Raw genomic sequence first — 65765 nt, 5'->3', positions numbered from 1 at the left:
TGTGTGTGTGTGTGTGTGTGTGTGTGTGTGTGTGTGTGTGTGTGTGTGTGTGTGTGTGTGTGTGTGTGTACAGCCTCTGTAACTGTTATGTGTGTTTAGCGGTGAAACAGCAGCACGAGTTTCTCCCGGAGGATCCCTTTAGGATACTTTACCATGCAAACTTTGCTGAGTGACGTAAGAACTGTTAAAAGAAAAAGATTTTCTGCGAAGTTTGTGAAGTGAAGAGAGAATCCGAACGAGAATCCGATACGAGCAAACCTCACTCAACAAAGTAGTATAAGTTTAGGATAAGAATTTTGAAAACGCTGTTGCATGAGGCCCAATATACGGTATATTTCAGTTGTTCATCATCAGATCAGGAAACTGATAAACCAAAATCTTTCCCAGGCCTGAGCTGCTAGGGCTTTGTGTCAGGAACAAGGAGGTTCATTGTATTCTGTTTTGTGCTGCCTGTGATCTTCTCCTGTACACATTTATTAAACCGAGGACCGCGGAGCACAGTGATGACAGAAATCCTTTGGCTCACGTCCATTTTGCGCCTTAAAGCCCTCCTCCTTCTTCTGTTAATCCAATTATTAAAGTGTCTGGTAGCAGCGAAACTCTACAAGCCAACAAATCCGACACCACCCGTCTTTGTTCCACACTTTGTTCCCACTGTACTGTTTGATCTTTTGGGGGAGTTTAGTTAAGAGTAACAATGTTTGTGTGCTTCTTTTGTTCCAAACAAGTGAAGCAGGAGATAATCACACAAGCATGACGGGACCTCCCACGCGGCCATGTTGCTCGACAGTAAAACCCCAAAATTGAATTCTCTTTTCATCCGGCGCATGCTTCTCATTCTCAGCATAAGACAGTATGTGAGGAAATCCTCTCTTCTTTTCGGAGTGATTAGTGAGACACAGGGGCTAAGATTATCAGTAGAAGTCACAGATTTCCTTCTATCGACATGACAGTGTTTATATAAAGTTTGTAATCCCATAAAGAGCAAACTAAGAGCTCCCTCCACCTCTTCCTTAAGAGCACCAGGCCGATATGAATGACCTTATTGTTGAATTGTTGGGGCTTTGTAAAATATAGTGTGTGGTCTAGACCTACTCTATCTGTAAAGTGTCTCGAGATAACTCTTGGTATGATTTGATACTATGAATAAAATTGAATTTAATGGAATTGAATGACCTGAGATGAACTCGGCAACAAAACTGATGCGTGAGCAACTTTAACTGCCGCCATCTTTGAGCGCAAATGCTGCACCAGCATAGATCAGTGTTTTTATTGCATTCCTATTGTTTTCCTAACCCTGAGTAAATGATTTGTGTAAACTTAACTAGTTTTGTATCACAACCTTAAAGGGAAACGCCACCGTTTGTTGAAACAGGGCTTATCACGGTCTCCCCTAGCTGTAGATAGGTGGGCCAACGCAATTTTTTGTGCATGCATTGTTTTAGTCCGGTGCAACACGGGCAGCGCCTCCGCTAGTTAGCTTAGCGTAGTGAATGGAATCCTATGTTGCCGGTTAGCATGTTGTGAGTAAAAGTGAGCCAACAAAAGACAAAAAAACAACCTAATTACTTGCACTTGGCAATCATTACTTGCATCATGCGTTGGCCCACCTATCTACAGCCAGGGGAGTTTGGTGCCTTGCTCAAAAGCACCTTGGCAGTGCCCAGGAAGTGAACTGGCATCTCTCCACTCCGTACTTTGGTCCATATGGGGACTTGAACCAGCAACCCCTCCGGTTCCCAACCCAACTCCCACTGTAATACACAAAGAGAGCCCAGAGAGACAGAGCGGCCCCCGGGCCACGCTGTGAAGGATATGAGGCCGAGGGCCCCGGCATAGTACTGCTCCTGTACACACGCACACAGAATACGCACACACGCGCGCATGTTTTCCCTGGGAGGATTCAACACTTGATTCCAATCCAATTTCCCTCTTACATTAAACACAACACTCAGTTTAACCTCCAATCTTATTTTTAATGCTAACCCTAATCCTGACCTTAACCCCTTCACCTCTATTCTAAACTTCAGCCATAAACGGAACATTTCTATCAAGCTATTTCATTTTGTGAGCAGTCAGACAGAAACGTTCACCTTTACTAATTGTTTTATTTCAAAATTCTCATGAATAAGTTTGTATGATATCTTACAAAAACCTACGCAACAAAAATCATATGATATCCTACTGAGCTACTGCCACACCCAAAAAGACTGATTCTTTACACCCTTTCAACATCTGTCTGTGTCCCAAACCGCCCGAATGGTTTCAACAAACCACCTCACTTTCCCAAAACTCTTTCTGAACTCAAGCTTTAATTACTGTAAGAGTATCTGCAAGGTTCCTTGTAATTTTGGACTAAAACAACAAGACAATGAGCCCATTTGGGGGTCTTGGCCCAAACTTTAGGCCTCAGTGCCCGACACACGTACAGTAGCTTGTCCGTCACGCAGCCCTCCCAGACGGCAAGACGCCATGAGGCTTCCTCCAAACCTCCCGTGTCTAATATTCGGAGGGGAGCCGAGCGGCATGCGTCTCTCTTCCTGTACTCTTTCTCCCTTCCTCTCCTCCTCCTCCTCCTCTTCCTCGTCATTAGCAAGACAAACATGTGCGAGAGAGGAGGAAGGAGACAGGGAGAAACACAAGACCGTTGGGTCTCAGGGCTCCTAATCTCTATCATGTGGGAGAAACTTCAAACTGAGAGCTTCACGTGTCCAAAACACTGACTCGGCCCGCCACGTTCTCCCTTCCATCCTCCCATCCCTCCTGATGAATGAGAAGCCATATGAAAGGAGCCATTCTTAGCTCCTCATCTGCAGGAACACACCTTCATTCTTCCCTCTCCACTGTTACGTAAAGAGTTCAATCACTTTAAACGCTCCGCAGTTTAAGGTCATGTTGCGGTTTCGCCTCACGTTGAATATACTCTCTCTTTACTACCTTAAAAACAGGAAGGACAATCTGTCATCACAGCATCCATTCTTCATAATCATTTGTGATTGTTTTAAGCAAAATAACAAACAGAAAGACAGCCTTTCTTTGTTCTACATAATGTGTAGAGACAGTGTTGTTTTTTGAGCAAAATCTAAGACATAATTTCTATTTATATGATTGATGATGGAGATACTAAAATCTGTATCTTTGACAGTTTGTCTCCCTTTCATTCGGTGTGTTAGGATTTAGGATTTATTGCCATGTTTTCCGTTTTCATGAAATATGAAAAACACATTTCTGGTGTTACTGTAGCAGCTGTTCAGATGTTCAGCCATCACAAAAAACTATTTTCTCTCAGCCTGGGTGTATATCATGTTGTCCATAGAAAGCCATTTTCTCATATGAACTTCGGACGATGTCTGACAGATCAAAAGCATGTCACACGCGTATAAAAAAATAAAAAAATAAAAGGTTGGGTTTAGGAAAAGAACATTGGAAAAGGCTTTAGTAACAAAAAAACGACAAAAACATGACGGTGAGCAACGTCACACGCATAAGAAAACGATAAACGGTCGGGTTTAGGAAAGAAACACTGGGGAAGGCTTAGAAAAAAAAAAATACCAAATAAAAAAAAAAAGTTGACAACCACCACATGCAGGATGCAAACCTGGCTCTCCCAGGTGAAAGTCCTGTGCTTTACCCATCCACCACCCCAAGCAACCTCCCTCTGTAGCAACCTTCCTCTGTAGACTTCCGTCCTTACTGCTCGCTACGGCGAAAACATGCTAAAAAGCAATTATGCGTCTTGATAACACACAAAAACGGTATACGAATTGGCGTGTTATACATACGCCACTTTAAGAGATCCGTCTGCTTTCTGATACAAATTGCCGGAATCTCTTCATCTGTTAATGACCCTTCTTCACCCTCGAATCACCCTTCCAAACACAATCTTTTTCTCTAATCTTAACTAGTCGTCGCCACATGACAGTCACCTTTTCTCGGCTAAACTTAACCGTGAAGACCACTAAACTTGCTTTCTAAACTGTCATGTGACTGGCTGGCGTTCGCCTTCATTTCGTAGGATATCATATGTTTTGTTGTGCGTAGGTTTTTGTAAAATATCATACACTTATTCATGAGAAAGCTTTGGTTTCTTTTCTTTTTGAAGTAAAACAAGTAGTAAAGGGGAACGTTTCTGTCTGACTGCTCGCTTTTTAGCGTGTTTATCAACGCCATTTGGCCTCCATTGACTTACATTACCTTGCGATTGCGTGTGAATTGACGCCGTAGCGAGTAGTATGAAAGGGCGAAAATCCGAGTAGGGAGGTTGGTCGGGGTGGAGGATGGGTCAAACACAGGACTTTTAGCCAGGAGAGCGGGGACCGTGTCCCGCGTGTGATATTTCCTTTTCACGTTTGTTGTTTTCCTAAACCCAACCCAGTTCTTCTTTTCCTAAACCCAACCCACGTGTGCTTCAGAAAGTGGCCTCCATGTTTACGCGAAGTCATAATGTCATGTTGAAATCAGAAACACAAGCAAATCATCGAGAGTCCCTTTATGGCTGAAGTTTAGAGTAGAGGTGAAGGGGTTAAGGTCAGGATTAGGGTTAGCATTAAAAATAAGATCGGGGGTTAAATGTAAGAGGGAAATTGGATTGGAATCAAGTTTTGAATCCTCCCAGGGAAAACGTGCATGCGTGCGTGTGTATTCTGTGTGCGTGTGTACAGGAGCAGTATTACGCCGGGGCCCTGGACCTCATATCCCTCACAGTGTGGCCGGGGGGCCCCTCGGTCTCTCTGGGCTCTCTTTGTGTATTACAGTGGCATAAAGGAGCCTACTGTCCAAACCCGCTCTGCTTTACCACAATCCTTCTCCTGGATGTCATCGCCTCGACATCACTGTGATGGACAGGCAGCGGGGCGAAGAAAGACAGGAAACATGAGAAAATGCAGACAGGTCCGAAAAAAAAGAGGTAAGCACTGAGAGAGGATATGAAAAGAGAAGGAAAGGAGATCGCTGGAAAGATGACTAGAAGAGGAAAAGAGTAAAGATGATGAAGAAGATGCTAAATGGAAGGATAATGTCAAGGCAAAAGAGAAGGAAGACAGCAGATGAAAGGGTTCAGGACGAAAGTTGTGTCCGCAGAAAAAGATTGGAGGACTAGAAATAGATCATTTGGACGAGAGAAGTAAAGGCTGGCAAAGACAATACGTTACATTAAAGACAATATGTTACGTTAAAGATGTTAACGTCAAAAGAGAAAAATGGATAAAGACAGGAGAGAAAAGGGGTCAGGACGAAAAGGTACGTTACAGAGACAACATATGACACTCTCTGTCCAGCCATAGACGGGTCTGACATCAGGACACTTCCAGGTTGTCCTCAGGGCGGAGGACGAGAGTTCATCAGCGGACATTGTCCTCTGTTGCTCACAGCTGTCCAGCTGCCGGCGCTGACAGGAGCTCTCAGTGAGGAATCTTCCTGTCAGAGCAACTAAAGAAATATGAGCAAGAATGCTAATTGTCAGGAGCTAACGGAGCATGGGAAATATGGGAGGAATGCTAATGACGGTTAATAGAGATTATACCCAGGTGGTGTTTGGTAGTCATGTCCTGGAACAAAGCAGGATTCGGGGAAGACGATGGGAAGATTGTGTAGACACTGACTGCCGGCTTCTTCTTTTTTTTTCTCCTCAAAATGATTCTGTGATTGATTCCGACATGGGTTCATTCTGTGTTTTAAGCTTCTTCTTAACCTGCCGCACCGATAATTGATTTATTTTCCATGTGCAACCAGCAGAACAAGCTGTAAACACAACACTGTCTTATCACCTTTTAAGGTTTTTTGCCCTAACGGGAGCGTGCCTATCTTCCCACAGCCCTATGATCCCACATTTCTAAGATTGTTTTTCTAAATTAGGCCCTATGTTCCCACAGTTCCCACATTTCTAAGATTATTTTCCAAAATTAGGCCCTTTGTTCCCACATTTCCTTTTTCATAAATTTGTATCAGATTTTATCCACATTTCTCCCAATTTGGTAGCCAATTACACCCAACCTATTATCCAGTAGCAATGGACTACAGATGGAATGTAGCTTTAGCTAAATCTGTTAACTAACCCTAACCCTAACACTGGGAACATAGGGCTGTGGGAACATAGGGCCTAATTTTTTTAAATAAAATCTTAGAAATGTGGGAACATAGGGCCTAATTTTTTTAAATAAAATCTTAGAAATGTGGGAACATAGGGCCTAATTTGAAAAAAACAACTTAGAAATGTGGGAACATAGGGTTGTGGGAACATAGGGCCTAATTTTCAGTGAAAACAAATCTTAGAAATATGGGAACATAGGACTGTGGGATCATTGGGCTGTGGGAACATAGGACTGTGGGACCATAGGGCTGTGGGAACATAGGGCTGTGGGACCATTGGGCTGTGGGAACATAGGGCTGTGGGACCATTGGGCTGTGGGAACATAGGACTGTGGGACCATTGGGCTGTGGGAACATAGGACTGACCTCGCCAACATGTGCGTTTTTGTTCTACAGTAACGTGAGCTATTTAAATTAGCTGGATACATGGTATTGTCGTGTGTACTGCCATCCCACCAATCGGTCTCTGTTACGACCTGCTCATAGGCCACAACAAAAGAGGGAGATGCACAGTAACATAACAATGATAAAGTGACATTTATTAAATAATACTGCAAACAAGAGAAATATGAGGAGTGATTGTCAGTACCAGTGATGAATGAGGGTGTATGGATGTAGTGGAGAATGGGAGGTGCATGTTCTCAGTAGTTAACAAAGGGGAAAACTAAACGGAGAGAAATCATGCTGGTGCGTGGTCGGGGGAATGCGGCCGCCTGGTCTCGGGGTCAGGCGGGGTTAAATATCCTGGGAGGACCGGCCAGGTGATCACAGTCATCCCACTATCGCCTAGTAGACAAGACAAACCACAGGACACATGAACGACATATTCTTTGTAAATCTTTACAATCATTCACCGAAGGAACCAAGCAGGCCTGCCTTGTTTCTTCAAAACTTGACATTTTCAGTGTGTAGCTTTATCATTTAAATGCACTTAATGCATGTCTACGTTGATACAAGACTACTGATGAATGCCAGTCCAGCATTCTCTCTGTTTATCATCTGTTTTTGGTACCTACCAACTCCTCAAAAATATCTCACTCTTTTGCTTGCGGTTTACAATACACCAACTTTTATAACCTCAGCCAAGCATAGAATGTTTTTTGTTTCACACAGCATTTTTTTTTTTTGGGGGGGGGAGTAGTAGCAGCAACAGTATCCAGGGGGCCATGTGTCATGTCATCTCTCTTCCAAACTATACGTCTCCAGCAAACATACAAACCTTCAGTCCTGACGAGAGCAAATACAGATGTACATTCCTCCTGTTCACTGCCACAAGGGGGGGTGTGTGTGTGTGTGTGTGTGTGTGTGTGTGTGTGTGTGTGTGTGTGTGTGTGTGATGTGTGTGTGTGTGTGTGTGTGTGTGTGTGTGTGTGTGCGTGTGCATGTGCGTGTGATTTTCAATTAAACACCTCTGTTTTTATTATTTTCTTGATTAATAAGTTAGTAGTTTGGTCTGCAAAATGTCACAAAATGTGGATCAGTGTTTCCCAAAGTCCCAAGATGACATCCTCAAATGTCTTTTTTTGTCCACAAACTCAAAGATATTCAGTTTACTGTCACAGAGGAGAAAATAAACTAGAACATATTCACATTTAAGAAGCTGGAGTCAGAAATGTGAACATTTTCTGTGAAACCAATTAATCGACTAACCAAATAGTTGGCGCTTAATTTAATAGTTGACAACTTATCGACTGGTCTTCGCAGCTCTTGAGTGACTGTGCACTTAGAGGAAGTTACCCCAGAGGCCGGGGTCATGTGTCGAGCTAGACCGAGAGCAGAAAGAATTTACGAGCCTCTGCAGACCATGAAACGCCTTGTATCGTGGTGCGAAAAAGGGTTTTACGAGCCAACAGCGAATATCGTCCATCATCATCCAATAGTCGGACAAGCCTCAAACAACCTGCGTTCTTAAAATCCCCTGGATGTTGAAATACCGCCGAGTCGTGTTAACTAATCATACAAGTTGGTCGACAGGTCAGCGGATGATGACATGGCATCGTTATGTAATGTTCTTTTTTTTAGTCAGCTGTTAGGAAGGAATGTTACTGGAGCTGCAGGTCACACCGTTTTCTTCTATTTGATTGACTTTCTTCTTAAAGTGTGTGGTGTAAATTTACTGCACACAGTCTGAAGTTTTTACGTTGAAAAGCTCCAGTTTAGTTTCCCTCTGAGCGAGCACAAGGTGTCTGGCAAACAGATGTTGCAGCTTGGGGTTACATTGATAGGACTTTTGTTGGATCTTATTTCAGATTTTTTCATTCTGGATCAAGTGTCTTTAAGATATAAAGTTAAATTTACTGAACCCAGATGTAATGTCATTTTGCATCTTTTATTGGTCTCTAATCCAGATCTTATCTTAAAGCCCCAGTTTGTAGTTGTTCAATATCAAAATCAGTATTGCCATGAATATTGACCACCACCATCAATTCCAAGTATTCCTATTGGCTTGGAATTTTACAATTGCGCTTGCATGAACTGGCGTAGACTCTCCAGAATGATGCGCCATCTTGAAATACGTTAGCCAGTAAGGGACATACTGCTCCGCCTTTCGCGTTTTCGACTCACAGCTGCTGCTAATGGGTATCGTAGCTTCCCGGCCCCGGCAAGTTTGAAGAAGGAAACATGGAGGACCACACGTACTCAAAATTTCAAAATCCAAATTTCAGGAACGGGAGTCTTCTTCTTTGCCCCAAAAAAGAAAACGGGTATTGAAAATAGCAAGAGACCGGCGTCATCAGAAAAAAATCCCGACTGTTGCTATCCTGGCTCCTAGATTTTGAAACGAGCTCCTCTTTGACATCAGGACAGCTGTAAATCTACACATCTTCCACTGCAGGCTGAAAACGCTTCTGACTGCACTTTAGCTATGAAGATGATGGTTATAAAAAAAAAAACTACAAACATGTGGGTCACTTTGGTGTTTGGCTTAAGCTAACTTAGTTATCCTATGTGATTCTTGTTGTTCCGAGTCTGTATCTTGGTGGTTGAATGCCCTTATTTGAAGACATTTGTGAGAGGAAAGTGGCTACTTAACTCTGTGTGTGTGTGTGTGTGTGTGTGTGTGTGTGTGTGTGTGTGTGTGTGTGTGTGTGTGTGTGTGTGTGTGTGTGAGGTGTAATATGTGTGTTTTAATGACCGTTGACCTGCAGTGGAGCTCCCTGACCTTCACATCCTCCCGTCAACCTGTGAACTGAATGCTACAGGACCTCTGGGAGGACACACACACACACACACACACACACACACACACACACACACACACACACACAAACACACACACACACACACACACACACATACACACACACAGAAAAAGAAAGACCCAAATACACACGTGGATTGTGGAATTACTGGAACTGCTGGGTCTTTCTAAATTGTTGGGTCTTTGTAAATTATAGAATGTGGTCTAGACCTACTCTATCTGTAAAGTGTCTTGTTATGATTTTATACTATATATAAAATTGATATGAACTGATTCAAACAAAGGCACACACAATTGGACAAACGCCATGAACCCCAACACAGATGTGCTTGTTGTGGACAAGAGTGTCTGATTTTACAGCCAGAGTGCAGAGGAGCTGTAAAATACAAAAACACCTTATCCTGTATGTGTTGTAATGAAATGTAGTAGCATCTTTTGTTTGTCTTTCAAACTTTCAACACTGGCTCTCTGTTAAAAAACTACTCAGTCTTCACAGAAATATAAGAAATTCTATTCAACAAACAACGCATACAGGTTTCTGTCTGTTAAAAGGACGTTTTTTTTCTCCCCACTCTTGGGAGAATTGTTGGGTCTCTGTAAATTATAGAGTGTGGTTTAGACCTACTCTGTGTGTGTGTGTGTGTGTGTGTGTGTGTGTGTGTGTGTGTGTGTGTGTGTGTGTGTGTGTGTGTGTGTGTGTGTGTTTTCACTCTGAAAGGGAACCCATTTCCTGGCAGGAAGCATTTACCCACAGGGATACAGCCCAGGAAGGTTAGTGGCACACACACACACACACACACACTCACACACACACACAGAGTCACATGTACATACAGTCAAACTCATTACACACACGTGAACAATCACACATGTCACTTCTTCTCACCCTCTTACACTCTTTTTTTCGCAGTTTGTGTTCAGTTTTATATGGATGAGTCAAACTGAAACAAACAGCACATCAGCTCTTGGCTCTTTAACACACACACACACACACACACACACACACACACACACACACACACACTGCAAGCATCAGTGTCTCGGTCCAGCACCGTGCTGTGTCTTCTGCAGTAAGAGAAAGAAATAAAATATATTTTGTGCTGCATTCCAGGTGCACCTTTACATTATTAAGTTACCCCACAAAATATAAGATAACTTCATAATATAGAATAAATAACTAAAGTTGTAGTGACCTAACCGAAAGAGCAGAGAATTATTTAGTTGTGATAATATGGCATTAACCCTGTGAGGCCCTCGGTTGTAAAATGACATCCCTTTACAGCCTAGAAGGAGACTGGGGTGGAGGGAGGAGTGCAGAGCGGAGAGGGAGGGATGAGGCCAGCGGAGGGCTCAGAGGAGAGAGAGAGAGAGAGAGGCCTGCCAGGAGGTGCCTGTGTGGAGGGTACGACCTCCAGTTTATTACTGTGGAGCCAGCTGACTCCGAGTGTGTCTCTCTCTCTCTCAGGCTGCTCTCGTGAACCATTCGCACATATTGCTACGAAAAGTAAAGCACCGCATTTCATATGTATTCCACGTATTTATTGTTATCAGCTCCACACTGACCACTGCTGTATAAGAACGCTCTGGACCATGTAGGGAGGAGGTCGGGGTGGATGTTTGGGTCATAAAACACGGGGCTCCAAGCAGGGAGCTGAGTTCATCTTCCGGAAAATAAGTTATGGGAACACGCAAGAGTTTCCCCCAGGAAATGCGTGTTTATGTCTCGGGAGTGTTTGAATCCAAACCACAATCTTTTTTTCTAATCTTAACTGGTCGTTTTGATACCTAAACTTAGCTGTCTGCAGATGACGCTCACCTTTTGTCGGCTAAACTCAACTGCCACGGCCCCTGAAAGGTCACGGTGCTCTGTACCCGGCTCCCAGTAACCTTTTCTCAACTGAATGTAACTGTAAAGGCCGCTGAACTTAACTGTAATGTGATCGGTCGTCACTTTTTTTCAGCTAGATCGAAGTTTGTTGTTTCCCGAGGCGAACAGCAACACACTAAGGGCCCTATTTCAACGATCTAATCGCACGGCGTGAAGCGCCTGGCGCAGGTGCGTTTTAGGGCGTGTCCAAATCCACTTTTGCTAGTTTGACAGCGGAAAAAAGGGTCCGTGTGTCGGGCGCATGGTTCAAAAGGGTTGTACTTAGTGTCTTCATTAATTCATAGGTGTGTTTTTAACTTGCAATAAACCCAGACTTCCCAGACCCAACATCTTCATCATGTGGGTCTGGCTTGTCAGGCTAGCATTTTACTAATTTGCTGTTAAAATAACAATGAAATGCTGCATTATTGACTATAGACCAGGTTTTTGTTGGTCAATGGCGCCGTCACTTCCCGCTGCCTCAAGATATTAATATGCCCAGAATGCACCTGAACACACCTCCCTGTAAGACCAGCATGCTCATGGGCGCACAGATGGGCGCAGGTGCATTTGGTATTTACTGTAAATGACGTGGGCGCTGGACGGGAAATTGACAACTGCGTCAGTCTTAAACTAGCAAAGACACTAGCGTATAGCAAGATATAGGCCCTGAGAGCGGAAGCAGATGGACACACCCCAAATGCTAGGCAATTTTCGTGGAAATGTACTAGCGTCGACCCAGACTAGGTTCAGGCAACATTACTACTAGAAAAAGGTCATTGTTTTGGGTTAAAATCAGTATATTTGTTACATTACTTCTCATTGCCGTGCATACGTACATGAGGTTTTTACACACGAGAAGGAAAATGTGACCTCCTAGTTCTGTTTCATATGTAAACTTTCAGTGTTTCATACGGGACACAAACACCTTGGTGAAAGTCCTGTTTGTTTGACACATCCACCTCCTACCGCCACCAACAAGCTGCTGTGTTTCACATGTAAACACGTCTATAACTCTGTGATGTTTGTGAAGGATTTTTTCTTTCAAAGATTACTTTTGGCGGCTTTTCCCATTATTAAATAGTAACAGTGGATAGACAGGAAAGGGGGAGAGAGATGGGGGATGACATCAAAGGGCCCACATGGGGCGAACGCTCCCACTGGGTGAGCTAGAGGCCGCACCAGGATTTCACTTTTTAACCAGCTTCGCAAATAAATCTGACGAGGAGACACGTCTGCTACGTTGCAATATGTTGAAAAAGTAATCCTTAGAATATAAACTCGAACAAACATAACTGCTTATTGATTTTAGTCCACATACAACCACGTGAAGTGCCGTCATATAAAACAGTTTGTAATTCAAGCCTGTGTTCAATGTGTGTGTAACTGTACTAACAGAGTGAAAATTGTGAATTTCCCCTCGTGGGATAATTAAAGGCATTCTTCTTTTTCACACAAACCCACACACACAATGAGACAGTCGATCTGTTGGCCCTTTAGTTCGGTCAGATAGGGTGGACATGTGAGCTAAATCTCCTACAGGCAGCATCACACATCACTTCTAATCTCAGACACATCAAATTCAGGATGGCTCAGCACGTTGGCTCAGTGGTTAGCACTTCTGCCTCACAGCAAGTTGGCACTGCAGAGCTTTATCACCGATCTGGGCAGGGCCTTTCTGTGTGGAGTCCGGGTTCTCCAGTTTCCTCCCACCATAAAGACATGCATGCTGGGTAACTAGGACTACAGTTGAAAATTAGCCGTCTGGCGAACGCCGGCACATTCACAGAAATGTTGATTAATGTGCATTGTCCTAATCAAATAAATACAAATAAAAACAAATAAATCATGAACTAATGTGAGCAGAGTGAGTGAGTTTATGAGTTATGTAAAAAATTCACTGTAAAAAAATACTCTGTTACAAGTACAAGTTCCAGATTTCACTTAAGTAAAATAGTTGCTGGCAAGCACTGTTTTAAATTTTACATTAAAACATATTTTACCAAATCTTGCAAACCACTCTTTTGAGAAATACTGATATAGACTTCTGCATAATGAGTACTTTTACTTTTGGTACTCAAAGTATATTTGAATGCTGGTACTTTAACTTAACTAAGAGTTTGAATGCAGGACTTATTTCTACACGGTAGTATTACTACTTTTACTCATGTAAAAGTTCTGAGTACTTTTTCCCCCTTTCTTTGTTTGTGACTTTTTCTATCTTATCTTCAGTCAAGTCAGTGAGTCTTACTTTGGTTACTCACATAGTTTTAGATCAGTTAGGACTCCTTTATATTTGCTAAAACAACCATATTGCATTTTTTTTGTGACATACTTTTAAGTACTTTTAGTATCTAATGTTGTCCAATAAATCGCCTCAGCTAGTTTAAATATTTGACACTTAAACTCAAATCCAGCCTGGTTTTACGTGGAGCCGAGCAGCACACAGACCACCTGGAACTCTCTCCACCAGAGCCAGAATAAATGTAAAAGCCCTCTTTCAGAAGTTTGACTTTAATGACTTGCATTCCGTTTTATTTACTCAGTACTTCAGACATTTAATCGCCGATGTAGTCTACGCCAGAGAGGCCTCCCTGCATGATGTAAAACTCATCTTTTACAACAAACATGACTGAGTTGCTGAGTCAGCGTTCATGGGACCTTCTGCTCATCGAACATGTTACGATACTTTAAGACAAATAATACATCATGTGACTAATGCTACCCATATACTGATAGACAGTGGTGAAATGGAACCAAGTACATTTATCTGAAGGATAAGTTACACTTATTACAGTTTAAGATGCTAACATGTTAAAGCATCAGTAATATTCCAATAATATGATATATAATGATGTTGCTGTTCTCAAATCCTTTCGATACGGGAAACACCAACACACTGAAAATGTCACGTATTGAGGAATTTTTGGATCATGTGACAAGGCAGGCCTGCTTGGTTCTTTTGGGGAATGATTGTAAAGATTTACAAGAATATGTTTACGGTGTTTCCTCTCTAACTGGGATGTTTTGGGACTGATTGGTGGGATTGCTGTGGACGAAGTACACACAGAGATACACTGGTGGTTTAATCATGTAGCCAGTTCATTTAAATAGCTCACGTTACTGTATTATGTCAACAGTTAACTTCATTAAATATTGTATGTGGCGTTTTCTTTTGCAGGTTGCAAATGTTGAAAAAAGCAAGTTTCTTCGAAGAAAGCACTTCTGTGGGTCGTATTAGAGGGTAGGAACAAACGACCTATAGTGGTTGTATGGTTTGGAGAACTCGTGGAAGTAATTCTACAATGGTATTACTACTTTTACTTCAGCAAAGGTTCTGAGAACTTCTTCATCTACTGAAAAATTCCCTTGATTTGGTGGAAGCAGATATCTCTGACATTTTAAAACCTCAGTAGATTAAAAACCAGCACAGCTACACCACAAGTGTTTTGTTGTTGAAGAAAAAAAGTCTTTGTAGTTTGAGTGAACTAACCCTTTAACTCGCAGCAGATGGTTGCTTTGTTCAAAAAATCTAATCAAATTCAAAAAGAGACCGAAATGGACATTCGGGCTAAGAGTTCAGAGTTCTGGAGCCAGTCTACCTGCTGTGGTATTATTTCTATATCACATTATCTCATTACACAATATGGTATGGTCCAGTTGGGCTCGTTCCTCCCGCTGGGATGGAGGCAGCGCGGCCTTTCCACAGCAGCAGTCAGAGGGTTGAGGAAATGTTTCTGCTCACGCAACAGCGAACTCTCCAACAGAGAAGGCCTCAATTAAAAAAGGAGTTCAAAGGCAGAGCGGGTTAGTTTGGGATAATAGTAGGAGCAGCAGGAGAGGTCGTACCCAATCCTGGACATCTCAGAGGTTACAGCAGCGCTTCCCAGATGGTTTTCTCTGTTGAAATGTTGCAAAACCAAGACACGGATGATCCACTGTGAACTCCTTATTTCCATTTGACACAAAAGTGATTGCATCTTCTACTTTGGCCAGTGATCGGTGGGCGTTTTTATAGGATTACAGCAGCTACAGATCACAGATCTACTTCTCACAGGATTTACAGTATTATCGCAGTAAACATTTTCATAAAGAGTTTACGGCCTTAATCACTAGTTTCGAGTCTTCTCCAACTATTCCATATCTGATCACGCAAACAAAGATTGATTTTATTGGGGAATTGATTATCCCCATAACCATCCGTACATGTATTTTTATAGAGTTTAGGTAAGTTATGCACTGCTAGTTGTTTTTAGCTGCAACGCGCAGTCTCCCTATTTCACTTTCTTAGGGTCCTATTTTAACGATCTAAGCGTACGGTGTGAAGCGCCTGGAGCAGGTGCGTTTAGGGCGTATACGAATCCACTTTTGCTAGTTTAACCAGGCGCATGGTTCAAAAGGGTTGTACTTAGTGTCTAAATTAATCATAGGTGCGTTTTGGGCGTAACATACAATAAACCAGTCAGAGTGTCATCTCCCATTCCCTTTAAATCCAGGCGCGTTTGGACCTTGGCGGATTGCTGTTATGATGGCGGATTTGCTGAGCAGAAAGGAGAGAAGAAACTGATCTGCTCGTGCATGAAGTGAAAGAGCGCGAGTAGATCATATCATAACACTATTTCACATTGTAATATTTATTTTTAATCTTTAAACTTTCCGCTTTCCGCTGCCTCAAGATAGCAATACGCCAAGAATGCACCTGAACATACTTCCCTGTAAGACCAGGCACTGGATGGTCTTAAACTAGCAAAGACACTTTCTAATGAAACAAGTCGTTTGAGTCTCTGGGAGTAAGTTATGTCTGTTTGAATCATCAAATCTGCGTAAAAATGTCAAGTGTCGTGCCAAAAAGTGACCATCTGCCAAAAGGTGATTTCTGTCTGTGGGAGTGCCCTGTGCTCTAAATTACAACCACTCCAGTTCTTTTTTACACTTGCCAAAAAGTGATTGCAGCTCCTACCTTGCCACTGAAAGGATGTTTATCCTTCAAAATGACTTAATTACATTCATAAGGCTTCACCTGACAGATCATAACCCACCCAGTCATTTTCACTTGTTGAAATACATGATAAAGGACCAATACATGCAGTAGTTTTCCAAGTAAACTGTGGCAGGCTGTTCTCATGAACCAAATGTACAGACAGCTACGAAAAGTAAAGCACTGCAATTCCTACGTATTCATCATATTTCTTGCTGTATGCAGAGCATAAATTATAGTTCACACTCGGGGTAAATGGATGATTTGGGAGTCTGGTATCTCAGTATTTAAATGGTAAAATGGACCAACGTATCAGCATCCCAAAGATTAGGTGAAAATCTTTAAGCGTGGCAGGAAGAGTGAAGCAGGAGTTAGGAAAGAGGCCGAGGGTTAGCAGTTCTTCCGCCTCAATAAATGGAGTAACGTATATATATATATATATATATATATATATATATATATACACACATCTGTGGAGCTCCGGTTTGTTGTCTTTGGCTCTGCAGCTGCTCTCCCTGCAGATATGAGCAGAAACTCTGGGAGACCGACTGACCAACGGGAGCAGAAGATGTTATGTAACTCACTCAGAGCACAACGTACAGTGGATGGCCACATCAGCCTTTAATTCAATTCGCCTGCTGGCTTCTTAGCTTGCGTGCAAAGCCAAAAATAACGGCTTAAGTTAAGGACCACTGAGGATTTTTTGACGATATACATAATTTAAAAGTATATTCACAAATATAATTGAAGAGTTTGACTCTGATAAATGGAAATATTGGCCTGTTTTGTCATTGAGTACCAGTACAATGAAATGCAGTTCAGCATCCAACCATCCAAACTGTAGCAAAAGTGCAATTCTCTCTTAACAAACCTCATTGAAGTAAACACTGAGTCCAAAAATGTTGTCCAAAATTTCGCACCTTCATTAATAACCCCAACCTTACGTTGGGTCAGTCAGGTTCACACGGCCTCTGGACTTTTTGTCCATATAATAATTCAGATCGGGTTAAATCGTCTGCATTTTTTTCGCATCCGTAGCAGAAACATTTTGAGGTGTTTTGACATTTGACGCACAGCCTCTGTTCAGGATCAATTGGGACGTGGAAATTGTTGGACTTCTTTTTAATATGACCATCATTAAGTAAACTTTGAGTGGATGGGGATAATCCTGCATCTCCTCGATAATGAGATGGAACTCTCCTTGCTCTCTGCAAAATCTCATGATTGGATGGAGACAATATTTCATATTTCTTTTTCTCTTTTTAAGAAGAGGGAGGACAACCAAATCATCTTACCTGCATTTTAAATTGACTAACATCATAAGGTATGTGTACTTCATGGCTCAATTCGAATAGGATCAAAAAGTCAGTTTTCTCTTCCCATAACACACATATCTTTTCCGAGATAAGGTCCCATTGTGGTCCACTGGAAGGGGAGACTTGGCCTCTCTATTAATATGATGGCTGTCTACAGAGACCGTGTTTTTTTACAGTGTGTTCAGGGGACAGGCAGCTAGCGGATAGTGAGGAGATGTTAAATGTGACAAAAAATGTTGTAGCCTAAAAAAAGTGTGACATTGCTTTTTTACTTTTTTATGACTTTATGTATAAACTGGGGGTTATAATCACTAAATGTATCAATAGTAGATGAAATGGCAGTGACATTCATTTGTTATTTTGCAGGAAACCTCTTGGACACATTTCAAGGACCCTTGGGTGTCCCTGGACTGGACCCCTAACTAAACTAAAGCTCCACATCACTCCACTGCTCATAATGTTTTTATTTTTTTATCAAGGCTAATTAATACCAAAAATATTTTTTTTATTAAAAATGTAAAGATTAAAAGCCACGGACATGTTTCCATATCTGTTTCTTCCCTCTGATCACTGCCTGTGTTCTGTACAAGTCTTTTTCTAGAAGTTAAAGGTTTGTTTCAGCCTCTTTTCTCAGTAATGTGGCGCCATCTGCTGTCCTGAGACCAACATTTCTCTTTATTGGGTGAAATCTTTGAAACTGGAAATCATCTCTCTCTCTGTCAATTTCAATTTTCAATTTTTCAATTTTTTCTCTCTCTTTCTCTCTCTCTCTCTCTGTCTCTGTCTCTCTGTCTCTCTCTCTCTGTCTCTCTCTCTCTCTCTATTTCTGTCAATTTTTCAATTTTCAATTTCATGTTGATTTATTAGCATGCCAAAAAATACATCTGTGTTGCCAAACCATAAGAACAAACATACATATAAACAACAACAAGGAGTAAATACATCTGATATAATATAATCTCTCTCTCTCTCTCTCTCTCTCTCTCTCTCTCTCTCTCTCTCTCTCTCTCTCCCCAAACCAACTATTTCATTAGGAACAAAATTAAGATGCAGTGGCTGAGGTTATGGGATGGAGATCTGAACTACTTACAAGTTCAAAGTATCATATTTAAAATGGAACTAAGAACAACAATTCAGACAGAACAATCAATCCATAACAAAGGAATAATTTAAAGTGGATCTGCTGTGTTTGTGTCTCCTGTGTTTGACCGGAAAAAACACTTTGTGATGAAAACGGTAAGAATGACTAACTTTGTAGATATAAAGACAGACAGACAGACTGGGTGTTGTGTAAGCATAAGATAAAGATCATCAGAACGCTCTAAATGGACTAATATAGGCCTACTCCATATTAGCGTCAATAAACCCGGTCCAGCACAGGTTATTGATCTGATTGTTCCTCACAGATATGAGGAACCTTGGCACCTTGGTGCTTTTTAAACTTCGTCACAATTTGGCATTCAGTTTTTGGGCGGGAGGAAACCGGAAACCCCCAAGTTTAGAATCTGTAAAAGAAAAGGTAGGCCTACTAAAAGCAAAAGTTCAACTATGCTACTCAATGCAGTCAAATCTTTACATTTGAGGAGCTGGAAACATTAGCCTACTTTTTTAAGTGAAAAATGACTGAAACAATAAAAATAATTTTGTCACTCTCAAAAAGGCTTAATTGATTAATCGGCTGATCATTTCAGCTGTAGGCTACTGCTTGTAGTAGCCTATATTATATATATTCCTCACAGATGACGTCAGGTTTTTTAAAGTTCGTCATAATTTGGCATGCTGTAAGTTTTTGGGTGAGGCAGGAAACCGAATAAAACCAGAGCCCAGAATCTGCTGCAGTGTGACACATTAAACCATTTTAAGTGCTAAACATGCCTAACTTTGTTATTATTTATCAGTGGTGGAAGAAGTATTCAGATCCTTTACTCTAGTAAAAGTAGCCTACTAATACCACACTGTAATGTAGCCTACTCTGTTACAAGTTAAAGTCCTGCATTGGAAAGGAAAATGTCCCTAAAGTATTAAAAGTAAAAGTACTCAATGCGGAACAATCCTCCCATAGTAGAAAGTGTAAAGGATCCAAACAGTTGTGTGTTTAATGGTCTAATCATTTCAGCTGGACTTGGAGGCCGTTATATTGTTGGCTAGTTTCATTTATAATAAAACATCAGATTTTATAAACTACATGTGTTTTGTGTGCAGAAATCTTATTGTATAAAGTAACTAGTAACTAAAGCTGTCAGATTAATGTAGTGGAGTAAAAAGTACAATATTTCTCTCTGAAATGTAGCGGAGTAGAAGTAGAAAGTGGCATGAAAAGAGAAGTACCTCAATTTTGTACTTAAGTACAGTACTTAAGTAAATGTACTTAGTTACATTCCACCAGTGTTATTAGGTTTATTTCTACAGGAGAGTTGTGTATGTGAGGAGAGAAGATTTATGTCTTTTTTTCACGTGATATCACTTCCTCAAAAACTTTTTATCACAACTCTAAATGAAGAAATGTTTTACATCCGGAGGATGTCACAGATATAAAGTCAGAATCAGTTGATCCATACAACATACCAGTGTTCAGATCCTTTAGTAAAAGTACCAATACCACACTGTCAAAATACTCTGTTAGAAGTAGAAGTCCTGCTTTGAAAATATTAGTCAAGTAAAAGTAAAAGAAAAAAGTAAAAGTTTAAGTACTCAATGCAGACAAATCTTCACATTAGAGAAGCTGGAAATAGAGATGGCCCAATACCATTTTTTGCTTCCCGATACCGATACCTAGGGTTGGGTACCTTTTGCATCTGAACCAATACCGGTATCCCTACCAGTACCTGAATTCGGTTCCAGTACCCAACGGTACTTTTTTCGGTACTTTCCCTCTGTTACAAAGAAAATATTTCAGTTGTAAAAATAATTCCAGACCTATTCATCCTCTTTACTTAGAACATTCTGTTATGTATTCAGAATGTAAGCACTTTGAATTGCCTTGTTGCTGAAAGGTGCTGTAGAAATAAAGTTGCCTTACCTTCAAACCTCAGCCTGTCAGTCAGTCCCCAGGGCATAGAAACCACTGTTGGGCCTGCTTGTGTCAGAGGAAGTGTAACGTCAACAGCCTCTCCATTAATATCATATTGCAGCAAACGCTGTCTGCGTGAAGTTTTAAAAAACTGTGACCACACTTGGAACCACTTCATCTGCATCGCCGTGACTCACTGTGACTTCAACTAAACTACAGAGCCAAAAACGTAGTTTACTCCGTCTGCACCTCTGCACGCGTGTGTGTGTGTGTCGGACCTCTGCTCTCTGTCAACATGCAGAGAGGACAGATAAGCTTGCGCTTATGCGCTCTCAGGTACCGAAATTTGGCACCGTTTGATTTTACGTGAACCAATACTCGATAGTACCGACATGATTGGGTCGGTACCCAACCCTACCGATACCTGAACTTGAATATCGGCCGATACCGAGTACCGATCCGATACCAGTGTGTCATATATTTTATTATGTTTTAACAGCTGTATACTACTATCCCTGTATGGATGTGATATGATTTCTATCTTTATTGTCAGTCTGGCTCGGGTTACACTCTTTGTGAAACATGAACAAACACTTACTAACTTTATTACGTGGGATCGGTGCATAAACTCCAGTACTTCCCGATACCGATACTAGCGTTTTAGGCAGTATCTGAGCCAATACCGGAACATCTCTAGCTGGAAACATGACATTTTTTACATTGAAACGATCAAATAGTTCTGTCTGTTCTGACCTATATATTAATTTAATTTTAAAGGGGACATATTATAAAAAACTCTCTTTTCAGTGCTAGTGCCCAAACATTTACCATAGGCATCTGGAGTGTCTACCAACCAAAAAAGTGTGAAATATAAACAACCCATTCAGTTTTTTCTGGGCTGCCTCGATCAGAAAATGTATACATGTTCTAATAGAAACCCCAAATACAAGTATGAACCTGAAAATGAGTATCTCCCTTAAAAGAAAATGTTGAAATACATGCTAGCAGGGTCGCGGTCAGTGGTTTGATCCCCGGCTCTTCTTGTCCACACGTCCAAGTGTCCTTGAGCAAGACACTGAACCCCAAATTGCTCCCGATGGTCAGACAGCTCCTTGCATGGTAGCTCACTGTCACCGGGGTGAGAGTGTGTATGAATGGATGAATGAGGGACTTATTAACTGTATTAACCAAATATTATCATTCTGCTTGTAGTTCCTTAAAGTCCTAACTGAGCTACACATGATGAGCATTAAAAAAAACATAAGACTCCACAGAACTGAAGCCTGCTGTCACGCTGTAAAATATATCATATTTTTTATTTCTTAGCCAATGTGAAATATAATGTGACTTAGTGTTTTATTTTGATGTTTGTGTCAAATTATTTGTGACGAGCATCTTCTGCTTCTTTTTATTTCTGAAGGTGCTAAGCCAGAGTTTGTCAGGTACAGTTACACACTGAACTACATACATGTAGGTTTTTATGTTTTATCTGATGAGGGTATCATGTCATTTCAGTCAGAGCTTCATCTTCTATCCAAATGTTTGAATAAAAGATGAAATATATCAAACTGTATGTTTTGACTGTTGTGGATGTTTCTGTGTTTAAACTTTGATAAAAGAAACTAACTGCAAACATACTTCTGATACTACAACATGTTTCTTGGCTGCTTGACAGTTGGTTATGAACCTTCAACATTGGCCATCATAATAACGTTGTTTAAAGGACAAATCCGGCGCAAAATTACCCTAAGGGTTAATAACATATGTGTATCGAGTCGAACATTCTTCATGTTTTCCTGATAATCGAATGCGTCTCTAGCTTTAAACAACCTACCGCAAACTGGTGGTTACCTGCTAACGCTAGCTTTCGGGGCACTTGGTAAATCACAATTTTATACCACTAACAAGGCTCAAAATAGCACCACACTTAACGGTAGCATAATGAGGGTCCATACATGTAAACCGAATCATTGAGAACTTTGTAAGTGTACATACAGTTTATTAAAAAGATAAATTATAAAGGCAGTAGCGTTTGTGTGTCTTTATAATTTATCTTTTTAATAAACTGTCTGTACACTTACAAAGTTCTCAATGCTTCGGTTTACATGTAGGCACCCTCATTAGCTGGAAGTTAACGTACGTGGATCTGGAAAAATCTGTGGAGGAATTACATAATAATACAGATTGACTGTAACACTTTCAAATTCCACTTTCTTTACCATCATCTCAACTTTATTCCTACAAACCTTTTGCCATTAAAATGTGTGTATTCCCAACATTCACTTCTAACCTCAGTGGTGTTTCTTTACTGTCAGTCAGTCAGACTGACAGTATATGAAAATAAATACTAAGGATTCTTTAAAAGCAATAACTACCTTATGTCAGATTCATCTGCAGGAGTTTGTCATCAATACAAACCATTAGAGAAGATCTCAGTTAGAAGTACACATAATACTCTTAGGATTACAAAGGATGGGTGAGCAAAAAGTTTGGGGAAATTAGCAAGCAGATAAATTGAAAAAGAAGACTGTGTTACGGCTGCTGCTGGTACCTTCCCATGTGTTTAACCCTTTCACTAGTCTGGATCAAAGGAAGTCCATTTCCAGGATAATCGCCTGACATCCGGTCCCTCACCTTCTGCTCTCTGCGTGTTGTCCCTTCGCTTCGGGAAGCACGCTGAAATGTTTTGAGGAAAATTTGCATGGTGCAACAAGACAGGCCTGCTTGGTTCTTTCAGGGAATGATTGTAAAGATTTACAAAGAATATGTTTACGGCATTTAATTTTTAACTGGGACGTTTTGGGACCGATGGGTGGGATTGCTGTGGACAAATACTGTGTTCCAGTCAACACATAACTCGTGTTTTCACAACCTACCCGTGAAAGTGCCCTGGAACAGCAGTCAAACCAGTAACTTACTACCTTTGAACTCGTACCAGATGGTTGTACTCCCAGTTACAGTTTTGATATCACACAAAGAAACAATAATGGCGCCCCCCGTTTATACTATACAGACGCCGGTGATCAACGGTGAGAAATAGACATAAATAGGCAACGTAAAGTAATTTCGGACATTGTAACCAAAACAATACACATATGATTATGCACTACTACAGGTTATGTTTATTAAATGAAGTAGTATCAGCTAGCGCTAGCTAACGTCAACGTTAGGTAGCCACTAGCTAACTTTGTCATGACTTTGCCTGGAACGCTACCAAGTCGCGAGTCGTGACTTGAAATCGTAACTTTCGGCTAAAAATTGTGTCTGGAACGCAGCAAAAGTATACATGGAGATACACTGGTAAGAGCTAATGTGGTTAAACCCTTCTCCGGCTAATTTAAATAGCTCACGTTACCGTACACGTTACTGTGCACGTTCCAGTACACCTTACTGTACACGTTACTGTACACATTCCAGTACACCTTACTGTACACGTTACTGTGCACGTTCCAGTACACCTTACTGTACACGTTACTGTACACATTCCAGTACACCTTACTGTACACGTTACTGTACACGTTACAGTACACCTTACTGTACACGTCCGGAGCTTAGCACCCGGGGACGTTAATGATTGGTTTAAAGAAATGCAAACAACGCACAGCAAATTTTTTCCCCTTCCTATCCCATAATGCATCTGTGGTGTAGCCAGACTTTACTCCACAGTTAAATTATCAGAAAGTATTGATCACACTTTAGAGATAGATAGATAAATACTTTATTGATCCCCAAGGGGAAATTCAAGGTCCCAGTAGCTTACAGACATCACACAAAACATCCACATACATCACAAACAGGATGATAAAAAAGAAAATCCACATGAATAGCATCAATAAAAGAAAAGATACTAAAAAAATCCACATGAATGTACTAAGGCAGTGGTTCTCAAACTTTTTCGGTCATTCCCCACTTTGGACAAAGCGGAATTTTCAAGCCCCACCTGCCCCCTTCGACCCAACACAATGCTAGTGAAATACGCAACAAGCTTAAACTGTTCCAATTTATTGAACAACTAGTATCAGTATAGTAACAAGTTGTATCTAAATACAAACTAACAATCTACATCCAATAACAGCAAGTTCAAAAATAAAGAAAATAAAAGTACAGCTGTGTCAAAATTTGTATCAAGTTCAAAAATAGAAAATAAATAAAAGTGCCACTTTGCAATCTGTTAAAAAAAGAAAAAAAGAGAAATCCATTTGGCAAGTGAGGTCTATTTATCCCTGCATTAGTGGCTGCAATGAGCCTGTTTTGCATTGGACAATTTCTCAAACTGGGGTTGCAGGCTTGATACTGCCACTCTCAAGTCATGCTCAATGTTCAGCTGGGATCTGTACTTTGTTTTCAGTGAAGCAACAGCTGAAAAGCCCATCTCACAGAGATATGATGTGGCATAATAATATAATATAATCCAACAATATAAGATATATTACACTGCATAATGAGCACTTTTACTTTTTGGTACTTTAAGTACAGTATATTTTACTTAAGGACAATGTTGAATGTAACTGACAATTTGTAACTCTACAACACTGTTTTTTTCTACTTTTACTGAAATACATGATGTGAGTAAGTCTTCCACCTCTGGAGATCACCAACAACAGTCGTGCATGAATAGCTGCAGCTGTGTTTAACACTGAAAACACACAGCTCAGTACAGCATTTACTCAGGGCTCTTAAGTTTTAAGGACAGGCTGTGACAACTTTTGCTGAGGAAGTAACCTCCTTAAATGCGCGATATGCGTGATATTTTGAGAAAAATAAAGTACCTAAAAAAAACCTATAAAATAATCTACCTGCACCATAGTCTGCAGTGCATTACGTGATTGCTGTGCTGATACGGTAGATCTCAGACCTTCTTACAGACACAGAGCCCTGTTTGGGAACGTTTAGGGAAGTGTCTGTACGCTGCTCTATGCTTTTTTCTCATTGGTTGTTGCGTTAAATCTTACCCAGATACAATAGTGCTATTTTCTGATTGGCTATTGTATAGCCCTTTCTTTTTTTTTGATTGGCTGATAAGTGGCAGGCTTGACTAAGGGGAGACACCCTTGATTCCTGTCAGTTCCATAGTGAGACCGGCGCACCAGAAAACTTCTGGGCGCTGCAGAATATTAAATATGTTATAAATAGTTTTTCCGCGTGAGAAATACAATGTGTGGCGGGAGTGCGTGACAGTCACGCTCAATGTGTGACACTTGAGAGCCCTGGTTTACTTGCAGCTCTGCTACAGTAGCAGCGAACCTTTAACGTTACCTGCCGGTCACATCGTCTCTAAACAGTCCGCTCACAGTGAAGTCCTGCACGGATCAACAGATGTTAGAGTCCGGCAGCTGCTCGCTCCGTTTGTTATAAGACGCACCGAGCAGATTAATGGAGCCGCTCGGTGTTTGACTAGCTAATAAGCCGTTGGCCTGTTATCTTGAGCTTTGTCTGAAGGCGCCGAGTGGCCAGCCAGGCTCAACACACGCACGACACATTTCCGCACATCCTCCACTCAGTTTAACCGCTAACCCCCCCCTGTGATTCAATATGTATGGTAAGGTGCTCTATTAGAGTGTGTATCATGGTGGTAGTGCAAATAGGTCCAATAGTGCAAGGATAAAGTCTAGAGAGCAGCATTAAATATGGACAGTATAAGAGAATAATGTAGACAGTAGGATATCAAATCAACAGTCAATTTTAGAGGTTTGAAGTAATAGGGTTACAGCCATTGTTCAACGTGGTTGTTGAGCCTGTACGGCTGCATTTTGCTCACAGTAACTTCTTTTCGGTGCATCATTTAGTTAATTAACTTTTATTCTGGAGAAATTGCACCGGAACAGGTTTTACTTCTGCTGATAAAGTGGTCAGGAGAAGTATAGACGTCTGTGCATTAGCAGTGAATATATATCTTAATGTGATGCTCTGTAGTTTTTATTTAACAATCAGCTTTAATGTTAGTGTGAAGATAAAGAGCTTTTTGCAGTTTGCATACATCTTGAGCAGAATGCATGAGTCCTAGTTAGTTATGTGAGGATAACGCTTTTATTCTGAAGGATTTGTGCAGGAAGTGGTGTTGTTGTTGCAACTTGCGTAATCCTCGAAACCGAAAGTGTTTCTGATCAGCCAACCACCCCGTTAGGAGTGCCAGTTCCGTGATAAGAGACGTTAAAGTGATGCTTTATCTTTAGGAGACATCGACAGCGATGGAGCTTCTTCCTCTTCTGTGTCTCTTCCTCCTGACTCGCTCTGGAATCACGTCTGCTCAAACAAACGGTAAGAAAACTGATCATTACACTGAGTTATGTATTTTTTTATTTTATCTAATGTCTGCACCTGTAAACATGAAGAGGTCTGGAAACAGAATTGTAATCATGCTGCTCAGCTACTGTCACATCAAAATGTTTCCTAATATTTAGCACAGATAAAAAATTGTGATAGTTTAGTAACTTTAGATGCGTCATTTCTTGTGTGTGTGTGCGTGTGTGCGTGCGCAGGCTAGTCTCCATTTTGTGGTGAGAAGGTGGAGCTTTGTGCATTTCCAAGAAACTGTGCATCAATCCACTCCCAACTGCCTGAAGCTTCTTTTTTTGATAAGTTAAAGTAGAAACTACAATATGACTTTAGAATCTTTTTTTTTTAGTTTAGTTTTTTTAAGTTTAGTTTGTTTCGATCACATAAATACACAACACACATACGTAACATAAATGGGGGAATGTGCATGTTTTCAACGATAAAGATTAGAACAAATGTAAAACAAAGATGTATATCGCAAAAGGAGTAAACGTGGGAGCCTTTAGCCTACTTCAGTAGAAGTACTAATTTAACACTGTAAAAATACTCCGTTCCAAATGTCCTGCATTGAAAATGTTACTTAAAGGAGAATTCCGGCCAATTTTTACGTTAATCTTGATCGCTATAGCTACGCGAGTACTTTCGATAGAAAAAACCCCGACCCAAATCAGTGCAGGTAACATGGAGAAGATTAACGTAAAAAATTGGTCGGAATTCTCCTTTAAGCAAAAGTCTGTAATTATCATCAGGAAAATTCAGAGCCACTGCAGCCCACGTACTACAAGTGTCCCCTGAGCTAAAACGGCATGGTAGGAAAAAGAGAGTTCAATGTGCTCGGGGCAAGATTGGCTGCCACCGTTGGTTACCCTCAGCACAGAGCACAGCAGACAGACAGTTTACAGGCCAACCTTTGTGCTCACACTTCTTAACAGACACAAAACGCCCGTTGCTCAATGTTTTCACAAAGCTCCCAAAACCATCTCCAATTAATATGTCTGATTGCCCACCTCCACAGGTTATAAACTCAGGATAAAAAGCTGAAATATATCCTGAAAAACTAAAATGGGTTAAATATGTGGCTGGAGGGAAGAGCAAAGGATTTTCTAAATACAATGTGCAAAATAAGGCCAAAATAACAAGATTCTTTTGTTATATAAGTTTGTATATTGATATCACTAGGGCTGCCACCTCTTAGTTTTCTTTGCTTATTCATGCTTAATTACTTATTTCCAAGAAACTTTTGAGCACATTTATGGTAAACACAAGATTTAAAGTGGTAGCAGGATTAATTGTGGAGAAACTCAGTTTTACAGATGGTTAATTAACTACATTTATATTGTGCTTTTCTAGTCTTAACCACCTCTCAAAGCCCACAGCTCTGTCAATTAAATCAACTAATCGATTAGTCGACAAAATCGTATAAGTGTTAGTGGACTAAGAATTTCTTTAGTCGAGGAAAGCCCTAGATATCACAAACTTCAATATGTCTGTCTTAACTTAATTACTCTGCATGTAAAAATACTGATAAATACATGATTTTATCTTTCAGGGCCACCATTGACCGTGGTAGAAGGCAGTGATGTTGTGTTACCCTGTTCTCTCAGCACCAAGGAGAACATTGAGTTTAAACTCTTTGACTGGAGGAAAGTTGCTCAGAAAGATGAAGGTCTGAAGGAGGTGTTCCTGTATGACGCAGGCTTTCATTACAACAACGGTCTAGCTGGTCAGAGTGAAGAGTTCAAAGGTTGAGTCTCTCATTTTCAAGATGAACTGAAACATGGCAACGCCTCCATAATCATCAGAAATACAAAGATATCTGACAGTGGAAACTACACCTGTGATTTTCCTCGTCTTCAGCCACATCAAATATTCTACATTGAGCTTGTTGTTGGTGAGTACTTTTATTATGTCTCTTTTTTTTAAACATTTAAATATGTCTGCAAGATAATTTTATTTCTTTGTAACTGTTTTTCAAGTTGATAATGCTTCACAAGAACTAAGGTTTTGTTTAGCCTGTTCTGTTAGGGCTCATTTTAATCATGTCTATTTCTGTCTCTTAATACTGAAACATTTTAATCTGTATAATACCAGGACCACGAAGAACTGATGTATGTAAATTACATCACTGTTAAAGGTCCCATGGTATGAAAATTCCACTTTATGAGGTTTTTTAACATTTAATGAGTTCCCCCAGCCTGCCTATGGTCCCCCAGTGGCTAGAAATGGTGATAGGTGTAAACCGAGCCCTGGGTATCCTGCTCTGCCTTTGAGAAAATTATCTGGAATCTTCTCCTTATGAGGTCATAAGATACAGTATTAGGGGACCACTAAGGTCTATATAAAAGAGACTTCAGATACAGTATTAGGGGACCACTAAGGTCTATATAAAAGAGACTTCAGATACAGTATTAGGGGACCACTAAGGTCTATATAAAAGAGACTTCAGATACAGTATTAGGGGACCACTAAGGTCTATATAAAAGAGACTTCAGATACAGTATTAGGGGACCACTAAGGTCTATATAAAAGAGTCTTCAGATACAGTATTAGGGGACCACTAAGGCCTATATAAAACAGACTTCAGATACAGTATTAGGGGACCACTAAGGTCTATATAAAAGAGTCTTCAGATACAGTATTAGGGGACCACTAAGGTCTATATAAAAGAGACTTCAGATACAGTATTAGGGGACCACTAAGGTCTATATAAAAGAGACTTCAGATACAGTATTAGGGGACCACTAAGGTCTATATAAAAGAGACTTCAGATACAGTATTAGGGGACCACTAAGGTCTATATAAAAGAGACTTCAGATACAGTATTAAGGGACCACTAAGGTCTATATAAAAGAGACTTCAGATACAGTATTAGGGAACCACTAAGGTCTATATAAAAGAGTCTTCAGATACAGTATTAGGGGACCACTAAGGTATATAAGGGAGACCAGATACAGTAAGGGAACCACTAAGGTCTATATAAAAGAGACTTCAGATACAGTATTAGGGGACCACTAAGGTCTATATAAAAGAGACTTCAGATACAGTATTAGGGGACCACTAAGGTCTATATAAAAGAGACTTCAGATACAGTATTAGGGGACCACTAAGGTCTATATAAAAGAGACTTCAGATACAGTATTAGGGGACCACTAAGGTCTATATAAAAGAGACTTCAGATACAGTATTAGGGGACCACTAAGCATAGGCGGAGTTTGACATTCGAACCAGGGGGGGGCAAAAAAAAAAAAAAAACTCATTGTAGCAACTGAGACCTGGGGAACACAGCACGATCACATATGGACAAAACAAACATGCTAAATAAACATAGGTTTATTTTTTTAAGCAGATTTGAATTTACATTGTAACAATTTACAACCTTGAGCTCAATTTAGTTAAAAAAAGAAGTCCATAACGCATATAATTCTTGAGCGACAGATGCAAAAAATCCACAACAATCTCTGTCCCCCCACAGGGCTGCTGCTGTGCAGGCTGTACGCTTCTCTGTTCACAACGCTGCCTGTTCTGCTTAACGTGAAAAAGCTTAACGTGGTTTAATGTACCTCAACAACGATCACCAAATTTATCATGGCCATATCTTGAAATGAACACTTATGAAAGAAGAAAGAACTTGACAGGCTATGGCGAGGAAAAAGCGAGGAAAAAGCTTGTACCTAAACAATGATTACCAAATTTCTCTCATATTGCTCCTCATAACCACTGAAAACTGTCAAAAAATCTAACCAGAAATGTGGTGATGATTGATCGTTGTTTAGGTATATTAAACCACGTTAAGCTTTTTCATCTTAGGACTTATAAAGCCCATGAGAACTGTGGGGAGTCAACCAACAGCTGCTCCGCTGCCCTGCTGAAAATGTGAAGCAGAAACGCTAAATGTCAGATAACGGCCATAATAATTGGACTTTGGGTTCTATTTTTTGACAGTTTTCCGTGGTTATGAGGAGCAATATTAGAGAGAAATTTGGTAATCATTGGTCATTGTTTACGTACATTAAACCCGACCTGCGCGAAAGAGAAAAAAACGTATGCGTCATTGTACCCAGCACTTCTGGAAATATAACTCCGAATGCGTCTCTGTCCCCAGCACATTTCAAACCAAACTGAGGCCCGTGGGCACGGCTGTGTTGGAGCACAATAGACAGATGGTGGCAGAATGCCCCGACACTTAAATTCAACTAACATGTAGGTAAACAGTGAACAATCAGTGTTGGACCTCCAGTCTGTTGAGATGCCTCTCCAAACGCAGAAACCAAGCGCAATCGCACCATAAAACGTTACACGTTAAGAAAAAAGATCAGTATTTTGCCATAATCCAATGACATGAAAACAAGTCATCCACAGCGATCAGTAGATTCACAAACAGAGTCCCGGTGTATCCAGCAAGGCCTATACAAGCGTCCCATTCACCAGTCGGCTCCAAACAGGTGAACGAGGTGAACTTCGCAGTTTAAACAAAGTGGAATAAAACGTATACAAGTCCAAATCTACACAAAACGCCCAATCAATTAGTAAGCTGACAGCTAATTTATATACATGGCATTTAGGCAACCTTTATTGTAACGTTGGCACGGTAACCTGTCCCGACTAGTGCAACAAATTATAGTTTTTTGCGTCCTGCATATGCGTCGACAATGGTCTAGGTGAGAGCAGTGGCGGATGCAGAACGTGACAGATGGGTGGGCCTGGATAAAGTCAAGGTGGGCCTGAATCTACCGCTGCCCCCCCTCCCCCGCAAAGGGCGTTCAGACAATGACAATGCATGTTTACACTTTAAACTACTTGCAAAAAACAGTGGTCTGCAACATTAAAAGCTGCCAGTTTACAGCACTGCGACTGGACGAGACAGTGGATCATAACTTCTGTGCTTCTGTCAGCTTTGTTCGGCGCAGCTCTGCGCTGCCTTCATGGAAACGGGACGTCAGAGCATCATCTTAAATGAGCTCTGTACTTAAGCGTGAAGCTGCGTTCAGATAAAAAAAAAAAAAAAACAAAAAAACAATCGCCGCAGTGTGGTGCGAGTCGTGCGACGTCCTGTTGTGTTCGTTAACCCCCCCCCACCACCACCACCACCACCTCCAATGTAGCACAAGTAGACTTTATATTTCACAGTAACAGTTTTTCGTCAGATCGTTTATAGAACACAACGTTTTCTACTGCACCTGAAGGCAGCTTCATTTCACGGAGAAAGAGAGAAAGAAAAGAGACGACTGAGAAATAGACTTCGTTGTTTGCAGAGCCGCGGGAACATATTTTGAATTGGGGGTGCTGACAAATTTTCCAGAGTGAAGTTTTCAGCCAAAGTCAACCACGCACCACACACCAAACTGCATCCATCACAATTTATTGAACTGTATAGACATTCAATTCATATAAATAGCCTATCCAAGACTTTAATTATGCCGTGGGCTACTGATCCCCAAACACCGGGAAATAATAGACCTTTATCGCTATTCAACCAAGTTACATTTATTTCATACCTATACTGTCAAGATGAAGACAAAATATCTCTATTTATTAAAACAAAGGAACTTCGTGGTGTCAAAACAGTACTAAGGCTTCGGTAATAAAACTGGAACACAGGTACACACTCGGACGCTCCATAAGTGAAAAAACAAAAACAAGAATAAAGTCCAAAATCCAAGACAGAACAAACTAGGCACGGGTAATGCAGGATATAGACACACGGCTACGACAATGGTACAGAAGCCTACTACAAGCTCAAAAAACGGAGCCACAAAACACAAGGGTAACACATCACTGACTTATATTAAATCAAATCAAAGTGAAGCCAGTCAGTCCTGACACAAACACTGAAATAGAGAAATGCAGCCTTAAGTTTTTGTAGCACAGCAATAGCAAATTAAAGGCATAAAGATATTGGGCATGCGTGTTAAGCTGGGCTTAATCATTTTATAACAATACGGTAGGTTGATTAAAAAATCGTTGTGACCTCATTCTGGTTTTCCAATACGTACGCTAAGTAGGCTTTACACGAGTGTAAAAAAACACAATTATCTCCAATAATTCGTATAAACTTTCAGTTGAACTGTTACTGAACAGTTGATAAATCATGCCAATTTACTGCACGGCGGCAGCATAATAATAAACCAGCATTATTACCTTGTGTTGCAGTCATAACACTAAAAAGAATCTCCATCTCCAAAACGTCTAGCAGGAAAAGTGTGACCCGAGGCTGGCAGCACTGAGTTGATGTTCCCTCTACGGCTACCCTGGTGCTGCTAGCTTGGTTTACAAGATTAGCTCCCTCGTCGTCTGTTGCTAGCAGGGTCGTTACTTCACTCAGTTACAGTTGATGAGTTTTCTGCCTCCGGTCTTTTACGTTTTTTGGCTTGTGGTTAATCTAAAAAGAAATCCAAAATGCGGTTTTGTGCCATGGCTAGCTAACGTCTGTACTGTTGACCAGGCGGGAAAGTTTCCACAACTATCTTCACCACTCAGGAATGAGCGTCAGAGGCGCACGGCGCGCCTCACTCTTGGCAAAATCGGCAGATTCATTCTAATCAATACTGTTGATCGCGCCCGATTGCAATAGTGCTACACTGATGTTGCATTGACCATTGAAAACCGGTGCATACATACTGTAATAGACGTGACCATAGACAGTATATAAGGACGTGACCGGCACGAAAGCTTGTCAGGCATAGCAACAGTAAATAGGGAGGGCGGGGCTTAGCGAAGGGTCGGGCGGGACAGCCTTTTATATATGTCAATGGGGACAGCTGACAATGTGGAATGAAAACACACAAACACACTAAACTTTGAATTTCTGATTGGGCGGGCCAGCTGTCAATATGGGCGGGTCCAGGCCCGTCCAGGCCCGCCCACAGCTCCGCGCCTGGGTGAGAGGCAGAGCCCTGAAAAAATATTATTTTTACTAAAGCATTATATGAAATCAGATGTATTAGCCTACCTATCCCCATTTAGTGGTTTTGTGTTTTTAAAGTATTTATAAAATATCTGGTTATGTCAGAAGTAATTATTCCACTCATTTTTGAAACAATGCAATTACCCGTTTCAGCTACCAGAGGGGCAGTGCTCAGGAAAAGCCCATTTCCTCCGTATCGTCCCACTTTTTACCATTACCATCTCAACAACTGCAGTAGTAGGATTTAAATCAAACTCGTGACAGCAATAGTGACAAGTAATGCATGTTAATAAAAGCAGAACACATTCAGAAGACAACGGAATAACTGTTAAACACGTTTATTTCGGATCAGAGCGTCAGCTGATTTAACACATCAGACTCCAGGATTAATCTTAGCCTGCCTGTTAGCCTGCTCTGGACCAGGCTAGCTGCAAAGAATAAATCACCATGGTTACTTGGTTGGGTTTAATTCAACCTGCTTTTGTGCAACCAAGTCAAAGCTAAATTCATCCAGGATAACCTGAATATCCCGGCTTAATCCCTTATCCTGGTTTTGTGCAATACCCCTCTGGTCAACTTGGTTTCCAGTCCAAGTCCATTCAAGTGTTAACCAGTGTTAAACAATATCCTCTTTACAGTAGGGGAAGAAATAAATAATTCACAATGCTCAATCCCCTTTTACTTTATCCATACAGTACTCTTTTATTTTTTTTAATTTTTTTTTATTTTTTACACACAAGACAAACTAAAAACAGTAGACAAGACAAACAAAAAAGTATTTAGACACATTCCGGACAGGTTACAACACACAGGACAAGTCATACTCTCATTCACACACACACACACACACACACACACACACACACACAAATTACACTTATGGTGCTCCTTAAGTGAACTGTTGAGAAAAAAATAAATAATAATTTAACGTTTCCATGTTAGATTTACAAACAAAATAAAGTAAAATACAGAATGAGTTGAGCAAAGGTAGCGTTGGGCTGATTACAGAGCGTCAAATATTGATTTCCACACAGAGTAAAATTGTTTTTGTTTATTTTTGTCCACTGACAGAGTTTTCTCGACGTTTAGGTAATATTTCATTACATTTTTCCAACCCTGGGGTATCTGTATTTTTCCAATTTTGTAACAACAGCTTCTTATAAACTAATGAGGAAAATATTAATTGCCATCCCATAGGATATTTCATTTTTGTTACATTTTGGAGTAAGCAGGCTTCTGGTGTAAATACAAATTTCTGCTTACAAATGTTAGAGAGCCATCTCTCAATATCAAGCCAGGTTTTCTTTACTTTTTCACAGTACCAAAATGAATGACTTTAAACTGGTGGGGGGGGGGGGGAAGATGCATCAAACTTATGAATTTTATCCCTACTATAATAAATTAGTCATTAATTTATATTGAATCAATCTAAGATTTTCATTGGTTGTGGCTTTATACGTTAAATTTAAGCACTCCTTCCATTTTATTTTAGCATTAAAATCCCTTTATATCTCTGTCCCAGCTTTCATATATTTTAGTTAACAGATTACAATTAATTACTACATTATTGAGATAATCATACATAACACATATATTTTTTCTTTCCCTTACTTTGTTCCAAAAGGGTCTTTATTTTTTCTGGAACATCATTCACTATATCACAGTTCTCTTTGACCCAGTTTTTTAACTGCATATATTTAAATATATCTGAGTCTTTTAGTTTAAATGTATCCTTTAATGTATCAAATGAAGATATATTATTTGAACTAATGATATTCGATAATGCTTCGATACCTCCATTCATCCAAGTTTTCCACCTTAATTCAGTACCTTGGATTTTAACAGACGGATTATTCCAAATCTTGGAGTACCGACCTCCATCTTTAAGATCTGCTTAGTTTTTTTCCACATATTTAATGTACTGTTGATAACAAAGTTATCAGTCTTTACTTTCTTCTTGGAAAACAAGGAGGATAATAAACTGTTTGGTTGTAATTGGTGATTTTCAATAGCCAGCCATGGATCTTCATTAGTATTGGGGTTTTTCCAGCCCAAATAAAAGATGTAATTATGGAATTTATTTCCTTGAAAAAGGTTTTTGGTGGTGTCAGCAGGATACACTGAAACAAATAAATAAACTTAGAAAGCCACATAATTTTTATTAAATTTATTCTACCAATTAGATTCAACTTGAGATCACTGTAATTATTTAGATTATGTTTGAAATTATTTTTCAGCGTTACAAAATTACTTTTATACAATTGATTTTTTATTTGCGCTTATGTAACAACCTAAATATTTAATTTCACTCTGTACTTAAAATTGTTTCAATATTACTGGGTTTATTTGTTTTTGACCTAAAGTCATAATTTCAGTTTTTACACTGTTAATTTTATAACCTGAAATTTTTGAGAATTGACTCATTATATTAATTACACTAAGGTCTATATAAAAGCATCCAAAGAGCACCATGTCATGGGACCTTTAAACAAACACTCATTAGCTTTCATTAGGTGTGTTGATGTCACTTAAGACTGTTAAAGAGTTAAATTGATAAAATATTAAACAAAAAATGGAAGCTTTCTTATTTTATCTCTTTCAGTTCCTATATAAAATACAGTAAATCATAATGAAGACCATCAGGCTGAAAATTAAAAGATTTATCCCTCAACTTGTCTTACCCAATAATAAATCTCACGTACCATAACTGCTAAATATCCCCAAAAACAACAGGCCTCCTACTTCAACAGTATATTACACATTACAGCCAAATTAAATGACATTTATTTATTTTTGACCATTCAGGTCCACAATATAAAAACAGTTTGATTAATACTTTTATTTTGTTGGTAACAGTTGTTGTATAATAATAGTACACTCAAGACTTTGATTTAATGTCATATTATTGGCACTCCAGTGATGTTGCTATGGTACTGAGGAGCTTTACGTTAAATTATACCTTCTTGTGTAATATTACTTAATTAATTACTACGATCTAAACATTCTGATTAATGCATCATTTTATCTTTCAGAGCCAAACATCATCACAGTGAAAGAAGGGACTGATGTTGTGTTACCCTGTTCTCTCAGCAACAAGGAGAACATTGAGTCAAAACTGTTTGACTGGAAGACAGTTCCTCCAAAAAATGAAACACGGAAGGAGGTGTTTCTGTACAATAACGGCAGTCATTACAACAATAACAATAAGCCTACAGGTCAGAGTGAAGAGTTCAAAGGTCGAGTCTCTCATTTTCAAGATGAACTGAAACACGGCAACGCCTCCATAATCATCAATAAGACGACACTGGCCGACAGCGGAGACTACATCTGTGATTTTCCACTTCTTGACCAACCTCAAAGATTCCACATTAAGCTTGATGTTGTTGGTCAGTACTTTTATTATATCTGCTCTTTTTTAACATTTATATATGCCTGCAAGATAATAAAACTTAATTTTAAGTGTCTGTAAAAGGACTAATATTTCACATGCACTAACTAATGTTTTTGTTTTTAGATCCTATCTTAATCTCTTAGGGCCCATTTTGATTATGTACATGTCTGTCTCTTAATACCAACCATTTTAATCTGTATAATACCAGAACACAAGGAACTGATGCATGTAATTTACATCACTGTTAAACATACACTAATTAGGTTCAATTAGGTGTGTTGATTTCACTTAAAACTCTGAAAGAGCTGCATTGATCAAATATTTAACAGATAAAATAAAAGCTTTCTTGATTTTTATTCTATTTATTTCATATTTTAAATACAATAAATCAGTCATAATAACAGCCTTCAGGCTCAATTTCACAGGATCTCTCCTTTAACTTGTTTATAATGTCTGTACCAAGTTTTAGGTTGATTGACAGAAGTGGCTCTGAGATGTTTAAGAAAGTGCAATATACAGCATCTCCAGCATAGGACTCTAGAGCGCTCTAAAACGTTTTAAATGTTACCAAATTATGTTAATAAATCTCTTCATGATTCTGAAAACATTTGTTGAATTGTTAAATCTGATTATAAAAAGCTGTTCTTAATATTTAAACAAAAGATTTACATGTTAATTATCTTTACTTTATAAACCTATAATGTTTCTTTTGTGGGTTTTAGATCCAGCTACATAAACCTCCATATATGGTCAAGCAGGTAATTTAATTGGCTACAAACTCACCGTGTTTTCGCGTTCCTGACTTACCAGGGGAGCTCGCGTGGCGATGCTCTCCTATGATTGGCTGAGTACGTCACTCTAGATCGTAGAAAGATGCGGATTGGTTAATTTTGTTCCGGGGCGTTTCCTGATTTCACAGATACTGAACATCGTTGGTCAGAGGTTTTGTCAATACTTTAAATTGACTGAAAATACGTCATTTTGAAAGGATGCCAAGCGGCGCTAAAGCTAAACTAGGGACACACTCGACTTTTATTCGCGTTATTTTTTACTTTGGCTTGAACTTAAACGAAGTAAATTTAATCTGTGGACTTTTGTTATTTAAAACGAGCCCCCGTTGGTTTATAAATGTCTATTTTTCGACCGTAAATTATATTTGAACTGCAGCTAGACAGGAGAGGAGGTAAGTTGCTAACTGTTTGTTGCTGTAAAGTAAGACGCTAATGTTGTGATGTCGTAAACCTTAAGATGAGATTCTACAATTCGTTGAAAAAACGAACATTTACAGTTTCAAACGAGGTATAATATGTTTGTATTGACTTCCACAGCCAACATGAAAATGTGTTTGTATTTTTTTGTTCATTTTTACATGTAAATGTCGGGTCGCGTGCAACCTCCGCGCTTTATAATATTAAAAGACAGAAGAGGGGAAAAGGGTGAGTCTTGATTATAATAACGTTGCTCTCTACTCATCACATGCATGTGATCACAGGACTGATATGATTCAAACGTTAAATCTGTGGATAATACTGTGACAATTATACGCCAACGTATTACGTTTGTGTAAATATTAATTATGTACCTTACCTACATGTTTATTAAAGAAAACTTTTTTTTTAAGTCAGTGGCTAAAAATAGGATTAATTGTACATTGGTCACGTTTTGTTCATCCATCCCAATGAAAAAACACAGTACTAACTACCTCCACTTAATTCCAATGTATAAGGTGCACATAGCTAAGACCAAGCACTCAGGAATAAATCCTATGAAGGTTATAATAATCGGTTATTATACAAACCGTTTCAGAGAGGTGTTGATTCTTTATGGTCATGCTTGTATATATTTTAAGATGCTATGTCTCATATTTGACACATAATGTTTATTTTATATTTTTGAAGCAAATCAAATCTCACAGAAGTCTAAAGGTTTTTGGCTGTATCTGTGCTTTGCCATGATAGAAGTCAGAATCTAGCTCATATTTGAAGAAGTTAAAGGCGTTTTAAATATCACGCCCTCTCAGACGTTGCTGCCTGGAATGTGTCATTGAGGCTCCCGATAGTACATGTTTAATACTATAACTGTCCATTTTAATCTATTGTTTCTATTATGTTCACAGGTGCAGCTCCAAAACCATGTGTCACAATACTTAAAACTAAGGATGGATTTGTTCTGCAGTGTGATGTTAATGGCTCTCCAAAACCTGAAGTAGAGTGGCTGGACAGTGCTGGAAAGATTCTTCCTGCTGAGGAGCCCCAGGTCTCAGAAAGAGGAGGCAGTTTCTACATCACTCTCAACGCTACTGTGACCAGGACTGACAACTATCGCTGTGTAGCCACTCAGGAGACAATCAGCCATCAGATTTATGCTGAAATTTATTTCAATGGTAAGATGTTTACTAGTTCTGTTTTTATATTCATATAATTGTATTTATATGTTATTCTTTTTTTTCTGTAAATTAATGTGTGTTCAGACTGAGCATAAAGGAAATGGAGATGAATTAATCTGCTGAAGTTGGAAATGTTTCAAACTGAGTGAAAACTTCCCACTGAAACTCCACTTCATTAATCTACAGATATAAGAGCTAGAATTTGTTTGTAGTTCAGTACTGTTACATATTGACACACACAGTTGGTTTGTACATTCCCAGTTAGCTGTATCTTATTTCTGTGTTTTCAGTATTTTGTGCTGAATAAAACACAAACTTTAGAAACATTCAACAGTCAAATCCACAGATTAAATAGAGACCAAACTTGACTTTGTCGTCAGTCTGAATTCACCTTTTAGGGGCCCGTACATCATCAGTTGTTCTCTTTGTAACTTTCTGATACTATGATTATACACTGATACTAAATGTGCTGTACATGATACACCGTCACATTAACAGAGTTACATTTACTGTTAGTAAACATGTTTCAGAGAAGGATTTCAGGGACAGAAATGATGAACATTGAGAAGTGTTGTACAGCGTCAGAGTAACACTTTTAGGGCCCTATTTTAACAATATAAGCACACAGCGTGAAGCGCCTGGCGCAGGTGCGTTTAGGGTGTGCCCAAATCCACTTTTGCTAGTTTGATGGTGGAAAAAAGGGTCCGTGCGCCGGGCGCACAGTTCAAAAGGGTTGTACTCAGTGTCTTCATTAATCAGAGGTGTGTTTTGGGCGTAACATGCAATAAACCAATCAGAGATCATCTCCCATTCCCTTTAAAAGCCAGGCGCGTTTGGACCTTGGAGCATTGCTGTTATGATGGAGGATTTGCACCGTAATATTTTTACTTGTAATCTTTTGCATGTGTTTCCAAGTCCATATCCATTTATATATCTAATATATGAAGGTAAATATGGTCCAAAAGGTGAGAGCTTGTAGAATACAATGTGAGAACTTGCAGAACTAAAAATCTGAACTTGTGTGTTTAAATTTGCACTTGTAAAAAAATATTCACACACCTGTGATCTGAATTTGAAGTCACACAAAGAAAAAAAACACATGAGAGCTTGTAAAAAAAAATCTGAACTTGTAAATTGAAATTTGCACTTGTATAAAATATTCACACACCTGTATTCTGAATGTGAAGTCACAGAAAAAATATTCACAAAATGTGTAGATTGGTATTTGCATCAACACAATGACAGCTGCAAACGTGTAATGCAACAGTTACTCGTGTACTTTTTTTTTTTTTACTCTGGTTCATTTTCCATCACAACTCAGTGATTACAACCTCTGGAATCTGTCACTGCAACTTCACTTACTGTATGTGCTCTCTCGCATCACAAAGTGGCCAATCTGCACCTCGACTTTTGCAACACGTTTTGCGATACATTTGGTGTAAAACTAATTAGTACCTGTGGACTTGAGGCCATTTTATAGTCGTGCTTAAAATCGACGGCGTAGCCCCGCAGACCTGTCTACGTCGTAGCCTGACGCCCACCTCTCGAAAAAACTTAACTACACGTCACAGCCACGAACGTCGCTCGGCCGTGGCTTGGTAGCGTTGCATTTCCCCTCCGGCTCATTTCCTGGTTCTCCTTCTCCATAAACAACATAAAATCAAGGAGAAGGTTAACTTCTCCTGCTTCAGATTTCCCACCGTGGTCACAAAGAACAGAGGAGACTCTTTGTTTCTCTCACTAGGACTCTAGAGTCGCTGCTCGCTCCAAAGCTAATCGCCGTCACTCTCTCACTGATCCCTCGCTCTATCACCCACTCCCCACACACACACACACATGCCGGCTCGACACACACACCAGCGCACAAGTCTAAACATCAGGCCACTTCCGTAGGCTACAGAGCTCTGCGTGGAGCCTCTGGCCAGCTGTAAAACGGCCTTTAGGCTGTGGAGCTCTGAGCCACCAGGACGGGGAGAGCAGGGTTTCTATCACCAGATGAGGGACTACTCTGTCTGGCTTATTTATGTAGCATAGAAGCTTGGTGGAACAGCAAGCTAGCGTTAGCTAACTAACCAGCCAGCCTGCTTCTAAATAAATACCTTTTTAATTAAGTTAACACTTTTTAACAGTCAAACTGAAACAGTGGTGGTGAGCTCCAGGTCCTGCAGCCCCAGACAGACCCTCATCAGAGGGTAACACGTGCCAAGTTCCACATCCCTGGCGAGACTTTCATCCACAAGACAGATTCCAGAGGTTGTAATCACGGAGATGTGGTTGTGATGGAAAATTAACCTGAGTAAAAACAAATTATATATATATATATATATAAAAAGTTTGCAGCTGCCATTGTGTTCATGTAAATACCAATCTACACATTTGTGAATATTTTTTCTGTGACTTCACATTCAGAATACAGGTGTGTGAAGATTTTCTACAAGTGCAAATTTTAATTTACAAGTTCAGATTGTTTTTTTACAAGCTCTCATGTGTTTCTTTTCTTTGTGTGACTTCAAATTCAGATCACATGTGTGTGAATATTTTCACACACAGTGCAAATTTTAACATAAAAGTTCAGATTTTTTTGTTCTGCAAGTTCTCACATTGTATTCTACAAGCTCTCACCTTTTGCACCATGTTTACCTTCATACTAATACTGCCACCTAGCGGGAATTCAGTACAAAGAGAGTGATTTATTAATTGTTGCAAACTGCAGTATTTCAGCCAAATCACATGAATCACAAACAGAATAATTTAAAGATGTAGGTAGGATATTAGTTATCGATGATTTTATTTTATTTTTTAACTAGAAACTGAAAAACTAAACACTGGGACCAAACCTCAACTCTGAATATCTACAGTGATGGTTCCTGATAATAATTTGATACCATGGAGGTAAATTAAGTTTTTTTTCCTGGACAAAGTAAACTTGTTATCAGGACTGGTTGCTCTGCAGTGAGGGTCCCAGATGATAAACATGTTCTTTACACTTCATTCACTGCAGCAGAGTGTTGGTTCATTAAAAGAAGAACTAACTGAAAACACAGCATTAGGTTTTAGACCCAAGGTAAACATGAAGATGAAAACAGTGAATAGTATAAAGGACACATAACAGTGTATTAAGCCCTATTAGCACTGGATTAGTATTACCTGGTGACCTCTAGTCATTTGTAATAATTACGGAGGTTGTCTGTGATCTTAATCACATGCCAGTCGACCATGTCTGTTATTTGACCTACCATATTTTTGCCAAACTCTACTGGGCCTGGCCCAAAACGATATGGAACTCCGACCCTAGTGCGGTGCGGCAGCCTCACCCTGGCGAACGTTTTTTTTTTTTTTTTTTTTTTTTTTATTCACAGTTTATTAATATCAGACGCTGTCCAAAGTGCTCCAAATTCAAAATCCAAGTTTGCTGGGTATCCAGGAAGCCAAGTGTGAAGTAGCTCCGATGAACGGTTCATGAGATATTTAAAAGACAACGGATACACACACACACACACACACACACACACACACACTCAGAATGTCTTTGATTTATAGTTCGATATAGACTAGAGAGTTTATAAAATAAATCAAAATAACGACCGTGCTTTGTAATTGTATTTTAAGTCCATTGTTAACATGTGGGCGACACCTACTAGTTCTGTGGATACCTTTGTGCATATCAGTGGTGAGGTTCTTTTATTCAAGATATAATTATTGTTATTGTGTCTGTTGTGTCCAGTCCTAGCTCGCTGTAGCAAACGTCTGGGTTCTCAGTATTTTTGTGCTGTATTCCCACAAACTGCAAAAACACAAACCGTCAAATTTCCACATTATATATCGACAAAAATTGACTAGATAAAGATCACATTAAGCTTCACATAAAGTGCTGGACAGATCTTTAAACTGCATTTGAACTACACTGAGACTGGCTTCTTTTTCTCCAATCACATAATTATAATTCTGTTCACTCAACAGGAAACTAAGTTCAGGTGTTTTTCTGAGAGAGAGAGAGAGAGAGAGAGAGAGAGAGAGAGAGAGAGAGAGAGAGAGAGAGAGAGAGAGAGAGAGAGAGAGAGAGAGAGAGAGAGAGAGAGAGAGAGAGAGAGAGAGAGAGAGAGAGAGAGAGACTTACTTTAAAACCAGGAAAAGACAACACTACATGCCATATTACGATATCCAATATCCAAAATCTAAGACAATATCTAGTCTCATATCACGATATCGATATATTGCCCAGCTCTAGATGGAGCTATCCTCTGTAACTGTCAGGTGTACAGGGATGCTGGATTAAGTTGTGGCTCCCCAATCAGCTGACTGGGCGGCTCTGCTCGCCGCCTCTCCAAAGCTGACAAAAATCATTTAAGCTGACCTTCATCTAAAATGAAGCCTGTTTCTCGCTTAAAATGTTTTCAGAAACACGTTTCGGTCAACTATTTAGGTAAAGTATGAGATTGTATTCCAAACGAGCCACCAATATGGTCTGTTTTGAAATTCGGGAGCTGCCAGCCCCACGTCAAGTGTTCGTCCAATCAGCTGCCACCATCGCGGTTGTAGGAGGGTGTAGACTGGTTTCTTTGCTTGTCAGTGGTCAGAAAAAAGAAACTGGTGGCAAGCTCACTAGCGTGCAGTGCTGGGAGGCGGGGCAATCCCATCTGTAAAAACAACACGTATATGGACTAGAGGTGTGAATCGTCACTGATCTCCCGATTCCATTACGTTTATCAGGTCAGTCATTTGATATCTCGATATTAATGCCATATAGGATATTTGACTTGACAAACTTGCATTGTCAAGTGCAATGGCCAAGCTGCAATACGTAACTTTAGACTGGAATGATGAGGTGTTTGGTTTCATTTCTTTAAGGTAGCTACCACAAAGGTTGACCTATTTAGGATTAGTCATATATAGGGTTGGGTACCGAAACTCGGTGCCAATAGGGAACCGGTGCCGACGTAAACGGTAGTAACGAGACCGAATAAGAACGAAAGTTTCGTTGCCTCATTTCGGTGCTCAACTTTACACTACACCTGACAGCATGTAACGTTAGCCTACCTTTAGCTAGCAGCTGGATTAATCACGGTTAAAATGCTGACAGCTAACGTTAAACAGTATAAAGTGTGACTGTATTTCACTGTGGAGGACTTCTACAGCGGGATGTAACAGTCTGCTCTGCAGCGCAGCAGCTGCCGTTGTCGCATTTCATAGATATACAGTATGTTTATATGGTCGGAATTAAACAACACAGACGGTGCGTTCACTCGCAGCTGCCGTTGTCGGAATTAAACAACACAGACGGTGCGTTCACTTGCAGCTGCCGTTGTCGAAATTAAACCACACAGACGGTGCGTTCGCTTGCAGCTGTCATTGTCGGAATTAAACAACACAGATTCACTTAAAACAGATAGCCTCGTGGTGCATTCACAGTAATTGTAAAATACCCTTTTCCCATCTGGGGTTCAACAGCAATTTACTGGTGAAATAAGTTATAGTTATTACATTATTATTAAATCTTTAATTTTGACCATGGCCTTAGCAATAAACAAGTCACTGACTGTTGTTTACTACCCTTATTTTTTTTCTTCTTTTTTTTTTTAACTTTATTGAAAAGTACCGATTCAGGCACCGTTTAGGCACCGGCACCGTTTTAAAAGTATCGATTTAGCACCGGAATCGAAAAAAAACCATACGATACCCAACCCTAGTCATATACCACCCTACTTTAGTCATATATTAGTCATATACCACCCTACTTTAGTCATATATTAGTCATATACCACCCTAATTTAGTCATATATTAGTCATATACCACCCTACTTTTAACCAGCCAATCTTTGTGCTGTATTGGAATAACTGACTCCAGACAACTCTTTAACAAAAAAGGTATTGTTTACTGAACAATAACTTAAATGTACGAATAATATTTAGCCGTTAGATTGAATAACAAAAAACATAACGTGTGTGTGTGTGTGTGTGTGTGTGTGTGTGTGTGTGTGTGTGTGTGTGTGTGTGTGTGTGTGTGTGTGTGTGTGTGTGTGTGTGTGTGTGTGTGTGTGTGTGTGTGTGTGTGTGTGTGTGTGTTTTATATGTCACTATTTTTGGTAGCCTACTGTACTTAAATGGCGGGGTAATTGTAGCCTCCTCCAGCCCTCTGTGAGGACTGTATGCAAACTGCCTCAAGATCTCAGACCTGACCTGTTTCTCTAAAACGATTATTAAAATGGAGGTCAGAGCAGTGATTCCCAAAGGCTGAGAATTTAGTTGTGGTGCTGGGTGGCGCGGGATGTGACGGCTGGGTTCAGCAAAAAACTTGTCAAACAAAGGTTTATGAACAATTTATTGAAAAAAATGACAACTTGACAAGATAATTTAGAAAGAAATACTTTTTTACATATTAAACGAACCAGATAGAAGACGATAGATATGAAGTGTAGCTGTGCTTTGTCAAATAAATGTATGGTTCAGCAGTTAAATGACCTGATTAATGTTACCCAGAGGTGAAATGTATTAACAACTTAACCTTAAACCCATACTAAGATCAATACATCAAGTTAAATGTTATTATAAATCTCAACCCTCCTAACTCCTGTTAAATCATATTACACTAAGGCTATCCAAAGTTAATTCTTGTTCATTTTGGTTGTTATGGATCATTGTTCATTTTTTAAAGGGTTTTAATCCGTGTTTTGGGGGATCTTAATAACATCACGCTGTTTTGTACTATACATGTCTGTGTTACACTCATTAAGATCTAATCTGAACAGATTTCTGTCATTCAAACAACGCTGGATTGTAGTTTAAAACTTTTACAGCAAACTTAATAAAATGCCAGGTTTTATTCAGGCTTGAGTGCATAAATAAAGTTCCAGTTAATGGGTACGGCACGGAGAGAACATTGACTGAAGGCTCGATTAGCGGTTAGCTCCAGTTAACTCCAAATATAGATCAGCCTAAACAACTTCAATAAAAAATAAGGTATTAAACAATACATACACACGAAGTGTCAAGCGTGATTTATGTTTCGGAGTAAAATCTACACCATGGCTAGAGCTGCGCTATTGTGGAACCCACGCAACTTCTAGGCAAGACCCGCCCTTCAATAGCATTCACACGCTACTATTGGTCATATGTCCATGCAAGGTAACGGAACCTGATTTGTTCAGGTCCTATCCCCTGACCAGTCGGCTATCCTCACCTTAACTACTCTAGGTCAACCAACCGGGCTGGTTCATAGAGCGGGACTTGCCAAGAAGTTGTGTGGGACTCGCACCACCCAAAAAATTTAACTACATGTCGCGGCGACACACCGGTGTGGCTTGGTAGCGTTGCATTAACTCCAACTCATGTCCTGGTTCTCCTTCTCCATAAACAACGTGAAATCAAGGAGAGGGTTAACTTCTCCTGCTCCAGATTTCCCACCGTAGTCAGAAAGAACAGAGGAGACACTGTTTCTCTCACTAGGACTCTAGAGTCACTATTCACTCTGAAGATATTCACCATCACTCTCTCACTCGCTCTACCACACACTCCCCCCCCCACACACACACAGTTTCTAGTTGTAGTAATTCTGATTGAACCAGCAAAGCATGAAGAGATCTTCCAAAAGGATTTTATGCTGAATTCAAATAAATAAACCATGACCATGTCTATTGTCTTACAATAGAATTATGCTCAAACATAATGTTATGTTGAAACTGAAACTGTATCTCAATATGAGTGTTATTAAATATGAATCTCTATATATTCTTTAAAGCTTTTTATAAATGAGTCAAATATATATTTAGCTTTAAGAGTTGGAGCTTCCAGAGACTCCTGCTGCATTAATCCAAACTGTATCTCTCTGTTCCCATTGAGCCCAATAACTGCAGAGCCGACCCCCCCACCAAGAAACACTCAGCTAACGTCCTACTGAAATCACACATTCTGCACCACATACTCAACATCTGAACTATAGTTCAATGTGTGTGTAAATTTCAACGCTGTAACCATGGTAACCTCTGCCAACCTCCGCTCTAGCGGAATCGCCAGATAACTCTTAAATAACTAAAAAGGTAAATAACTAGACCAAAAGTCATTTAAATATGTAGAAATGTAATTTAGAGCATTATTGACTGGTTTCTGTCAGTCTGTCTGGGAACGTTGTCATTACTACCGCATTGCATTGTGGGATACTGCGCAGTATTTCACCGGAAATAGTATGCAGTTCACGTACTATTGGTTTCATACTCAGATCAACAAGATGTCAGACATACTAAAACATCTCCCATACTGTTTTAGCCTACACATGTTAGTGTGGAACTTCAGACCAACCAGAATGATTTTAATGTTGATGTTACTGAGCTGTAGTCAGAGCTGAAAGAAGTACTCTGATTCTTTATTGGAGTGAAAGTATCAAAACCACCAAGTAGAAGTCCTGCATTCAGAATGACTACTTCAGTAAAAGTATAGAAGTATCAGTAAAATGTACTTAAAGAAGCAAAAGAACAAACCAGTATTATATTTTACAAGCTGAATATGTTTTGTATGTAAGTAACTAATTATTAAATCTGTCTGATAAATGTAGTGTAGTAAAAAACAATTCTCTGAAATGTAGTGAGGTACAAGTATAAAGTAGTATATAATGCAAATACTCTCATCATTCACCTCAATTGTATTTTTACTGCTCATGTATACATAACGTATACATAAATAACTTAACTAAGCTGTGTGTTTAGCTAGATGGGTCATATTTTCTTTTAATAAAGCTAATCAGCTGTAACAACAACTGTCATAAAAACAAGAGTTAACCCAGAGTCAATCATTGACTTGTACCTGTGAGTCTCGGCTCAGGGTTTAGAGAACACATTTCACAGACGTCAGATATAAACATCGTCCTCCTCCTCCTCCTCCTCCTCCTCCTCTTCTTCTTCACTACTGAGACTGAAACTCTCAGCTGTGTAGCTGAGCAGGAGGAAACTGTCCAGAAGATCAGAGCTAACATCTCTGTTCCTGGTCACATTCATCCTACGGCTGGTTTTATCTGCAAAGAGTTTTAGATTTTAGCTTCAGGAGCATTCACACCTTTAGTTGTTCTCTTTGTGTAGACTGAGGTGTCCAATCTGCTGTATATGATCAGTGTTCCATTCTGAGTCTTAAATTAACTTTCTATCTTCTGTTTCAGGGTCTCCAAATGTTGGATTGATTGTTGCTGGTGCATTTATTGCAGTTGTTCTTGTTATTGTTCTAGCTGTGCTTGTAGACAAGTATAAAAAAAGTAAGTTTAATAAAATATTGTATCAACATATTCATGATGAGCAGACAACACATTATTTATATAAATGTCATGTTTAGAGTCTTTGAGGTTGTTTTATCTTCAGTCATTAATCATTGTGTTGGTATTTACACCAGAGTAGGATCAAGTCTGTTAGGTTTTACTTCTTAACTTTGTTTTCTTTCCTGCAGGATCACAAGACCCAGGAAACCCATCTAGGTAAGGAAAAAGTACATTCTTATTGTAAATACTTTGTTAGATATTGTTTTGTTAAGTTTAGTCTTGCAATAGCTGTTATAATCAGGAAACCAGATACATGTGACCTCACTATGTAATCCCACTGTGGGATCCAGATCATTTACAGGTCCCACACACTTTCACTTTGCTTTCTAGTTCTGTAAGTTTAGTAACATTCACTATCAATCATGTATCAAGATGGGTGTTTATGTTGTCATTTAGTGCATCATGTTAGGAGGCTCTTCTCTCTGTAACAGTGACAGGTCAAAACTGAGAGGCATATTAGGATATGTATACAACTATAAAAACTAAATGGTGTCTGGCTCTGTTCTAAGGTAATATGACCAATGGCAATTTTATTTATAAAGCACCTTTTACTTTAAAAGACAACATAAGCATAGTATGAAGAACACAGCATAAACAACAAAAATAAGAATACAGTACAAGCATCACACTAGAGGTCGACCGATAGTGGATTTTACCGATACCGATAGCTAGGTTGGGCCATATTTGCCGATAACCGATTAATCGACCGATAGTATTTAGAGTTGATACTGGATAAAAACAAACATGACACTCCCAAGTAAAACAGTCCTGAACTTCATTATAAAAATAAAAAAACTGTATTGAACCATGAAAACATGCTAAATGAAAGAAATATTGAAGTCAATAAAAGACATTCATTCAAACTGAAACAAAAAGTAATAAATAACCAATAAAAACAGTTAAACTGTCTGTTTAGAACGGTAACAGACGATCTCTGACCTGAAGGGATCTATCTTTCCCACCATATACTCTCTGTTCTCGCTTGGATGCCCATATAAGGCGTAATGTGTGACGGACCTGCCTTCCCATTGGTTGAAAACATAAACCAAGGCATCATGGGAGATTCCCTTGTCGGTAGCACCTACTGTCTATGGGTAGTACGGAGTTAGCGGCAGAAATGATCGAAAACGTGATGAATTATGAACATCAAGCGGATAAATCTTGGATGTAACAGTTTGGATTTAATGCTCAACAACTCCCAAAAAAGGCACAAGTTCCAGGCTGGATAGAAAATCACCAGGGGTCTCATTTATAAAACTGTGCGTAGGATCCTTACTATAAGTGTACGTACGCCCAAAAGCCTAAAATGGCGTACGCCGAAAAAAAGTCAGATTTATAAAACCGTGCGTACGCACACCTGTAAGCAATGTTCCCTTTATAAATCACAGATTATCTAACAAATGTGCGTACGTGGATCAGCCTCTTATCCCGCCCTGTACACGCCCATTTTTAACCATAAATAGTCAATGTAAAGCACCTTGTGAATGCTGATAAGTATGTTAATGACCCTGGCAGTTCTTTCGTTACACCGAATCATGCCGAATAATGACGACTGGCGGAGAAAAATAAATAAATAAATAAACCTCTCAGACGCTCGGGAATTGCTGCCAATTGAATTATAATTTTGGCCTGTTGTCGCACAGTAAAGGGAAACCGGAATCATAGACTACCTTTATTAATAAAATCTTCCAAATCAGCAGGCATTACGGCACTCGGGGACAGCTTCGATATACCAGACGTATATAATAAGATTTAACAGAACTATATATTATATCCAAACAAGCCTTAGTGATGAAGTTGAAGATTATATATAACATTTATTCAAAAAAACACTTAGCTGTCTGACATTTCCCTCTGGAAACAGCCGGTTTCCCCCAGAGTGGCGAGGACCTGTATTTGGACCGGGATGGCCCGGTTCCAGTGCGTTGCCCTCTCTACTGGACCCAATTCAGTACATAGATCCAAGAGCTCAGCTTTAGGGAATCTAAATCGACAAATTAGCAAGTCATCGTCATGGTCCCTGAAGTCTTTTTCTCCTGATTCTTCCATTGGGGTTAGTCAGTGGGTCACCGCAGTATTTATATGTTTACAGCAATTTGTGATTGTTAACAGCTTGCCAACACAGCAATACAATCTGAAGACGAAATAAAGTGTAATAGGCAAACACAATTTTCTTCATGAAGGTTTTGTTAACAGTTTTAAAGTTCGGACTGATAACGAGGACATTAAGGGTAAAGATTGCGCGAGAGCTTAACGGCTGTATTTTCAGACTTTGACATTTGATGATATATGCATAGTTTTAAAGATGTATATTTAGTTATTTACACTGTGTTCTGCCGTTATCTAATGCTAGGGTATTTGATGCTATCCTGTATTCCATGCAGTCGGGCCGTCTCCTCCTCCTGCGCTCCGTAGCGGACAATGTGACGGCTTGACAGCACCGATTAAATATTTCAGTTTATGGAACAGTTATCACTGAGTACAAGCGCAAATAACACTGCTGGATTTAATCTTCATGGTAACGTGGATGATATGGAGTGAAAAAATGTGCGAGGCATCAATATTTTTATTTTTTCTACTCTTACATTTATTCCCATTTACTTTCTGCAGTCTGACTTCAGTTCACCACCTCACCATCTGCGTCGCCAATTCCTATTTTGTCTCCATAATGTGCGTACGTACGGTTCAGAGTTTGCGTGGAGGACCGCACATTCTCCCGTCAAGTTTGTTTTTTATAAATCACAACCTTTGCGTGGGAAGCGGCGTATGCACGTTTTCAGCCCCGTTTTGTGCGTACGCCACGTTTATAAATGAGACCCCTGTAAAAGCTAGAAAGACCCTCTAGAGGCCGCTATTGTAATGCATGATGCCAGCAGACCCTTCTCAGCTCTCGCGTACTGTGTAATGATTTACAGCGCGCACTTCTCAGCCGCTCCAGCAACGGACGCAACCAGGAAAAACTATCGGTATGGATTTTTGCCGAAAACGATAGTTCCACCAATCAACTATCGGTCTACCTCTACATCACACACACACACACACACACACACACACACACACACACACACACACACACACACACACACACACACACACACACACACACACACTGTAATTAACCAAAAACTTGAGAGAGTTTTGTGTGTTTTTTTTAAAATGTTGACATAGTGGTGGATCTGAGGTCCAAACGCAGCTTGTTCCAAACGGCAGTACCACAGTAACTGAAGGCCTGATGATCAATGGTCAATGACACAGGTATTGCAACATGTATAGTCTCTTCCACTTTACTAAATAATTGCAATATTTACCCTGATTTTCTGTATGTATGTATTTATAAATTACTGTATGCTACTGCTAGGTGTGCAAGATATATTGACTCAATATCTTTGTCGCAATATCACGTAAAGAAAAGAGGGTTATGATGAGTGTACATGATGATGAATTGGAAGAGCAACTGAGGCTGTAGCTATGTGCTTTGAATTGGTTCAGTTGAAAATGAACCTTCTGATCATTATGTGATATTTTGTTTTATTTGTGAAGCGTTGCATCCCGCCCGACATGTACCCAAAGAGTATAGAAGGAACAAGAGGCAAAACTCAAGAGAATGTTGTGTTGCATTCAGTCCGAGTTGGTGGAGCTGCACTCAATAGACTGTTCCATTGCAAGCTGCAGCACAACGTTCTATTGAGTTTCGCCTCCTGTTACGTCTACACTCTTTGATGCACCTCTCGAAAAATGCACATCACTTGGTAGCGTTGCATTTCCCCCGACTCATTTCCTGGTTCTCCTTCTCCATAAACAACATGAAATCAAGGAGAGGGTTAAAGTGGTGGTTCGGAGTAATTTCACCCTAGGGTCCTTTGCACCATAACCTCGAGCCAAACACCCCCCCAGAAGCTTTTTTCACCTGGGTCGAACATTGGGAGAGTTAGCGTAGAGTAGCGTTATCAGCTGAATAGCTTAGCGCAGGGGCTAATGGATCCGAAGTGTCTCTTAACATTACCCCACTAATAATGCCCGAAATGATACACAACGTCTACAGTAGTACAAATAGGTTATGCACTCATAAAACGATGGATTGGAAAGTTTGTAAGTACACCAGAAGTGTATGTAAATAACACTTGCCGGCTGGCTTCTGCTCTCTGCTGCTGCTTTTACTACCGGGCAGTAAGAGTGCTTAGGGCCATCTACAAATTACTACACCGAAAAGAGAGACAACAAAAATATTTATTAATTTAATGATTAAATAAAGTAATGTCTCCAAACTTACCTCAATTATAACTTGTCTCCTGTTAGTTATTCTACAGCACTTACTTAAAAAAAAAAGTTAAATTAATAAATATTTTTTGTTGCATCTCTTTTCGGTGTTGTAATTTGTAGACGGCCCTAAGCACTCGGCTTACAGCAGCGACAACAGCAACAGAGAGCAGAAGCCAGCAGGCAAGTGTTATTTACATAAACTTCTGGTGTACCTACAAACTTTCCAATCCATTGTTTTATGAGTACATAACCTATTTGTACTACTGTAGACGTTTAGTATCATTTTGGGCATTATTAGTGGGGTATTGTTAAGAGACACTTCGGATCCATTAGCCCCTGCGCTAAGCTATTCAGCTGATAACGCTAACTCTCCCAATGTTCGACCCAGGTGAAAAAAGCTTCTGGGGGGGTGTTTGGCACGAGGTCATGGTGCAAAGGACCCTAGGAGTAACTTCACCCTGGTCCTTTGCACCATGACCTCGAGCCAAACACCCCCCAGAAGCTTTTTTTTTCACCTGGGTCGAACATTGGGAGAGTTAGCGTAGAGTAGCGTCATCAGCTGAATAGCTTATTAGCGTAGGGGCTAATGGATCCACGTTTGTATCTCGTAAATGACCCCACTAATAATGCCCGAAATGATACCAAACGTCTACAGTTGTACAAATAGGTTATGTACTCTTAAAATGATGGATTGGAAAGTTTGTAAGTACACCAGAAGTTTATGAACGCTTGCCTGCTGGCTTCTGCTCTCTGTTGCTGTTGTTGCTGCTGTAAGACGAGTGCTTAGGGCCGTCTACAAATTACTACACCGAAAAGAGATGCAACAAAAATATTTTTTAATTTAACTTTTTTTTTTAAAGTAAGTGCTGTAGTATAACTAGCAGGAGACAAGTACTAACTGAGATAAGTTTGGAGACATTACCTTATTTAATCATTAAATTAATAAATATTTTTTTTGTATCTCTTTTCGGTGTAGTAATTTGTAGACGGCCCTAAGCACTTGTCTAACTGCAGGTAGCAGCAGCAGAAGAGAGCAGAAGAGAGCAGGCAAGTGTTCATAAACTTCTGGTGTACTTACAAACTTTCCAATCCATCGTTTTATGAGTACATAACCTATTTGTACTTGTGTAGAAGTTTGGTATCATTTCGGGCATTATTAGTGGGGTCATTTACGAGATACAAACGTGTATGGAGGAAATATTTATTCATAATTCAAATTGAAAGTCCAAAGAGAAATTGAAAGTCCAAAGGGAAAACAGAGCGAATTTCAATTTAACATTGGCTTTTAATTTTCATTTGGCTTTTGAATTTCAATTTAACATTGGATTTTAATTTTCATTTGGCTTCTGAATTTCAATTTAAAATTGGATTTTAATTTTCATTTGGCTTTTAAATTTCAATTTAACATTGGATTTTAATTTTCATTTGGCTTTTGAATTTCAATTTAACATTGGATTTTAATTTTCATTTGGCTTTTGAATTTCAATTTCCATTTACGATTGCCTTTTCATTTGGACTTGACACATGTCAATGTAAATGAGGAGGCGTTGCCCAAAGGCTGGTGGGAGGGTCTGAAACCAAAGGGGTGCAGAGGCACCTTATGAGCAGCAGGGGGAGCTTCCTGCTGAGGAGCACACTGTTAAGCATCGGTCTGCAGATTCACCACTAGGCTGGGTCTTGTTTCACATGATAGAAAATGATGATGTAAGCTAAACACAAACCACATTTCATGCAACAACCGTGAAGTTTTCATGTAGTTACTATAATTGGGCCCGTGTTAGTGAGGACTAGATTAGGACTGGATTTAAAGCTGATTCTGGTTCCCAACTTCGCCCCAGGTGTGTCTGTTTAAAACACGACTCAGACAACTTCTCTCTTTTGATGTTATATTTAATTAAGCAACAGTAGAAACATGGGTGTGGGGAGCTCTGCTTACGTGTGTTTGTGTGTGGTCAGTGTCCGGGACAGCTGGTTGACTTGTAAAATCTGCATGGAGGGAACTTCTCCAATCTCCGTGTCTTCGTGGACTCCTCGACTGACAATTTCTTCTGTACTGAGGCCGCTGTGAGGTCTCACGCACTCAGCAAGGAAATGATTTTACTTTCACTTTCATAAATAGGACCTCTAAGTTTAATTAAATAAGAAGAATGAAAACCAGCCCACCTGCAGAAGTGACTCCAATGTTAGTAAAGTAACTTGTAGTTTGACCATGAAGTGACCAAAACATTATTACCACAGAATCTGAAATTCAAAAGGCAGCTGGTGAAGAACGGAGTGTTGGACAGTTATTATTTAGATAAAGTCAGTCAATATAGAATCTGTGTGTTTTTTTTTTTTAAATAACTACATTTTGTTTATGATCCTCAGCTAAAGGAAACAAGACTCCATCAGCGTTGTCACTTAATTTTAATTTTAAAGGGGACATATAATGAAAAACTCTCATTTTCAGTCATGGTGCACAAACATTTGAGTATCTGGAGGGCCGACCAACCCAAAACCTGAAATCAAACAACCCAGACAGTTCTTTGTGGGCATCCTCAATCAGAAAACATGTTATTGATTACTGCCCCGCGTACTGCAGCGATCGTTTCGGTGTCTCCTCTAATTCTTTGGCGAGCCACGAGCAAATGTGTCAAGGCAGGAAGGTGATCCTATACAGGAAGGTGATCATATACAGGAAGGTGATCATATACAGGAAGGTGATCATATACAGGAAGGTGATCATATACAGGAAGGTGATATATACAGGAAGGTAATCATATATAGGAAGGTGATCATATACAGGAAGGTAATCATATACAGGAAGGTGATCATATACAAGAAGGTAATCATATACAGGAAGGTGATATATACAGGAAGGTAATCATATACAGGAAGGTAATCATATACAAGAAGGTAATCATATACAGGAAGGTAATCATATACAGGAAGGCCACAGCACAGCCGGATATATTTTGTATATAAAGTCCATGGATTCAAAATTCTGAATAACCGACCTTGTTTGCAGTTGGAGGTGTCCTGGCAGCATTTTTACAGATGTCTCTTTAACAATGGTGGTCTACGGGGGAAATCCTTTCTGGGTCACTGGGAGATTTTTTTGTTGCAATACTGCGAGAAAATTAACGGAAAAGAAAATAGTAAAGTAAGTAATAGTGTTTTTTGAACATTAAAACATGTAAACGTGTTCTCGTAGAAATTGAAAATACAAGTATGAACCTGAAAATGAGCATAATATGTCTCCTTTAAAAGATAATGTTGATATACCTGCTGTCAGGGTCGGTGGTTTGATCCCCGACTCTTCTTGTCCACTCGTCCAAGTGTCCTTGAGCAAGACACTGAACCCCAAATTGCTCCTGATGGTCAGACAGCACCTTGTATGGTAGCTCACTGTCATCGGGGTGTGAATGGATGAATGACATATAAACTGCTTTATTAATATTATTAATATTATTATTACTGCTGCTTGTAGTTGTTAAAAGTCCTAACTGAGCTAGATGTGGTGGACATTAGAAAACAAAACTTTTAAGACCAAAGCCTGCTGTCACAATGTAAAAGAAATGTGAATTTTTTTTGTAGCCAAAGTAAAATATGTGACTTAGTTTTTGATATTTGTGTAATTGACATTTAGGACAATTATGTTGACGTTGTGCTTATTATTTCTTAGATAGCTAAGCTAGAGTTTGTCAGGTTGAACTAGACACTGTTGTTGGCTGTAATATCATGCATCTACAGTATGTTTTATCTGATTTGCAGGGCATCATGTAATTTCAGGCAGTGCTTCATTTCTATCTAAATAAAAGATGAAATATGTCAAACTGTATGTTGTGACTGTTGTAGATGTTTGTGTTCAAACAAAAGAAACTACAAACATACTTGTGATACTACAACATGTATCCTGGCTGCTCAACAGGTTTCAGTGTTTTCATTAATCCTCCACATTGATAGTCATAAAGTTTCATTCTGATAACTAGAATGACTTTTGGGAAACTATCACTATATATAGGAAAATCTACACTGAACAAAATTATGAATGCAACACTTTTGTTTTTGCCCCCATTTTTCATGAACTGAATTGAAAGACTTTCTGTTTACACAAAAGGCTTATTTCTCTCAAATATTGTTCACAAATCTCTCACTGTGTTAGTGAGCACTTCTCCTCTGCCGAGATAATCCATCCACCTCACAGGTGTGGTATTGAAGGAACTGTAGTTAGATGGGAATGGTTCAGGTGGAGGGAGGGTTTGGTGAGCAGACAGTCTCGATCAGAAGATGTCAGATGATGTGGAGGGATTAATGAAAGCAGGAAGAAGGCAGGGTTGATAAACACCAGTGGTATTTTATTGTATCATTAAAGTTGATTTTGTCTCATTGCATTATCTGTGTGCTGCAGAAAGGGATAACAAAGAGATAATACAGTTAGTGTAAGTGGTCAATTAACACACAACTCACAACTGCACAGGCTTTATCAGATAATTCAAACAAACACAAATGTACAGGCTTTAAGATAAAACAATCTTTCCACATGGCTCATGACACATGCCTGGCAAACAAAGGAATTCAGTCAGCAGTGCACATGTTAGCAAGGTGACAGTGAATCATGAAAAAACTATCAACATGATAGACTGACTCACGTTAGTTCATAAAGACGCACACAGGATGCATTAGAGTGCCAAGAGTGCAAAGAATGAGCCAAAGAGTTCACAACATTGACATATATATATATAATGGACCAATAGACCCCGTTGCTCTGGACGGAGACCAGTGAAGGCTATTAGAAGCACTTTTCCGGTGATGGCCAGCTTTACTGCGCAGCCTCCAACTGAGAGAATGTGACGTGAGCAACGTGTCTGAAAGTTGTAAGTCTTCTGGTAGCTGTGCCAAGAGAAATCTCAATCATTCCCAATCTTACAGAGACAGAGAGTGTAGGTGTATGTAAGGAGATAACATGGGCACAGGCTAATTATTGCTAACTAACATGCTAGTTAACATTAGTAATTAAACCTAAACAGCTAATTTAAGTCCAAACTGCCTGCGAGCTTCTCCTGTACTATACGGTAATTCCTCTACTGTGCGACAGTAAGTCACTTGGTTATGACACAATCGTTAGCTTATTTTTACAAAGCCGTCTGCTACGGAGCCATAACGTGAGGTACAAGGTAATGGAGCCTTTTATACATTGTCGTGTTTCTTTAGAAATAAACAAAGGACAACCGTTCTATAGACATGCTCAGTCTTTAAACGCTTCAGATGTAAAGTTATTCGCAGTCAAGTGACGTAAAAAAAAAATGGCGGTCAGTGTAATGCTAACAGGAGGTGATCGCTTTGTAGCAACAAAATGGCGCCATCGGAGGTTCGCGTCCTGAAGCAAAGCTTACCCCCTTGGTTCACAATCAGTTTATAGGAAACAGGTGAGGTGGGCGTGGTCAGGTGGCAAGTGGCAAAAGTATCCTTGAAAGAGTGAAATGGAGTGGAAAGGGAATGGAATGGCAGGAGTCTTTTCAGGCATATCAAGATGCTGATTAGAGAGCATTATTATTGCACAGGTGTGCCTTAGACTGGCCACAATAAAAGGCCACTCTAAAACAGTAATACAGTTTTACTGTATTGTTTATTTCAAGAGACTTTTATTTTATAAGTCTCTTGAAATAAATAAATGTAGACTTATGAAATAAAAGTCTCTTGAAATAAATAAATGTGGACTAATGAAATAAAAGTACCATGAAATAATTCAATTTATTTAATTATTTATGTATTTATTGCCTCATTTATTTATTTCATGATGTATTTCAAAGGCATATTTATTTATTTATTCATTCATTCATGTATTTATTTATTTATGTATTTATTCATTTATTTAATTGTGAATAAAACGGCATTCCATATCGGGGGTCCAAAAACCAGTCAGTAAACAAAAAAAAAAGAAGTTGCTGGATATTGGCAGGCCACTCTAAAATGTGCAGTTGTATTGTATTGGAGGGGTCCGGGGGGGGGTCCGAAAACCAGAGTAAAAAAAAATAAGTTGCAGGCCTCTCTAATGCTACGTTTACACGTGGCCGGCTACTTTCATAAACGGATATTTCACCCTCTCCGTTTTAAAAAATAACATTGTGCACAGCTGTCAGTTTTCAGAAAAGTGTTTGTTTACATGTACCCGTATATATGTGTATATGTGCGGTGTAACAAGAAGCTCAAGCAACAACAGCCACGAAGCACTTCCTGTCTCTTTCTCTCGGCTGCCTAAACCTCTGTTTGTCTCAGTTTACATGCAAACGTGCAAACTAAGATCTCAAAAATCAAAAAAGAGTTTTTAGAAAGACTCGTTTTCAGAGGCAAATTCTCCATTTGCGTGTAAACAAAGGGCACAAACAAAGGGACATTTTTAATTGTTTTCAAAATAACCATGTATGTGTAAACAGGACCTAAAATGTGCAATTTTATCACACAGCACAAAGCCACAGATGTCACAAGTTTTGAGGGAGCGTGCAATTAGCATGCTGACTGCAGGAATGTCCACCAGAGCTGTTGCCCGTGAATTGAATGTTCATTTCTCTACCATAAGCCGTCTCACATCTTACATCCAACCGGCCTCACAACCGGAGAACACGTGTAACCACACCAGCCCAGGACCTCCATATCCAGCATCTTCACCTCCAAGATCATCTGAGACCAGCAACCCGGACAGCTGCTGCAACAATCGGTTTGCATAACCAAAGAAACCGTCTCAGGGAAGCTCATCTGCATGCTCGTCATCCTCGTCGGGGTCTCAACCTGACTCGTAGTTCGTCATCATAACCCCCTTGAGTGGGCAAATACTCACATTCGATGGCGTCTGGCACTTTGGAGAGGTGTTCTCTTCACGGATGAATCCCGGTTTACACTGTACAGGGTAGATGATGAATTCATGTGGGCGAGAGGTTTGCTGATATCGACGTTGTGGATCGAGTGGCCCGTGGTGGCGGTGAGGTTATGGTATGGGCAGGTGTATGTTATGGAAAACGAACAACAGGTGCATTTTATTGATGGCATTTTGAATGCAGAGATACCGTGACGAGATCCTGAGGCCCATTGTTGTGCCATTCATCCACAACCATCACCTCATGTTGCAGCGTGATAATGCACGGAAGCTGAAAACATCCCAGTTCTTGCATGGCCAGCATACTCACCAGACATGTCACCCATTGAGCATGTTTGGGATGCTCTGGATCGGCGTATACGACAGTGTGTTCCAGGTCCTGCCAATATCCAGCAACTTTTTTTTTTTTTTTACTGACTGGTTTTCAGACCCCCCCGGACTCATACAGTAAAACTGCACATTTTAGAGTGGCCTTTTATTGTGGCCAGCCTAAGGCACACCTGTGCAATAACCATGCTGTCTAATCAGCATCTTGATATGCCACACCTGTGAGGTGGATGGATTATCTCGGCAAAGGAGAAGTGCTCACTAACACAGATTTAGACACATTTGTTAACAATATTTGAGAGAAATAAGCCTTTTGTGTACTGAGGTGTATTGTCATCCTATTTATCTGATCATTCTATAACTTGTATTTAGGCCATATCTGAACTATCTATATGTAGTTTGAGTGATGAACTTTAGCCTACTTTCAGAGGACACCTCTCTGGAAAGATCTGGAAAGTGTTATCAATGGAGCCCCCAAGATGGAGAAAGAAGGCCAGTTGGCTTGTAGCCATTGGTCAATTATTGATCCAACCCCCACCTTATGTTACCCAAAGCATAATATACCATGTTCAAACAAAGAAAGTCAGAGGACCACTGGAGAATTGGGAAAACAGGATCTCCGGGCTCTTCAGAGCTTGTAAATCGATGCTGAATTCTTCGATGTGAATAAACCTTTATAATCAAAAAACAGTGTCGGCGGATTCCTTTCCACACAACATAACAGCATCGCTACCAAATACACTACAGTACATAGAAAAAGTCTTAGATCTTTGAGTTCAGCTCATGAAAAATGGGGACAAAAACAAAAGTGTTGTGTTTATAATTTATTTCAGTGTATATTTACTCAAGCAGCTGGAAGATAACGTGAATCTGGGAGAATCCGTGGAAGAACATGACTTAATAATCCAGATGAACTGTAACACTTTCAACAGAAGCTTTTCCATCATCTTTTGACAAAACTTTTGTCACTATGTGTATACCCAACATTCACTTAAAAAAGTGGTATTATCACATCCTTTAAGTCTAACTATACACTAATGATTCTTTAAAAGCAATAATGTTACGGGGAGTGACAGAACGGACCCTAACGCAGGACTCAGGTTTAACAAAGGTTTATTAGGAATAAAGGGAAAGGGAAGGGAGAGGGGCTGGGAGGAAGTGGATGCCAAGGAGCAGAGTAAGGACACAGGACAGGGCTGGGAAAGGTGAGGGAGCTCAGGGAGGAAGGGGAGGCAGAAGGCGGGGAGCTCGAGGAAGGGACACTGGAAGCCGGGGAGCCGAGGAGTAGGGAGGGGGCGAGGCTGGAAGAGGGAGGGGAGGTAGAGTGGAGCAGGGAGCTGCGAGGAGGGGACCGGATGGTGAGGTCAGCTGACTGGAGGCAGAGAGATGGAGGTATTAGCTACGTTTCCATCCACTTGTCAATCGAATTATCTGAAGTTCGGTAAAAAAAACTCATGCGAATAAAGCTGGTGAAAGTGTGTTTCCATCGATTTAAAACAAATAAAAACCTGTTGCGTAATGACATCACATGCTGTTTTGCGGTCAAATTGGTATATTGAATTGATTTGAGACATTTTAAGGTTTTTCCATTCATTTTCGCACTGAATCGCACAACATTCAAGCAAACATTTGCAAAACAAATTTTTGCTAGACAAAATGGATCGCGCCATCTACCAACAAATGATCAATATTGCACAAGTTGTAATAGTGTTTATGTGCCAGCTGATAGCGACATATCAAGCTATAATAAGGAAAACGACGCTATCAACACATTGCTATGATGATGCAGATGTACGTGAATGCCCGACGACAACGGAGGCGGCCTGTGGTGTGGGAAACAGTTCTGGGAGATCGTGGTTCAGAGACACTTCTCGTCTCCTCGTTCGTCCACTTCCATCTGTCTTTGTTGACACCCACCATGTGCGCAAACTGAGTGGAAATGAACTAAAACTTCTTCGTTTTGTGGTGCGTTGCAACCATAAAATGACTTAAAACTTAATCGCAATTCATTATTTATTCGGCAAATAACGTTTCCATCAGCGTTTATCGCATAAGCTGTATATTGATCAAGATAAAATCCGATGAGGCTGAACGTATTTCCTTTGAGTCGATATATATGAAATTCAAACAAATTTTACTGTTTCGAGAAGGCATTTTTCATTTGATATCACTTAATTCGGATATAAACGTGTGGATGGAAACATAGCTACTGACTGCAGGAGAAAACACAGAGAAAGGGATTAGGACAGGGGAACAGGCAAATGCTAGTATGCAATATTTCTTAAGAGCTTGGAGCTTGTGTCACCAGGACGGCTGAAACAACAATCAAGCAAAGATGGCGAGTAGATCCGGGGTTTAAGTACTGGGCTTGATTGTAGCTGACGACTGGCAGGTGTGTACGGCACGAGAAGTGATGGTGGGCACGAGCAGGTGTGCGAGTCAGCTGGCTGGAGCAGGCAGGAAGGGAGGGGAGAAAACAAAGAGCCACAGAGAGGCAGGGCCAACAGAGAGACTGACAGGAGAGCATCATGGGAGACAGAAATAGCAAGTAGAAAACCAAACAGAAACTCACAGCCAGCCAAACCCCAACCATCACAAATAACTTTCTTATGTCAGATTCAGCTGCAGGAGTTTGTCATCAATACAAATACTTCTCCCTGAGAAGATCTCATGGTAGAAGTACACATAATACTCTTAGGACTACAAAAGATGGGTGTAACGGTACAGTTTGCAGGAATGAGCGAGCAGATAAATTGACTAAGAAGACTCTGTGTTCCGGCTGCTGCTGGTACCTTCCCATGTGTTTAACCCTTTTGCTAGTCTGGATCCACCGAAGAACATGTCCAGGATAACTGTCTCACATCCACCGTGTGAGGTGTGTGGGATTTCTGTGGACGAAGTACACACGGAGGTACACTGGTAAGATCTAATGAGGTTTAACATGTATCAGCTCATTTAAATAATAATAATAATAATAATAATAAAACATAAGTTTTATATAGTGCTTTACATGGAACTCAAAGACGCTTTACAAACAAAAGAAAGAAAGAAGCAAACAAACAAACAAGATGAGTGATTATTGTAAATTATGGATAGGCCAATTGAAACAAATGAGTCTTGAGCAGTTTTTTATAGGTGTTCAGTGAGTCCGAGTTTCTGATGTGGATGGGGAGTGAGTTCCAGAGGGTGGGGGCAGCTATTGCAAAGGCTCGGTCCCCCAAAGTTTGGTGGGTTGATTTGGTGATGGGTTTGAGGAGGTTTAAGTCAGCTGAGCGAAGGCATCTGGAGGGGCGATGGTGCTGTAAGAGGTCTGTGAGGTATGGAGGGGCCAGATTATTGAGAGCTTTGTAGGTGATGAGTAGAACTTTGTAATGGATGCGCTGTTGTACAGGGAGCCAGTGAAGCTGTTGAAGGACAGGGGTGATGTGTCGTCTTGAACCGGTGTGGGTGAGGAGGCGAGCAGCAGAGTTTTGAACGTATTGCAGTTCTTGTAAGACAGATGAAGGGAGACCATATAGGAGGCTGTTGCAGTAGTCAAGTCTTGATGTAATGAATGCGTGGATGAGAGTTTCAGCAGCAGATGTCGAGAGGGTGGGGCGAAGACGAGCAATGTTACGTAAGTGGAAAAAGGCAGTTTTGGTGATATGACGGATATGGGGCTTAAAAGTGAGTGTGGGGTCAAAAATGAAACCAAGATTTCGGATCTGGAGTGAGGTGTTGACTGTATGTCCAGCGATGGAGAGAGCGAAATCTTGGGAGGATAGCAAATAGCTCACGTTACTGTAGTGTGTCAACTGTAGTGTGTCAACACTACGGGGTGCAAATGTTCCACCAAAACAAGTTCCAACCCAGAGTTTTTTTCTCCTATCCCTATTACTTCATAATCAAATTATCAGAAAGTATTAATCACACTTTACCTGGTTGGTGATCCAAAATGGCTGCATTTTGCTGCCAATTCACACAGTATCTCCTTTCTGTGTAAGTTAATTAACTTTTATTCTGAAGAAATTGCACCTGAAACAGTTTTACTTCTGATAAAGTGGTCAGGAGATGAAGACATTTCATGCAACAGTAAAATTGAAACTGTGCAGTGAATTTAAGGCTTAATTTGAGGCTCTGAGGTTTTTATTTATTAACCAGATGTAATGTTAGTTTGAATATAAAGAGCTGTTTGCAGTTTGCACACATTATGAGCAGCTTTTGGTGCAGAATTCCTGAGTCATAGTTCTGTGGAGATGACGCTTTTATTGGATTTGTGCAGGAAGTGGTGCTGTTGTTGCATTAGTACCCATTAGGAGTGGCTCCATCCTTGTTATTAGAGACGTTGTGATGTTAAAGTGATGTTTGTCCATTAGGAGACATCGACAGCGATGGAGCTTCTTCCTCTTCTGTGTCTCTGCCTCCTGACTCGCTCTGGAATCACGTCTGATCAACAAAACAGTAAGAAAACTGATTATTACACTGAGTTATATATTTGCAAATGTAATTGTTTTACATTTAATTTTAAACATGCTGTGGCATCATTTCTGTGTGTGTGTGTGTGTGTGTGTATGTGTGTCTGTGTGTTTACCATTTTGTCGTGAGAAGGTGGGGCATTGATCTGCATTTCCCAGAATCTGTCCATCCTGCCAACTGCCTGTAGCTTCTGTTTTTTGATAAGCTAAAGTAGAAACTACAATATGACAAGTTTAGTTTTATTTTTATTTTTTTTTAGTTTATTTTATTTCGATCACGTAAATACACAACACACATCACATACATAACATAAATGGTAAAAAAAAAAAAAAAAAGCCGGTAAGAAAACGGATAATTACACTGAGTTATATTTTTCCAAATGCAATTTTATTTAATATAATTGTTGGTAATATCTGTAAACATGCAGAGGTCTGGAAACATTATTAATCAGGCTGCTCAGCTGCTGGACATACACAAGATCTCTCTTGTATGCTCTTTAATACCATGACAACAAAGTTGTAACCATCAGCCCAAAATTAGTCCAAAACAAGGCTACAGTACTACCGGCCGTCTACTCTTCATTATCTGTATTTTGCCCAGTAGGCCTAATTGTTTCAGAAAGACGGTGATTCCACTGTAGAAACAGCTAACAGATCCTCCACCGTGTATGCTGCCACAAGCCCATTTATCTCTGCTGTGTTTACCTACTTGTTGTTAAAACCAAGTCTTGCTGCTGGACTGGTATCGTGGTGTGCCAAGGCACTTATCCCCCAAACCTGTTTAAGTTCTGACTCACTCAGATCTTTCAACCGAGTCTTTAAATTAACTCATGAGTCGCGAGTCTCTAGTATCATTAATCAGATCAGTTGAGTCCTACTACAATTCAATCTAACATGATAACAGCGCCATACACAAACCTCTTGCAAACTAGCTACTACTAGTCCTAGCCATCTTAGCTGCCAAAAACTTAATAACTTACAATTACGTAGGCAACCACAACTCCACAAGTCAACTCAAGTGACTGAGTGAGCAGAGAGACAGTCCGAGACAGGTTCTAGGAACTTCCCGACCCGCAGACTCAGAGCTGGAAACATTGCAAGCTTGCAGACCATGGGACTCACTCGAGGACTCAGGAGTTCTTGAGTAGGGTTGGGCATC

General features: G+C 39.9%; 1 protein-coding gene across 1 annotated transcript; it reads left to right on the top strand.

The window, feature by feature from the left end:
- Nucleotides 1-18631: 18631 nt before the first annotated feature.
- On the top strand, nt 18632-56792 carry LOC114553637 (butyrophilin-like protein 10). Its single transcript, XM_028574940.1, has 11 exons — nt 18632-18686; nt 26634-26718; nt 28286-28459; nt 36856-37026; nt 37155-37162; nt 38443-38467; nt 39148-39414; nt 48560-48652; nt 48841-48868; nt 51881-51967; nt 54929-56792. Exons 1-10 carry the CDS (start codon nt 18678-18680, stop codon nt 51960-51962), a joined length of 942 nt encoding a protein of 313 aa, XP_028430741.1. The 5' UTR covers nt 18632-18677; the 3' UTR covers nt 51963-51967; nt 54929-56792.
- The last annotated feature ends 8973 nt before the right edge of the window (nt 56793-65765 follow it).

The sequence above is a fragment of the Perca flavescens genome, chromosome 4 (assembly GCF_004354835.1).
Source record: "Perca flavescens isolate YP-PL-M2 chromosome 4, PFLA_1.0, whole genome shotgun sequence".
NCBI classification, from domain to species: domain Eukaryota; kingdom Metazoa; phylum Chordata; class Actinopteri; order Perciformes; family Percidae; genus Perca; species Perca flavescens.
This window is presented reverse-complemented; position numbering and strand designations above follow the sequence as displayed.

Excerpts from the sequence above, each read along its gene's own strand:
- LOC114553637 (XM_028574940.1), top strand. Across the intron at positions 26,719-28,285 it reads CACGTCTGCTCAAACAAACG|GGCCACCATTGACCGTGGTA; the intron begins GTAAGAAAACTG and ends TTTATCTTTCAG. Across the intron at positions 38,468-39,147 it reads AGACAGAAGAGGGGAAAAGG|GTGCAGCTCCAAAACCATGT; the intron begins GTGAGTCTTGAT and ends TTATGTTCACAG.